The sequence below is a fragment of the Martes martes genome (assembly GCF_963455335.1).
Source record: "Martes martes genome assembly, chromosome: 9".
Taxonomy (NCBI): domain Eukaryota; kingdom Metazoa; phylum Chordata; class Mammalia; order Carnivora; family Mustelidae; genus Martes; species Martes martes.
This window is the reverse complement of record NC_137896.1, coordinates 47141176-47213264: the sequence shown is the minus strand read 5'-3', so window position 1 is coordinate 47213264 and position 72089 is coordinate 47141176. Positions and strand designations below refer to the sequence as shown.

The 72089-nt window shown below is 38.5% G+C and overlaps 1 pseudogene across 1 annotated transcript; it reads left to right on the top strand.

Moving 5' to 3' along the window:
* The first annotated feature begins 37309 nt into the window (after nt 1-37309).
* LOC308349083 (ubiquitin-ribosomal protein eL40 fusion protein-like) lies at nt 37310-37827 on the top strand (annotated as a pseudogene). The gene has a single exon. The product of its transcript is annotated as a ubiquitin-ribosomal protein eL40 fusion protein-like (transcript).
* The last annotated feature ends 34262 nt before the right edge of the window (nt 37828-72089 follow it).

The following is a 72089-nucleotide window of genomic DNA, read 5'->3' as shown; positions in this document are numbered from 1 at the left end:
TAAGCATCTGACACTTGATTTCTACTCAGGTCCTCTTCTCAGGGTTGTGGAACGGAGCCTGCAGCATCAGGCTCTTTACTCAGCAGGGAGTCTGCTTGAGATTAACTCTCCCTCACCCTCTACCCTTCCACCTGGCTTGCTCTCTCTCTCTCTCTCTCAAGTAATTAAATTAATGTTAAAAAAAGAAAAAACATTATTCTAAGAAGTATGAGGAACAAGAATAAATACAATAACAATAATAAATAGCCATAAACAGAACAAGGGATCACTTTTCCTGAGCTGAAAGTGTATGCCTCCCTTCCTTGATGGCACCAGCTAGAACTAAGTGGCATTGTCAGTGGCCCCCTCATGAGGTCTACTCTAAAGGCCTCAGTATCCCTCTGACATCTTGGGAAATATAGAAGGCAGTGTAGTTAAGCACAGACTTGTTCAGAGGATAGTTGATGTCTCATGGTGTCTTTTAGAAAGAAGGAGGAGTCCATTCAGAGAGGATCATAAAGAAGAAGGAGAGTCAAATTTGAGTGGAAATGCAGGACTGAGTACACCACAGTGATAGCATGTCATGGTCGACAGGAGCGACAATTGATGTGCTAGTGTCTAAAGGGAAAGAACATTGCTGAGTAAGAAAGGCAGGCAAGCAGGAGGTGAGGGATGAGGGACATGTAGAATGGTTGCCCTGGAAGGGAGAGTTCACGAAAACCAGAGCCAAGTTCACCAGGGATAAGTCATGGACAGGGTCTGAGGACTGGCAGGTTTTGCTGTGTCAACCCTGGAGAACTAGTTACTGGATCATAGAATGTGAAGCAAGTGTAGCCATCATCCCCAAAACCTTTGACCTGGCAGAACCTAAATCCTTTGTCACTTGGACCTGCCTCTATTCCCTTTCCCAGAAACCCCTCTATTCCCTTTCCCAGAAAGTGGCCCTCCATTTCTACTCCTGCCATTATAAGTGAGCCCCATCCTTCTGGGTGGTGTTGGGAAGGTTGACTCTGGTCTTCTTCAGTCCTTCTCCCCACTTCACCAGCAAGGTGAATCTTCTTAGATTTCTACCTCAGTGAGGTATCTTTCTTTCCCCAAATCTTCAATGGTTTCTAATGCCTTCTCAATTTGGCCCAAACCCTCATGACTATCATTTAAGGGCTGCATGACTTTGTGACAGTCAATATGCTGCCTTGTTCTCACTTCTACTCATACTCCAAAAATTCCAATCTACATGTCCTCCTCCCCATCCTTGTCACTGCAGCTTTTCCCTGCCGTCTTAGTCCTACCCATACCAAGGCCTTCCTAACTACACCAGCCAAAACAACCCCTCACTTTTTAATACCCAAAGCACTGTTTGGATCACTATCATGAGTTTTCTACCCTGTTTTTTCAGTACACAGATAGTATGTGCATACCATTTTTCCAGACTATAAACCTTGGGATAGCAAAGGCAGATGCATACAAGTCAGTCTCCCAAAGTCAAGTCAACATTTCCCCCCTAGAAAGACTTCCAGCATTCTCATATCTCTGTGCCTATTGGGGTACCATGATCTACTTATATATTTTTCTCTAGAAGTCGAGTCTTCTGTTCAGTTTGTATGACTCTTTCTTGCAATGATGCATCATAAGGCTGACCAGCAGTGTGATCTGGGTCCACAGAAAAGCAGCTGTTCCAGTAGAAGGAGGAAGTTCTGGATAGATGTGGGACATGGTTTGTTTGGTGTATCTGTTCTGGAATGGGTACAGAGGCAGTTTGCTCACGGAGTACCCCTCTTTCCCCAGGGTCACTTTGTGGGTGGGATTTCAGGATGATACAGAAGCACAAGCAAGCATGTCTGCATCAAGGGAGGTGGGCTTATTTGGGCTGATTGGGCTGAAGATATTCCCAAGTCCCTTGGAGCTTGACCAATGGCTGTATTTAATTTACTATAAAAGTTCACCTCACTCTACCAATGAAATAGTACAGGAGTTAGTAGAGCTCAGATTATAGTAACAAGAGAGTCAGTGAGGAGTGAGAGAAAGTTTGCCATTATCCCATTTGTCCTGTGCACTCAACATACACTTTTCTAATTATTCTACTCACATAGCATATGCATAAATCATACTCATCACCAGCTCTGCCTTAGGCAGCATTGTGTCCTCCAGTGGCAAATCATGCCAATGTTATAGGGTCTTGCATATAGAAAGTAGTCAGCAGGTGAGTGTTGAGTGATAATCCATCATTCACCTAAAGTATGTTCTGAATGATTAAGTAAATAGCAACTCTTTATAAACTTCGAAGGCCACAATTGACTCAGTCCCTCTCCATAATAGTTAAGCCATGTGGGGACACTTGAGAGAAGAAAGATCATTAAGTCTGAAATTGGTTTTATCTTTCTCTTGCTTACCCCTTAAAACATTAGAGTGCAAACCAAAACAAATGATGATAATCAGGGACAAATCAGCAGCTTTAGTGGACTCTGGACAGCTGTTAACACTACAGGAGTTCCCACAAAATTGTAAAACTCCCATTCATGGGCTAGGGGGTTTCACAGAAATATATGGGTGTATCCTCCTATTTCACTGTGAACCTCAACAGTGGCAGACCCCCAGACCCTGGCAAAGCTGTTGAAAATTTGCAGTGCAGCACCATGATTGTGCAATGATTTTATTCCCTGTTGACTTACTTCCAAACAAGTATGACAAAAAAAGGTAGCTCTGAAAGACACATCACAACTAATACCTCAGAATTCAAATCAGGAGGATGCCCTTTGTCAATCCAGGATCATCTCACTTGCCTATCTGTGAGAGGATAAGATGAAGGTGTTTGAATGAGAGTTCTCAGGTCTTTAGAGGAAGGAGCTCACTGGTTCCTGATGGACACCATCTGCAAGTTCCCTGCACTGAGAATTAGCGATGTCTCAGGCACCCACCATGCATGACAGTTTGTGTCTATTTACGACATTCCCCCCACTGCTATGAAACATTCACCATTACACAGAATCTGAGAAGAAATCAAAGACAAAGGATGATCAGAATTCTACTAGATTGTTATTGTTTGAAAACAAATGAGACGTTGGACAAAATGACAGAGGGGAAAAGTGTGGAAGAAATGGAATGAGCATATATCCTTCAATGATATTGCCACAGTGCATGATCCACTTCCCTTTTTTGAGACAAGAGCCCACTTTACCTGACAGTAAGGACATCTCTTTTTAGAAGAAATCTTGTCACAAAATAATAGGAAATAAAGGGCTTTGTTATTAAGTAGTAATGCTGACCTGCACTATTTGATGTGACAACCAAGAGCCACATGTGGCTATTTAAATTTAAGTCAATTAAAATTGAAACAAATTAAAAATCAGCTCCCCAGCCACACTAGCCACATTTCAAGTCCTCTGGTGTTGTTCATTGTATAAAGGTCAGCCGTGTCTACTCATCAAGAAGCAGATGTATATTCCAAGCAGGTCATGCAGCTACTGATGGAGAGTCAGAAATTAGGCTTTTGAATGTGAGTGATGCCTGCATGCTGTAAGCACCCAATAAACTGTTTTTTTTTTAAATTTCATTTAATCATGTATTCATTATTAAGTATCTATTGTGTGCAAAACAGTGTTCCAGGTGCCAGAGTATAGCAGGGAATAAAGAACAAACCCCTGCCTTCATGAAGTTCACATTCTACCAGAGAAAGGCTGCCAATAAACAGCATCAGTAAGAATATTCAGTATGTTGCTAGAAAGTGATAACTAATGTGGGGAAAGGAAAGCAGGAGGAAGGGTGGGTATCCTGGGAGTGGGGCTGCCATATAGAGTTAAGGAAGCAAAACTAGGGAACCAGCTGATACAATAAGGAAGCAAAAGATAGGAAACAAACTAGAAGGAGGTAACCAAGGGGACATTAGAGGAAGCTAAAAAAGGGACTATGTGTATGTGGGGGAATAGAATTCCTTGCAGAGGGAACAGCAAGTGCAAAGGTCCTGAGGCTACATCCTGGCCTGATTCAGGGACAGCAAGAAGGAGGTGGTATGGCTGAGGGGGAGGCGATAAGGAGGAGGTTGGAGACAAGTAAGGGAGGGAGAAGCAAAGAGGCAAATAGAAGCCCTGAAGGCTACTGTAAGAGGTTTGTTTGTTTGTTTAATGTTCAGGTTGTACAAGATGATGACTTGATATACATATAAACAGTGAGTTATTACTACAGTCAAGCTCATTATTATACCCACCAGTTTACATAGTTACCATTTGTGTGTGTGATGAGATCTACTTTCTTACTGAATTTCCATCATACAACGCAGTATTAATAACTATAGTCATTGTGTTGTACATTAGATCTATAGTACTTACATACCTTGAACTTTGTATCCTTTTACCCAAGCCCCAGTAACCACCATTCTATTCTTTGTTTCTATGAATTTTATGAATGTTTTTAGATTCCATGCATAAGTGAGATCATGCATTTTTTTAATGTTAGTCACCATACAGTACATCATTCTTATTGTATCTGGCTTATTTCACTTAACATAATGTCCTCCAGATTTATTCATGTTGTCACAAATTGCAGGGCCTCCTTTATTAAAGTTGAGTCATATTTCAGTGTGTGTGTGTCACATTTTATCTGTTTACCCCTCAGTGAACACTTAGGTTGTTTCCATATCTTGGCCAGTGTGCACAATGCTGTAGTGAACATGTAGTGGGAGAGAGGTGACTCCAAATGCCTTAGCCAGAACAACCAGAAGGACAGAGTTGTGTTTAACAGAGATGAAGAAGGCCAGAGAAAGTATAGGTTGGTGGGGGGGGGGGGGAGAAGTAGGGCTCTGTTTTGGATGTGTCACACTGGAAATATTCCACTACACACACAAATGGAAATGTTGAATAAGCAGTTTGATGTCTGCAGTTAAGGAGTTAAAACTCAAGAAATTGGAATCATCACTGCATAGATTTCTTGAAAGCATGAGACTAAGTGAGGCCACCATGAGAGTGGAAGAAGGAAAAGAGGCCCAGGCAGTGAGCCCCTGCAAGCCAAGGTCAGAAACTGAGAATCGAAAAGAAATGAGAGAAACAAACGAAGAGAGATCAAAGAGATGGAAGAAACCCCAGCAGAATGTGGTGTGTTTGGAGCCAAGTGAAAGTGGTAGTTCAATAATCAACTGGGTCTGATGCTGCTGATGAGTCAAGATGAAAACTGAGAACAGACTCTTGGGTTTAGCAGCATAAATGTCACATTGACCTTGACAATAACAGTCTCTGTGGGAAGGTGGACTGAAACCTGAATGGAAGAAATTCAAGAGAAAATGGGTGACAAGATGAACTTAAGTTGTCCTATCATTAGCTAAACCCCAGAATCAGGATGCACAGTACAATCCTGACTCTATGACTTACTAACTTGTAACTCTGGCAAAGAGCTTTTAATCTGTCTCTGAATTTATTCATCTGTGAAGTGGAGATAATAATAAAAACTAAAGTTGTGAGGATTAAATAACTTGGTAAATGCCAAGTGCTTAGAAAAATGTTTGACTCACAAGAGTTGCTCAACAATGTCATTAACAATTTGTTTTTGTGACATTATTAGTATTCATGGCACAGATCACTGCAAGTGATATGTGCTCCTGATTGTTTAATGCCTGATGAGGGCAGAAATCAGGTCCTTTTGGGACATAATTTCAATCAAATTTGTCCAAACGGGGCAGATAAATAGATTTTTTTTAAGAACCTCATCTCTATATTATTCACACTATGCAAGGTCATAAGGATATTTCTAAGTCTGGGCCTCAGATACTGTCACTGCAGGTGTGAAGCTGAATGCAGAGCCATTCTCAGCTGTCCATGTTCTCAGTATGAGCCATGGGGTGTGTCAGGACAACATGAGCCCTGTGCATGTCTGTGGAGACATTGCCTGTGCACCCACAACACTTACTCTCAGTTTAACCTTAAAAAAAAAAAAAAAAAGTTTGTCACTGTTTTTCAGGAGAAATGGAAGCTTCTCTCCAAGTGACTTCAACTTGATTCTTTTGTAGCAAATCTCCTCTGGATCATCAACAATTGGACACATAGCCTGTGCTTCATGCTTGTTTTCTCTGTTAGTCCTACAAGCCCAAGGTTGGGTGAGGCACCAAGAAATCAACATTAAGAGGGACCTATCAGAGGAAAGACCAGGGCAGGGGTCAGACACATTTTCCAGGATGGAAACGGCACCATCAGCTTTTTGCTGAACATCCTTGCCTCTCCCCACCAGAAATATGGTCCTCATGTTGTTGAGAAGCATGGGGAATGAAAAATTTATCCCCAAGGACAATGCACAGTAGACTGAATGGTGAAGCTGATAATGGCTTAACACAAATTAAATGACACCAGAGAAGGGAAAAAAAGTTACATGAGCATTTGAAATATTGCCTTAAGCTGCCAGATGGCCAAGAAATCCAGATAATAAGCACTGGAACGTTGGCTATTTAGTATCTGGGTTAAGCTAGTTCTGCCAAATCAAAGAGCCTATCCTGCTTATGGAAAAGAAGCCAGGAAAACCCAGGCTGCCTGCAAATGTGGACCCCTGGTACCTGTGTACTAGTTCCTCTCCAGAAACTAAAGCCAAATTCCTTACCAATGATCAAATTATGATACAATGCTGAGCCACATGTCAATCTATGAGCAGATGCTGGCCCTGAAACACAGGTTCAGACCATAGATGAACGAGGAAAACAGCCTCCCCCCAAACCTCCCCATCTCTTATCACAAGAAATTAAGTTACAAATGCTTCCTGATTGGGGTGAAGAGAACATGAATGCTGTAGTTTAATGTTTGACTGAAGAACCAGAAGCATGGCCACATCTCTCTTACTCTTGCCAGAAGAACCCAACCCCAAGTGCCATGTTGCTGATGCCACCCTGTGTGAGGTGTTCCAAACACAATCCTCTGGCTCCAACCAAGAACACAAGAGGATAATTCCACCACCTTGGTGATAGTTTTAAGGAAGGTTTCTGGGCACTCTTTAAGGTAAATAAACTTAAAATCTTGTTAGCCTGTTAGACTGTGTGTCCTCTGGCCTTTCTGAGCCCTGTCATCACTTCCAGAGCAGAATATTTAGAAGATTGGATTTTCTTTTTTTTTTTTTCCCTAGTGATAGTCCTTTCAATATCTCCCATTCTCCATGCTTTCCTTGTTACGCCTCATCTGGAGAGATGTATACATCACCCCATGCATGTTTCAGTATAGCTGTTGAGGATAGAGGTCTACCAAGGTGACAACTACATTGTATACTGATATCCCTGTATCAATGACCCATTGTTGCATAAAAAGAACCGCAAAACTTAGTCACTTGGAATAAGTATTTATTTAGAACACAACTCTGTAGATTTGCAACTTCAGCAAATTTAGTTGAGTGGTTCTTTAACTTATCTTGACCAGGTTCATTCATGCATCTGTGGCCAACTAGAAGATTGAGATCTAGCATGATCTCACAGTGATCTAGAATGGCATGATCATATGATTGTCAGCTGCATGACTGAGGGCTGGAGGACTGGACCATATGTCTGTTATTGTTCAAGAGGCTAGCCTGGGCTTACTCACATGTCAGTCTCATAGTTCCAGAAGCAGCAAAGGAATAAGTTCCAATGCACATGCACTTTTCAAGCTTTAGCACATATCATATTTACTAAAATCTCATTGTTCAAGGCAGGTCACAGCAAGTCCAGATTTAATGGTTAGAAAACAGACTTCATCTCTTGATAAGAGACTGTTTAAGGTCATGTTTTAATGATATAGATGCATATTCATAGTTATTTGTTCAAAGTACTATAATGACCAAATTAAGATTCTGGATTATTTCTAGTTCAGCTAAAAATATTTTTGGTGTTAAAAAAAAAAAAACTCAACACTTTTAAAGTAAGAATTTGGGGGTGGAGTTAAGTTAGAAGAGTAGCAGGGGGATCCTGAGCTTGCCTTGTTTCTCAAACACGACTAGATCAACATCCAACTATTTTGAACAACTAGGAATACTATCTGAGGATTAAGAAACAAACTGCATGGTTTGGAGCCATGAATTGGGGGAGAAGAAAGGCATAGGACAATAAAGGGGAGAGAACCATTTTCCTGGAGTAAAGTCAGGGAGAGGAAGAGAGCACAGTGGGTAGAGGTCACGATAAGCCTTGGTGAGTAGATCCCCTGGGTCCCTCTGGGGGACATCACTCCCCTTCCTGGAGTATATTTGGAAGAGCATATTTTGCTTCTCCAAAGACAAAAGGCCAGCTGGGAGCCATTGAGCAGAGCTCAGAAGCAATGTCAGAAGTAGGCACAGAGGGCAGAAAACCTAATAGCTTTTTACTTGCGAACTACAATAGACTTAAACCTCTGTGTTCACACCATGCAGCTGCTTTTCTGGGACAGAACTGAGGAGAGAGCGGAGACAAAGTCACACTACAGACAACCTGGCCATTTTTTCTCATTGTCTGCCACAATAGAGCCTCTGTACAAGTACTTTTCTGAGACAGAACAAACTAGGGGACTGAGTTGCACAGAGATGGCCAATAATCTGGTTCCAGCTTTTTGCTGAGCATTACAATAAACTCTAGACTCTGTGTGCAAACTGTGACGCTTTTTAGGGATAGGGCAGTGCTGGGAACACTGTGAATCTCACCTCCAAGGGAGTGAAGTAGGTCTGCACCTTGCCAGATCCTTTAGAACTTGGAGTTTTGAATCCCAGTCACCAGCCAGAGATAAAATTTAGGAAATCTGTGGTGCCAGGCATGCCAATAACTAGTAACAGACAGGCTAAGGGGTAGGGAACTGAGAAAGCCTGGGACATAGGGGATTGTTCACAATCCTGAGAGGACCTCCTGAACAGCAGTGGCCAAGAGTTCCACTCCCCAGGGACAAGAGGGAAGGGTAATACCATATTTTTCTCCTCCACCACTCCTCCCACCTACCCATCCGACTTCAGAGAGAAACTCAGTGCCTCCAGTAGAGGCTGGAGTCTGCTACACTAATCCCTGCCCCCTACACAAGTCAGTTTGTGAGACTGACCAGCAGGCATCTCCTTCAGAACACCAACACAACCCCCACAGAGACACTGCATGTACCAGGTCTACTAACTAAAGAATGCTCCAAAATGTCAGCTTCTGGTGGAACTAGTTCCAAGCTTTTTTTTTTTTCTTTCTTTCCTTACATTTTCAAATTTTCAAATGTTTAATTTTTCTACTTCTTATTTTTTAATCTTTTATATATTTTTCTTTTTATCTTTTTTTTGTATCAAGCTTATAATTTTTTGTTCATTTGTTTGTTTCTTGGTTTGTTTCCTTCTCTTATCTTTTAGATCAGGCTTCTTTTGTTCTACCCCCCCCCCTTTTTTTTTCCTTTCCTTATTCTTTTTTCTTTCTTTATTATCCTTTGGAATCAGGCTTATACTTTTTTGTTTGTTTGTATTTTTGTTCTTTTTCCTTTGTCTTGAATCAGGCTTTTTCCTTTTTTTCTTTTTTCTTTTCCAGGCTTATCATAACAAACAAATCAAAGCACACCTAGTTAAAAATTCAAACACTCCCTACTACAAACAAGGACAGACCAGTGGGAAAGAGCAGCCAAAATGCAACAGCAGGGTATATAGAGCAACACCAGAAACTCTTCCTGAAGTTGTTGTTGTTATTGTTTTTGTTGTTGTTTTACTTTTTCTTTCTTCCTTTCCTTTTTGAACAAAATGGTGAGATGGAGAAATTCACTCCAAAAGAAAGACCTGGTGGTAGTACTCACTGTCAGGGACTTAATCAATACAGATATAAGTAAGATGTCTAAACTTTAATTTAAAACAATGATTTGGGGGCATCTGGGTTAAGCCTCTGCCTTTGGCTCAGGTCATGATCTGAGCATCAGTCCTGGGATCAAGCCCCGTGTTGGGCTCTCTTCTCAACAGGGAGTCTGCTTCCCCCTCTCTCTCTGCCTGCCTCTCTGCCTACTTGTGATCTCTCTCTCTCTGTCAAATAAATAAATATACTTTTAAATAAAAAATAAATAAAACAATGATTTTAAAGAAACTAACTGGGCTTGAAAAAAGCATTGAAGGAACTAAAGCATACTGTTCAGATAAAAGAAAGTATGTTAAGCATACTGTACAGATAAAAGAACTAAAATCTAGTCCAGCCAAAATTAAAAATGTTATTACAGAGTTGCACTCCCAAGTTGATTCCATAAAAATGAAGATAATGAAAGCAGAAGAGTGAGTCAGAGATATAGAAGAAAAAGTGATGAGAAATAAAGAAGAGAGAAAGAAATCTATTAGATCATGAAAGTAGACTGAGGGAATTCAATGATTCCATAAAGCAAAGTATCTTTTTTTATATGAGTCCTAGAAGATGAGGAGAGGAATAAAAGGGGCAGAGGTTTTATTTGAACAAATTATAGATGAGAAATTCCCTAATTGGGAAAGAGCAGGCATTTAAGTCCAGGAGACACAGAGAACCCCCTTCAAAATCAATAAAAATAAATCAACACCTTGACATATTATAGTAAAGCTTGTAAACTACAAAGATAAAAAAATCCTGAAAGCAGCTCAGGACAAAAGGTCCTTAACCTTCACGGGTGGACAGTTATGTCTGACAGCACACCTGCCCACAGAGATCTGGAAGTCCAGGACTAGTATGACATATTCAACATACTAAATGGGAAAAATATACATCCAAGAATGATTTACCCAGCAAGACTGTTATTCAGAATAGAAGGAGAGATCAGGAGTTTCCAAGACAAACAAAAAGTTAAGGAATTCATGAACAATAAACCAGCCCTGCAAGAAATATTAAAGAGAATCATTTAAGCAGAGAGAGATCCCAAAAGTAGCAAAGACCAGAAAGGAACAGACAAAATCTATAGGAACAGAAACTTCACAGGTAATGCAATGGCACTAACTTCATATTTTCAATGATTACTCTGTAAATGGACTAAATACTCTAACCAAAAGATACAGGGTGTCAGGATAGATTAAAAAAAAAAAAGTCCCATTGATATGCTACTTACAAGAGATTTATTTCAAACCCAAAGGTAAGTGGACAATAATTTATCAGTTTAATGGACATCAAAAGAAAGCTGGAGTAGACATCCAGTTTTAGTTTAAAACTAGATTTTAAACTAAAGATTTAATAAAATATGAAGGACATTATATCATAATAAAGGGATCTATCCAACAAGAACATCTAACAATTGTAAATACTTATGCCGCTAACATGGGAGCAGCCAAATATATAACCAAATTAATAATAAAATTAAAGAAATATGTAATAATAATAATAATAAATATATAAATAATAATAATACAATAATAGTAGGGGACTTTAACACCCCACTTACATCAATGAAAAGATCATCTAAAAAGAAGATCAGCAAGGAAACAAGGGCTTTGGATGAGATGGACTTTGTAGATATATTCAGAGCATTCCATACTTAAACAACAGAATACACATTCTTTTCAAGTGCACATGGAGAATTCTCCAGAATGTATCACATACTGGGTCACAAATGAGGTCTCAACAGGTACCAAAAGACTGAGATCATACCATGAATATTTTCATACCACAATGCTATGAAAATTGAAGTCAACCACAAGGAGAAATTTGGAAGGACCACAAATACAAGGAGGTTAAAGAACATCTTACTAAAGAATGAATGGGTCATCCAGGAAGTTAAAGAATTTTTAAAAAATGGAAATAAATGAAAATGAAAATACAATAGTTCAAAATCTTTGGGATGCAGCAAAGGCAGCCTTAAGAGGGAAGCATATAGCAATATAGGCCTGCCTCAAGAAACAAGCAAAGTCTCAAATACTAATCTTACAACTAAATGACCTGGAAAAGGAAAAGCAAATAAAGCCTAAATCTAGCAGGAAAGAAAAATAATAAAGAATAGAGAGAAATCAATGATAGAGAAATTAAAAAGAAAAAAATACCAGAACAGATCAATGAAACTGAGAGCTGATTCTTTGAAAGAATTAATAAGATTGATAAACCTCTAGCCAGACTTCTCAGAAAAGAGAACCCAAATTAATAAAATCATGAATGAAAGAGGAAAAATCACAACCAACATCAAATATATATATCTCTATATATCTATATACATATAGATATATAGAGATATATATTTGTGTGTGTGTATATATATATGTATGTGTGTGTGTGTATGTGTGTGTGTATATATATATATATATATATTTGTGCATGCACACACACACACACACACACACACAGTATGAGCAATTATATGCTAACAATTTAGGCAATCTGGAAAAAAATAGATGCATTCCTGGAAATATATAAACCACCAAAACTGAAAAAGGAAGAAATATGAAACCTAAACAGACCCAAAACCAGCAAATAAATTGAAGCAGTAATCAAACATCTCCCAACAAATAAGAGTCCAGGGCCAAATTGCTTCCCAGGGGAATTCTACCAAACAGTTAAAGAAGAATTAATACCTATTCTTTTGAAACTATTACAAAAAAAAAAAAAAATGGAAGGAAAACTTTCAAAGTCCTTTTATAAGGCCAGGATAACCTGATCCCCAAAACCAGACAAAGACCTCACTAAAAGAATTACAGACCAATATCTCTGATGAATATGAATGCAAAAATTCTTACCAAGATAGTACCTAATAGGATTCAACAGTACATGAAAATAACTACTCTCTCGACTAAGTGGGATTTATTCCTTGGCTGCAAGGTGGTTCAACATCTGCAAATCAATATGATATACCTCACTAATAAAAGAGAGGACAAGAATAAATGATCCTCTCAGTAGATGCAGAAAAGGCTTTTGAAAAAATACAGCATTCTTTCTCAATAAAAACCCTCCACCATGTAGGAATAGAGGAAACATACCTCAATATCATAAAAGCCATATATGAAAGATGCACAGCAAATATCATCCTTAAGGGGGAAAAACTGAGAGTTTTTCCCCTAGGGTCAGGAACATGACAAGAAAGTCCACTCTCACCCCTATTGTTTAACATAGAGCTGGATGTCCTAGCCTCAGTAAACAGACAACAAAAAGAAATTAAAGACAACCAAACTGGCAAAGAAGAAGTCAAACTTTCATTCTTTGCAGATGATATGATACTCTATGTAGAAAACCCAAAAGACTCTAAAAAAAAAAATGCTGGAGCTAATGTAGGAATTCAGGAAATTTGCAGGATATAAAATCAATGCACAGAAGTCAGTTGCATTTCTATGTACCAACAATGAGGCAGAAGAAAAAGAAATCAAGGTATCAATTCCATTTACAATTGCACACAAGACCCTAAGACAGCTAGGAATAAACCTAACCAAAGAGATAAAGGAATTCTGAAAACTATAGTACATTTATGAAAGAAATTGAGGAAGACACAAAGAAATAGAGAAACATTCCATTCTCTTGGATTGGAAGAATGAATATTGTTAAAATGTATATGTTACCCAGAGCAATTGAATGTGTATTCAATGCAATCCCTATCAAAATACTATTGACATTTTCAGAGCTGGAACAAATAATCCTAAAATTTCTATGGAACCACCAAGACCCCAAATAGCCAAAGGAATCTTGAAAAAGAAAACCAAAGCTAGAGGCATCACAATTCCAGACTTCAAACTGTATTACAAAGCAGTATTCATACTACCAGTATGGTACTGGCACAAAAAAAAAAAAAAAACAGACACATAGATCAGTGGAACACAATAGAGAACTCAGAAGTGGACCCTTAACTCTGTGGTCCACTAATCTTAGACAAAGCACAAAAGACTATCAAATGGAAAAAAGACAGTCTCTTCAACAATTGGTGTTTGGAAAATTGGACAGCCACATGCAGAAGAATGAAACTGGAACAATTTTTTTTTTACACCATACACAAAAAATAGACTCAAAATGCATTAAAGTCCTAAGTGTAAGACAAGACTCCATCAAAATCCTAGAGGGGAACAAAGGCAGCAACCACTGTGACCTCGACCACACAGAATTCTTGCTATAGACACATCTCCAAAGGCAGGCTAAAATGAACTGTTGTGAGTTCATCAGGATATAAAGTTTTTGCACAGCAAAGAAAGCATCTGTCAACAAAAGCAAAGGCAATCCATGGAATGGGGAGGATATTTGCAAATGTATTATCAGATAAAGGGCTTGTATCCAAAATCTATAAAGCATTTCTTGAACTAACACCTACAAAACAAATAATCCAGTCAAGAAGTGGTCAGAAAGGGGCGCCTGGGTGGCTCAGTGGGTTAAAGCCTCTGCCTTCAGCTCAGGTCGTGATCTCAGGGTCCTGGGATCGAGCCCCACATCGGGCTCTCTGCTCAGCAGGGAACCTGCTTCCTCCTCTCTCTCTGCCTGCGCTCTGCCTACTTGAGATCTCTGTCTGTCAAATGAATAAATAAAATCTTAAAAAAAAAAAGAAGTGGTCAGAAAACATGAACAGACATTTCTCCAAAAAGACTAAACAAATGGCTAGCAGACACATGAAAAAGTGTTCAACATCACTCTGCATCAAGGAAATAAAAATCAAAACTGCAATGATATACCACCTCCCACCTGTCAGAATGGATGAAATGAACAACCCAGGAAACAAGAGATGTTGGCAAGGGTGCAGAAAAAAGGGAACCCTCTTATACTGTTGATGGGAGTGCAAATTGGAGCAGCCACTCTGGAAGACAGTATAGGGGTTCCTAAAAAGTTAAAAATAGAACTACCTTATGACCCAGCAATTGCACTACATAGTGATTTGAAGGGGCACATGCACCCCAATGTTTATAGCAGCAATGTTCACAATAGTCAAAATATGGAAAAAACCCAGATGTCTGTGAACAGATGAATGGATAAAGAAGATATGGAACATATATAAAATGGAATACTACTTAGCCATCAAAAAGAATGAAATCTTGCCATTTGCAATGATATGGATGGAACTAAAGGGTATTATGCTAAGAAAATAAGCCAGTAAGAGAAAGACAAATACCATATAATTTCACTCACATATGGAATTTAAGAAACAAAACAGATGAACATAGGAGAAAGGAACAAAATATAAAATAAGATTTAAACAGAGAAAGGGCAAAGCATAAGGGACTCTTAACTATAGGAAATTAACCTAGGGTTGCTGGAAGGGAGGTGGGTGGGGTAGTAGGATAATTGGGTGAAGGGCTTTAAGAAGGGCACTTGATGTAATGAGCACTGGTGTTATAGGCAACTGATGAATCATTAAATTCTGCCCCTGAAACTAATAATACACTCTATGTTAACTAAATTGAATGTAAATAAAATACTTTAAAAAAAAGAATATACCAAGATGAATGTGTATCTTCCTTTTAACACGCTGGTTAATTACATTAATAGATTTTCAATATTGACTAATAACAGTGTAAAAAATGGACTTATCAAGAAACAGTGTTGGGGGGGGTTAGGGAAGATGGCAGAGCAGTAAGGGACCCTGTTTCAACCAGTCCCCCGAATTTAGCTGGATAGCTACCAAACCATTCTAAACACCCACAAAATCAGTCTGAGATGCAAGGATATATATCTGGATATACACATGGAAAACTCTGCCAGTCATGAGGTAGGAAAGGCAGAGTCATGAATCTTCAGGCAGATATCAGAAGATAAACAGAAGGGAGAGGGAGCCCCCATAAGCTGGCACCTAGAAAGTTGTATAACACCGGAGTGCACACAGACTGATGGTGGCAGAGAAGGGCTTTAGAGCAGTGCCCAGACAGGATCCATGAGCAGCAGGTGTTCATGCAAAAACCCAGGGCAGCTCAGGGTTTTAGAAGCACAAAGGTCAGAGACTTGACTCAGCTCTGAGGTTGAACTCTGGGAGAGTTGCTGTGGGCATGCACCACCACAGGAGGCTGCAGTTTTCAGCATCAATATGTAGAAATGGAGATTGTGTGTCCTGAGGGCTAAGTGAAGAGTAGGATGCAGTTTCATTGCTCTGGGAAAGAGGTTTATGTGGGGCCATTTTTGCTCTGAATCTCAGAAGAGATGCAGAGAGCCACCAAAGAACAAAAGCTAAAAAACCATTTTCTATTGAGCACAGCCCCCCACAAGGGGCAGGGCAAGTCTGCCCCACCAGGACTGCCTGAGAAACAGCAGGCAGGTCCATCCCCCAGAAGATAGGCTGAAAGAACAAGAGGGCTACAATATTAGGGTTCCCATAAAACAGGTGCATTTTGCTTGAGTCATATTGAATACTTTGGACTTTGCATATTCCCTCAACCATCCCTCAACAGAATGACTAGGCAGAGGAACTTCCAACAAAGAAAAGACCAGACAATGGCCTCTCTCAGAGACCTAATGGATATGGATATAAACAAGATGTCAGACATAGACTACAGAGAAGCAATTATGAAGTCAATATCTAGGCTTGAGAAAAATATTAGTGACAATATATGAATATCTAAGGGCAGAAATGAGATCTAATCAGGCTGAATTTAAAAATGCTATGAATGAGATGAAGTCTAATCTGGATACCTTAACAGAAAGGGTAAATGAGGCAGAAGAATGAATTAGTGAGCTAGAAGATAAGATGATAAAAAGGAAGGAAGCTGAGTATGATTGGGAAAAACAGCTAGAAGCCCATGAGAACAGACTTGGAGAGATCAATGACACTATGAAACATTCCAATGTCAGAATTACTGGGATTCCTGAGGGGTGGAGAGAAAGAGAAGACCATAAGGTATATTTGAGCAAATCATAACTGAGAATTTCCCTAATCTGGGGAAGGAAACAAGCATTCTTATCCAAGAGGCAAAGAGGACCCCTCCCAAGATCAAACAGAACAGACCAATGGCTGGCATATAAGAGTAAAACTTGCAAATCTTATAGCCAAGGAAACTATCCTGAAAACAGATAGAGGGAATTTCTTACTTACAGGGAGGACTATCAGAATAACATGAGACCTATACACAGAGACCAGGCAAGCCAGAAAGGGCTGGCAAAACAATTCAGGGTACTAAATGAGAAGAACATGCAGCCAAGAATACTTTATCTGGCAAGGCTGTTATCCAGAATGGAGGGAGAGATAAAGAGCTTCCAGGACCAGAAGAAACTGAAAGAATATGTGACCACCAAGCCACCTCTCCAAGAAATATTAAGGGCAATTCTATAAAAGAAGAAAGTCCCCAAGAATAATATACGCCAAAAATTTACAGAGACAATCTATAGAAACAGGAACATCACAGGCAATAAGATGGCACTAAAATCATATCTGTCAATAGTCACTCTCAATGTGACACATGAAAAGATGTTCATCATCACTAACCATTAGGGAGATTCAAATCAAAACCACATTGAGATACCACCTTACACCAGTTAGAATGGCCAAAATTAGCAAGACAGGAAACAACGTGTGTTGGAGAGGATGTGGAGGAAGGGGAACACTCTTACACTGTTGGTAGGAATGCACGTTGGTGCAGCCACTTTGGAAAACAGTGTGGAGATTCCTTAAGAAATTAAAAATAGGGCTACCCTATGACCCTGCAATTGTACGACTGGGTATTTACCCCAAAGATACAGATGTAGTGAAAAGAAGGGCCATCTGTACCCCAATGTTCATAGTAGCAATGTCCACAATCATCAAACTGTGGAATGAGCCAAGATGCTCTCCAACAGAGAAACAGATAAAGAAGATATGGTCCATATATACAATGGAATATTATGCCTCCATCAGAATAGATGAATACCCAACTTTTGTATCAACATAAATGAGACTGGAGATTATGCTGAGTGTAATAAATCAAGGAGAGGAAGTCAATTATCATATGGTTTCACTTACTTGTGGAGCATAGAGAATAACACAGAGGACATTGGGGGAAGGAGAGGAGAAGTGAGTTGGGGGAAATAAGAGGAGGAGATGAACCATGAAAGTCTGGACTCTGAGAAACAAACTGAGGGTTTGAGGGGGGGTGAGATGGTGGTGGGTATTAAAGAGGGCACGTATTGCCCTCTTATGTAATTGGAACACTGAAAAAATAAAATTAAGTTTGAAAAATTATTACCAGCAACTATTTGTTAACAAATTAAGCAACCTGGAAGAAAGGGATGCCTTCCTGGAAACTTCCAGACTACCAAGACTGAAACAGAAAGAAATAGACAAACTGAATGGACCAATAACCAGTAATGAAATTGAAGCAGTAATCAAAAACCTCCTAAAACACAAGAGTTCAGGGCTGGATGGTTTCCCAAGGGGAGTTCCACCAATCATTTAAAGAAGAAATAATACCTATTCTTCTGAAGCTGTTTCAAAAAACAGAAACAGAAGGAAAACTTCCAAACCCATTCTATGATGCCAGCATTACCCTGATACCAAACCCGGCAAAGACCCCATCCAAAAGAAGAATTACAGACCAATTTCCTGGATGAACATGAATGCCAAAATACTCAACAAGATCCTAGCTAATAGGATCCAACACTACATTAAAAGGATTATCCATCACAACCAGGTAGGATTTATTCCTGGGACACAAGCGTGGTTCAACATTCACAAATCAATCAACATGATAGAGCACAATAACAAAAGAAAAGATAAGGACTGTTTGATCCTCTCAACTGATGCAGAAAAAACATTTGACAAAATACAGCATCCTTTCCTGATTAGAACTCAGAGTGTACCAATAGAGGGAACATACCTCAATATCATAAAAGCCATCTATGAAAAGCATACAGTGAATATCATTAAAAATCTGAGAGCTTTTTCCTTAAGATCAATATCACAACAAGGATGCCCATTCTTGCCACTATTGTTCAACATCGTACTAGAAGGTCTAGCATCAGCAATCAGACAACAAAAAGAAATAAAAGTATTCAAATTGGCAAAGAAGAAGTCAAACTCTTTCTCTTTGCAGATGACATGATACTTTATGTGGAAAACCCAAAGATTCCATCCCCAAATTATACTAGAACTCATACAGAAATTCAGTAATGTGGCAGGATACAAAAATCAATGCACAGAAATCAGTTGCATTTCTATACACTAACAAGGTAACTGTAGAAAGAGAAATTAGGGAATCTATTTCATTTACAATAGCACCTAAAATCATAAGATACCTTGGAATAAACCTAACCAAAGAGGTAAAGGATCTATACTCTAAAAACTATAGAATACTCAGGAAAGAAATTGAAGAAGACACAAAAAGATGGAAAAACTTTCCATACTCATGGATCAGAAGAATAAACATTGTCTAAAAAAGTTTTTTATTGAAATACAGTTTACATGTAATATTGTGCAAATTTAACATTTACAGCATGTTACCTTGATGCAGTTATATATTGCAATATGATTGCTATTGTAGTGACAATTAGCACCTATAATCAACATTACATAATGATTCTTTTTTTTAGTGGTTGGAATTATTATGTTCTAGTCTCTTATCAAGTGATGATTGCAATATTGTTGTCTACATTCATTGTTCTGTTCATTGTATATTTAAGTCTTATTTACTACTCATTGCAAATTTGTGCCCTTAAACTGAGGTGCCCTTTTCCCCCTTACCTTAGTAACCACCATTTTAGTTTCTATATATTGGCTTTTTTAGATTCCACATAAAAGTAATATCACATAGTACTTGTCTTTCACTCTCTGACTTACCTCACTCAGCAGAATAAGCTCAAAGTTTATCTGTGTTGTCACAAATGGCAAGATGCCCTTCTTTCTCATAGCTGAATAATATTTCATTGCATATATATAATGTCTTCTTTATCCAACCATTGGTAGGCATTTAGGTCATTTCCATATTTTGGCTATTGTGAATAATGTTGCAATAAATATGAAAGTGCATATATCTTTTCAATATCCTGTTTTCATTTCATTTGAGTATATACCCAAAAGTGGAATGACTACATCATATGGTAATCTATTTTAAATTATTAGAGACAACTTCATATTGTTTTCCATAGTGGTTGAACCAATTTACATCTTTCCCAACAATGTATAAGTGTTCCCTATTCTCCATATCCTTGTCAACGCTTACCTCTTGTGTTCTTAATGATAGCCATTTTAACAAGTTTGAAGTGACATCTCATTGCGGTTTTAATTTGTATTTCCCTGGTGATTAGTGATGTTGTGTATTTTTTCATGTACTTGTTAGCTATTTAAATTTTTAATTGGATTTTTTATATTGGGTTGTAAGAGTTCTTCACATATTTTGGATTTTAATCCTTTACCTTATATAGGGTTTTTTTTGTTTGTTTGTTTGTTTGTTTACATTCTGTAGGTTGCCTTTTCATCTTGTTAATTATTTTGCTGTGTGGAAGCTTTTAAGTTTGATGTAGACTTTTTTGTTGATCTTTTTTAGATTGTGTGTGTGTGTGTGTGCTTTTGGTGTTATGTCCAGAAAATCATTGTGAAGACCAATATGAGGGAGCGTCTTTCCTACATTTCCTTCTGGATGTTTTATGGTATTAGGTTTTACGTTTAAGTCTTTGATTCATTTTGGGTTATTTTTGTGAACAGTGTAAGATAGAGGTGCAATTTCATTGTTCTGCATGTGTGTATCCAGTTTTCCTACTGTCACTTGTGGAAGACACCATCCTTTCCCCACTGAGTGTTCTTGGCTCCCTTATTGAATATTAGTTGACGATTTCCTTGATATACAATTTAACTTTATGTATACTTTGTCTAACTTGGAATGCAATCAATCTATAGATACTGATTTTTAATGTAATTTGAAAATCCATGTCTTTTTTAATGGCATCCAGCCCACTTATATTTTTTGTAATCCTTGTTATGTGTGTTTTACTTCTGCTACATTGTAATGAGATATGAAGATACCTCTTTTTACTTCCCTTCATCTCCTCTAATATTTTACAATGTTTACATTTTTCTTTTATTAACATAGTTCTTTATTCAATCCAAAAGAGAAAATGGGTCTTTTCACTCTACTACTTCACATGCACTAAATGTGGACTTTAGCATCTTTTTGGTCCTTCATGTTCTACCCTACATTTTTTTAAAGACTTTATTTATTTGACAGAGAGAGACAGTGAGAGAAGGAATACAAGCAGGGGGAGTGTGAGAGGGAAAAGCAGGCTCCCCTCTGAGCAGAGAGCCTGATGCCAAACTCAATCCCAGGACCCTGGGATCATGACCTGAGCTGAAGGCAGATGCTTAACAACTGAGCCACCCAGGCGCCCCTCTACCCTACATTTTGAGTCTTTTTTTTTTCTAACACAAATTAGAGCTTCATATTCTCTATATGATTAACTTTGCTTCCTTTCTTCAGCACACATATTAGTTGTGATATATGCTTGTAAGTGTGTAATGACAATTTAGGTTAATGCAACCCTACACTAGTTTCAGTGTCCATACACTTTACTCCAAATTTCCTCATTCCCTCATTTCCAAACTCTATTTCGAGAATACCAATTTTTCAAATTTTTTATCAAAAGATAAAATTTAGATATATGTCTTGAGTGTCTGATCATGTCATCTTTGAACGTGAATAAAATCTGCATGTGATAATCTTCCCACACCTCAAAACAAAACAACAACCATTAGTTAAACCATAGTGCAGAAGTCTGAAAATGAGTTCTTCTTCAGTAACTTATTTTTCTTTCTGGATGTTGTGAAACAAATATATCGTCCTTAATTTTCCTAATGGAAAAAATTTTCTAGAACATCCAGGTGTTATTTCTTATAAATCACTGTTTACAAAAAATAAAAAATAAAAACAAAACTTTTTGATCTATATACTGATGTCCTGGACCTAGACACTTTTCTTGAATTATACTAATTAGAGAAATAACTCTTTTGATTACAGCTGAAGTTCAACCTGCCCTGCCACCTCTTCAGAGAAGCTATTTTCTTAGCTTTTATTTTATTCTCTTTATCCATCCTCTTTTTTCTTGTCGATTACACTTATTTGTCCATAAGATTAATTTCACTTTCTGCAGTTCTATGTATGTGCCTTATCAAAGGTCCTTCTTAGCCATGCTATTAAATCTTTATTTCAACTAAGTAATTTTTAATCTCATTGCAGTGCCTTTACATCTTACCCTATTGTCTTTTTCTACCACCTGCTGTCATTTCATCTCAATTTTTCTTCTCCTTGTCATTTTCTGCTCTGGGCTTATAGAGCCATATCCATTTATATGCTATTAAAGAAGTTAGTTTTCTAAACAAGGAAACAACCTTCAATGTATGCTCTTAATGTGCATATCTATGACATCTCATTTCCCTACATTTGAAATATGTTTTCTTGGGCGAAGGATGGTGTAGACAATATCATATTTTCCCTATTTACTCATCTTCTAAGGGATGTTGAGTTAACCTTGTATTTCTCCAAATGGTGGGAACTGTGTGGCTTCTTTTCAGTTCTTCCCAGCAGATCAGATGGAGAACAAGTTGATAGGCAATTCATCCACGAGCTGGAATCATTTAGGTATAAGAGCTTCATCCATGCCCACCTCATGTTTTAACACTCTCAATTCAAAGGGATGAAGGATATCCTTGACTTCTCACACACCCTACTTCATGAGCATATCCTTTTAGTTCCCTGACCTGGGGTGATTTGCTCATAAACCCAACACTTCCAACATATCATGTGCCACCACAAGGTAATAATTTGCCCATTCCGCCACATTTTGTTTCTGGGTGGCTGTAATTTCTGAGTGGACATATTGGGAGAAGCACTCACACAAGGAAGATATCTTGTGCTGCTTTTTGCTGGCTTAGCTCTGCAGCCTGAGCTCAGAGCAGGCTGTGAAACATACACAATGCAACTACATGCCTCATTCAGGGTGCCCAGGAGTATGTCCATTGAAGCAAAGCACAAACATTTAACCAAAGCTGCACTTAATTCAATTCAATCTTACTTTATATTGGTGGAAATTCCTCCCAAATTTTGGAAATGAGTTCTTCATCAACTTTTTATCTTTTTTCTGTTTTTATTGGTTTCCTATCAGGAATATGACAGAAAATGCCTTTAATTACCACATCCTAGGAAATACATAACAATGAAAACTCTTCTTACTCTGTTAGAACCTGAAGGAACTACCCAGCACTGAAGCAAAATATCATAAGAACCCTGAGTCTGTTGTTTTCCTTCCTTGTCTGCTCCATCCCAAATCATTATCCAGGAGACCAAATTTGGTGCTTCTCTCAGAAATTTACTTTTGTCTCTTGGATGCCAAATAAAGAGGTTTCTCTTTGGTTCTTGCACAGAAAATGCGTAGATATGATCAACCACTCTTATGGGATGACAGCAATATTCCTAGTCTTTCTAGACCAGGGAGGTCAGCCACTTTGCCTCTTCTTTCTCATCTCTTCAAAGGGGCTCTTTTGTCAGCTCTATCAACCACAAATGGGCTCCAGGATTCGACAGTATGAACTCAAGTCACAAAATAGAATTTTCCAACTTAGCATTCTATTATTTGTTACTGGGGAACAAAGGTGATGATCCAGATCCCTTGCTTGAAATTGCTTAATATTTAGAAAGGAGGGTTCAAATTGTTACAACCTGAATAAAACAAGATGTGTGTTATAAATTACAAGCCACATACTCCGGAATTTCCAAAGAGGTCTTCACTGAACATCTTTGCTTAATATATAACTCTGCTGTGCTACTTAATATCTTTTTGATGATTCTCACACAGCTAGTTCTGATAAATTTTTATGTATGCCCAAGTGATATCATCTTTTCATATAAAAATCCAATTTGAACTTGGGAGGAAAAAAATTGAAACACCTTAATTACAGAGATTCATTATTTTTTTAACCTGAGAAAGATTAACTTTTTCTATCATTTACAATTTAACTCCCCTAGCAACCTCATTTACAAGCCAGATCCATGTACCTTTATGAAGCCTGCTCAGTTTTATAGCGTTAAAAATCACCTGGACAGAGAGTATTAGCTTAGATAGAAATTTGTCTTCTATGCTGGAGTACAAACTAAATTCTATGATGAAACACATTACCTTTACTCTTTAATTTTTAAAAGTAGAAATGCGATGACTCTGTTGGGGAGGGGATATCATTTAATCCCAGGGTTGGCAGCAACAATAAAATTAATTCCCAACAGAATCTATTATAGATAAGCAAAGTCAATCAAGGTAAATATTTTAAAGAAAAGTGGCTGCAAAAGAGTGGCAAAAAATGAAAATACCTATAGCATAGTACTAATGCTATAATGTGGCCACTAGGGGGCAGCATTGTCCATGTGAATAATTCAGAGGGGCAATTTCAGAACAATGTAGAGTGGTTATTATTAAATTACATTAATTTTCCCTTTAATATTACAAACAGGAAATGAAGTTCGTTTTTCAGTGTTCTTGACAGCTGAAAGATCCAGTTAAAATTAAAAGGGGAAATTGATTTTTCTTTGGGTTCAATTAAATCTTTCATTTGTTTAGTCAGAGCTGAGGGAAGAAAAGTGGGCTAGCCTAGAATTTTGTTGTCTAGGGGAGTTATTGTAGTGTGCTTCTAGTTGCTCCTCGTTTCTGGGGCACCATCATGATTTGATCTCTGGCTATAGTATGATTTTTGAAATGTTTGTGATGTCAGAGTCCAGCCCCAATCTGACCCCTACTACCAGACACTCTTTCTCAAACAAAAACACAAACTAAGGCCCTTGTTATTTCATCTGGCTTGTAAAATTTTTAAAAAGGAAGGAAGGAAGGAAGGAAGGAGGGAAGGAAGGAAACCTTGGAAAAAAGAATTACTAAAATACCTCAAAAGATAAATGTGCCAAATATTCAAAAATGAGATGAAATGTGTACCAGGTTCATGGTCTATGAGGATCACACTTGTCACAATGCAGGAGAAATCATCTGTGCCCCCTGTCCCTCCATAACTCCAGTAGTGGCCCCTCTACCTTTTGCTTTAAACCACCCCTCACATCATTGCCAGAGCAGTTCATATTTGAAAACATGAATCTGATCCCATTCCTGCCTCCTTAAAATCATTCACATGTCTCAATTGCCTTTAAGACAGTTAAGAATCTTGACACACAGAAAGCCTCATCTCTTCACTCTCAGTGACTCCTGCCATGTGGAACACAGTGTTCTGCACACACTGCACATTGCACAGAGCTCACACCCATTCTACCCTTTCTTCGCCTGACTAACCACTCATCCATCACTCCAGATCAGGGTTTTCCACCTCAGAGCTATGGACATGTTGGACCAGATAATTTTTTGTCATAGAGCTGCCATGTGCATTGTAGGATATGGCCTCAACCTACTAGCTGCCAGTTGCACCACTTTAGTCACAATAAAATGTCTCCAAATATTTCCAAATGTCCCCTAGGAAGCAAATCACCTGTAGTTAGAACTGAGCTAGGCTTAAGCGATACTTCCCTTGAAAAGCTTTCTCTTATCCCTCTACCTGTGTGTCTTCTATATTACATTTCTATATTATAATTGTGTCTCTACTCACCTACCTCCCCATAGGAGTACCACCAAGCCCCAAGCAGAGCTCATTACACTCAACAGATGCACAGATAATGGTGATGGATGGATGAATGGATGGGTGGATGGATGGAAAAATGGATGGCTAAAGGGATACATGAAATGTCAGAATTTTGAAATTAAAGGACTTCCCATTTATGTGTGAAAGTCGCAGGCTTCTGCTGCAAGAAGTTTCTCCTCAGACACAAAGTAGAAGTTATTGGTAACTCAGAAAGAGAGCATGAAATGGGAATGGAAACAAATCCAGACAATAGTCTCCCTGAAGTATAGAGTCTAGACAATTTTATCTTTTAAGTCAGGGAGTCATAGGACTCAGGACTGTGATCTTCCTTGAACTGGGGGAAAAAACAAAGAACTGCTGCAATGGCTACTGTAGTTGAGAGAATTCATGCTTTAAAATAGAATCAGTAATTTAAGTTATATTCTACTTTAGCTAAAATACTATTTGTACTTGAAATATCCTTTGGTTGCCCCAGTATAGAAAATAATTTTACATAATATGGAAGAAAGTTTGAATTCTTCACATAATGTGCAGTATTCAATTCTGACCCAGCGAACAGATCAACCCTACTTATGTTTGTTAGGGTCCGTGATCAAAGGAACTAGACTGATACAAAGCGAAGGTCAAGCAAAGCTTTATTTCGTGCCAGCATCAGAAACCAACCCAACTGGTAAGGGCTATCTCTTACTAAGAGATGATGATGATGACCCCGACAGGGCCGCTCCCCAGAAGGACATTCCGGATGAGGCCGCTCTCCGGACAGGTCACTCTCCGACGAAGCCGCTCTGCATGAGGCCACTCTGGACGAGACTGCTCCAGACTAGGCTGCTGCCGAAGAGGCTGCTTCCCAGAAGGACACTCCCCGGAGGGAGGCTACTCTGGCAAGCACTCCCGTCAACTCTGACAGCTCTTACCGACAGCCCTTACTGCTCTCCACGACTCCTACAGCCGTCCGCTCTTGCTGACAGCTCTTACAGCTCCTACAGCTGACAGCTCTTGCTGACAGCTCTTGATGGCTCCTACAGCTGACAGCTCCCGCTGACAGCTCTCGATGGCTCCTATAGCTGACAGCTCTCGATGGCTCCTACAGCTGACAGCTCCCGCTGACAGCTCTCCACGGCTCCTACAGCTGACAGCGCCCACTGACAGCTCTCGACGGCTCCTACAGCTGACAGCTCTCGACGGCTCCTACAGCTGACAGCTCCCGCTGACAGCTCTCGACAGCTCCTACAGCAGACAGCTCCTGCTGACAGCTCTCGACGGCTCCTACAGCTGACAGCTCTCGACAGCTCCTACAGGGGACAGCTCTTACTCCCCGGAGGGAGGCTGCACTGGCAAGGCCACTCCCCGGAGGGAGGCTGCACTGGCAAGGCCACTCCCTGGAGGGAGGCTGCACTGGCAAGCCCCCCCCTCCCGACAGCTCTTACAGTTCTTACTGCTCCTGCGAGACTTCGAGAGACTCCCTCTACTAGCCTCACAAGCCAACTTTTATAGAGGCACTTTTAGCCGGGCTATAAACAGATAGCCAATGAGATTGCAATACACAGGTGGCCAATTGAATTTCAATTTACACTAGTAGATATATGTGTGCCTCTCTGATTGGATATTTTCACCTGGCCTGACCTGCCCCTCCATCTAGGCTTTGCAAGGAAGTTCCTCTAGGAGGGGCAGGGTCAATCTAAGTTCACTGTAACAATATGGCTCCCCCTGCTTAAGTAGAGGGGCAGGGTCAATCTAAGTTCACTGCAACAATATGGCTCCCCCTGCTTAAGTAAGCCCTTACAATGTTGTCCTTCTCCACACCTGCAGCAAAAATCATCACCAGCAGTGAATCCAGATGTTGACTAGCACGTGGATCCCCAGAGCCATTGTGAGAGAACCTGAACTGGGAGGGCAGCATCTCCTGGCAACCATGGACAATGACCTCAGAATGGAAGCTTTGTAGAACTTTCAAGCTTCTGGACATTAAAGGAACACTATTTACTCATCCCAGTCAGAAGAGTACTTCTAGGATTACTTGCCCTGGATCATTGCATTGCCCAGTACTTTTTACGTTCCTAGAAGCCTAGGCTTTAAGGTTAACTTCCACTCCCTTTTAATTCACTTTCATCCTCACAACTGACAATTCCCCTTCACAATCTATAATTTAGCTTAGACATCTACAATTTTAAGATTCCAGGGGATCAGCTTTTGGTCTTGTCTTCTACCTCCACTCATTGATCATGGGGAAATGTTCCAGACTCTTGGTTTTCAGTACCTTTTACTCGCTGATGACTTTGAACTTGTAACTTTCCTCCTCACCTCAGCCTTAAATTCCAGGTTCATAATTCCCAAGTACATACTCATTGTTTCCACATTGATATCTAACAGACATTTCAAATTTAACAAATCTAAAACCAGTCTCCTGGATGTCCCCCAGAAATATGCTTCATCCACAGTCTTCCCCACCTCAGCAAATGGCACTTTGTTTAAAATCCTGCTGTTCACACACAGATAAAGAGACCTTGCATTCAAAAAGAAGAAGAGAATTGGCATCAACTGTAACTGAATTATCCCAAGGGCTCACAATTTCCACTTAGATAAGTAATAAAAACATAAATAAATAAAAACTCCCCCCTTGCTGTAAAGAATGTCTACAGTTTAAGTCCAGCCATAGCCAATGAGAGAATCTGAATTCTTAGAAAAACAGTGAACTCTTCAGAGCACTCCTTGTGTTCCAGGCCTTGTTCTAAATACTTTACATGCATTAAATCATTTAACCCACACAGACACATGTATTATTATTACGCCCCTTTACAGAAGAAGAAACTGAGGCACAGAGAATGTATATAACTTTCCCATTAGCAGTACATGGCAGAAGAGCCATCTGGCTTCAGAGTCCATACCCTTGTTCACTCTCCTTTGCCCTCTGAATGTCAGTGCATCTTTGCAGACATGCCAACCCTTGTATGTAGTTGGAAAGACTTCTGAGGAGGAGTTTGATCCAGACTGCACACAGCCTTCACCAGAGTTCAGGGCAATTGGCAGCCCCCTAGGGCCATAGCTTTCTGATAGCCACTAACAGATATAGAGTATTGTCCAAGTAAGTTTAGAAGACACAGTGTTAAACAAAGGGAGCCAGGGTTCTTGATGCAAAATTTTCAGGGCCTTGAAAATGCTAACATGCACACTGTGGGCATAGGAAGGGGATAGAGTTGGTAAGTCCTCCATGAATAAACTACGAAAAACCTTTCATGAAAAAGACCTGCCCTCTGGCCCAAGCTAATCTCTTAAGAGACAGAGGGCTGTGCCTTTTCATTCTTCTTCATCCCAGGACACCAAAAATTCAAAACATGTTTCTGAGGCAAAGCCAAGCCTGGGACTTTCAGACCCATTAGTTCAAATCATTTTAATGTTCCTCTTTCTCCTTCCCTGAAATTAAAGTGTTTTCTCACCTTGTCAGGGGTCATCTTCACCCAACCTTGAGTATAGTCTCCAGAATAGACCAGAAAGATTATCACCACTTCAGTCAAGGATTGTAGGAGGTGGGTGATCTTTGTGATGGTAGCAACAGTTGTGCGTGCGTGTGTGTGTGTGTGTGTGTGTGTTTAATTTTTTTAAATTATGTTAGTCACCATACAGTACATGGATTATTTTCACGTTCCATTTTTCCTGAATTATTTTAACTTGAGTCATTCATTTCATGCATATTTTTAATCATCGAGAAATGGAGCATATGTAATCACCTACAAATAAGAGAATATAAGCACCATTTATGAAGACCTTAAAACAAATCTTTTCATCCATCTCTGATGTACTAAACAGCAAATTCAAGGTGAGATGGCTTCTATTCCATTTTCTTATTCTACTTCGCAAGTAAATTCAATCTCAGAGACAATTTTACACATATTCTATAGGATTATTCCATGGTTGTTGGGAATCAACATATGACCCTCTTTTTCCTGGAGAAAAGAAGATCTTCCTTTATCAACCACAATTGTTTGAAATTTCTGTAACAAAAAATTTTATATCATAATTATCCATAAATTTAAAATTCATGTCCTTCCAACCAAGCCTTTACCACCTAAAAGGACCTTTGATCACTGTAACCTCATATCCACAAAAGAGAGAAACAGATGTTGGGCCAGAAAGTCCCATGGCACTCCCTTTGTACCAGGTGGGATGAGATGTCGTGAGGTTAATTTTATGTGTCAATTTGACTGGGACATAGGATACCCAGACATTTGGTCAAATATTATTCTGAGTATGTTCTGTGAGGGCATTTCTGAATGAAATTAATATTTGAATTGTTAGACTGAGCAACAGTTTTTGGTTCTCCCCAGTGTGAGTAGGCCTCACCCAACTAGTTGAAGGCCTGACTAAAATAAAAAGGCTGACCCTCTCATGAATAAGGATAAATGCTTTCTCCTCTTTCCTGACTTACTTACAGCTAGCGTATAGGTCTTTTCCTGTTTTCAGACTCAAACTTCAGTATCAGTTCTTCTTGGGTTTTGAGTCTATCAGCTTTCAGACTATAACTTACACCATCAGCTCTCCTGGATTCTAGTTTGCCATCTATAGATCTAGACATTTGTTAGTCTCCATAACCATGTGAGCCAATTCCATGAGAGAGGCAGGCAGAGGGAAAGGAAGAGAGAGGGGCAGTTTAGATAAGGTATACATAAGTTAATGTATCTATATCTAGATCCTTTTTGTTCCATTTTTCTAGAAAACCTTGGCTAATATAGAACCTTTTTTTAATTTAATTTTTTCAGTGTTCCAAGATTCATTGTTTATGCACCACACCCAGTGCTCCAAGCAATACATGCCCTCCTTAATACCCACAACCAGGCTCACCCAAACCCCCACCCTCCTCCCCTCCAAAACCCTCAGCTTGTTTCTCAGAGTCCACAGTCTCTCATGGTTCCCTTTTTGTTAAGGTACTGTCATAACTCACCAGACATCAGAAAACCATGACTCACAGGAAAAATCTGAAGGGCAGTTAAGGAAAGCCTTTGGGGTTTTAAAGGGGAAAGCTCATTCAACTATTTATAGACAACTGGAAACAACATAAATGTGTTTATGATTCAAACAATGTCTCTCTGATGCTATCTTTTAACAAGATGATCATTTGAGGTAAAGATTTTCATACCTCAAAGCTATTTCTTACAAAGGCAGAGAATTCTTAGGGCAGGGAATTTATGTCTTATTGTTTTAACTATATCAAGAATCCAAGCACCTGAGGATATAATTCAAGATGTCTATACAGGTCATTGTAGACTACCAATTCCATAGGAGTCAGGTGAGAAATTATTGTTTTTCTCCCAAGCAGAAATGAGTTGGAACCAGAAAATCTGGTGCCATAAAATAATTAAGTTCTCAAAAAATCATGAGGGCAAAGGATACAGGAGGCAGGGTGAAGAGGTTCCCAGTGAGCAAATCTGGGACAATTTGAACACGAAAATGAATTATTATAGTCAGAAATTATAACACATTGAATAAAATAACCATCAATAGATTTGTGTCATTAAAATAGATAAACAGGGTGCCTGGGTGGCTCAGTGGGTTAAGCCTCTGCCTTCAGCCCAGGTCATGATCCCAGGGTCCTGGATTTGAGCCCCGCATTGGGCTCTCTGCTCAGCGGGGAGCCTGCTTCCCCCTCTCTCCCTATCTGCCTTTCTGCCTACTTGTGATCTCTCTGTCAAACAAATAAGCAAAATCTTAAAAAAAAATAAAAAATAAAATAGATAAACAAATGAAAGAAAGACTGTTGTCTAATAAGAATATGAACAAAAACAGGTTAAATAGGTAAAGATGTGGTCCAGATTTATAATGGCATTATACTCAGCCATCAAAAAGGATGATTACCTAGCTTTTGCATCAACATAGATGGGACTGGAGGAGATTATGCTGAGTGAAATAAGTCAAGCAGAGAAAGTCAATTATCATATTATTTCACTGACTTGTGGAACATAAGGAATAGCATGGAGGACATTAGAAGAAAGAAGGGAAAAATGAAGGGGAGTAATTAGAGAGGGAGAGGAACCATGAGAGACTATGGACTCCAAGAAACAAACTGAGGGTTTTAGAGGGGAGAGGATGGGGGGATGGGTTAGCCTGGTGATGGGTATTAAAGAGGGCACATACTGCATGGAGCACTGGCTGTTATATGCAAACAATGAATCTTGGAACACTACATCAAAAATTAATGACATAAACCAAAAGACAACTGACAGAATGGGAGAAGATATTTGCAAATGACCTATCAGATAGAGGGCTAGTATCCAAAATCTATAAAGAACTTATCAAACTCAACACCCAAAGAACAAATAATCCAATCAAGAAGTGGGTAGAAGACATGAACAGACATTTCTGAAAAGAAGACATCCAAATGGCCAACAGAGACGTGAAAAACTGCTCAACATCACTCAGCACCAGGGAAATACAAATCAAAACCACAGTGAAATACCAACTCACACCAGTCAGAATGGCTAAAATTAACCAGTCAGAAAATGACAGGTGTTGGTGAGGATGCAGAGAAAGGAGAACCCTCCCACTCTGTTGGTGAGAATGCAAGCTGGTGCAGCCACTCTTGAAAACAGTATGGAGGTTCCTCAAAAAGTTGCAAATAGAGCTACCCTATGACCTTGCAATTGCATGACTGGGTATTTACCCTAAAGATACAAATGTAGTGATCCAAAGGGGTATGTGCACCCAAATGTTTATAGCAGCAAGGTCTACAATAGCCAAACTATGGAAAGAGTCTAGATGCCCATCAACAGATGAATGGATAAAGAATATGTGGTTCGTATATACAGTGGAATATTATTCAGCCATCAAAAATGAAATCTTGCCATTTGCAGTGATATGGATGGAACTATAGGGTATTATGCTAAGCAAAAGAAGTTAATCAGAGAAAGACAATTATCTTATGATCTCACTGATATGTAGAATCTGGGAAACAAGACAGAGGAGCATAGGGGAAGGGAGGGAAAAATGAAACAAGATGAAACCAGAGAGAGAGACAAACCACAAGAGACTCTTAATCTCAGGAAACAAACTGAGGGTTGCTGGGGAAGTGGGGGGTGGGAGGGATGGGGTAACTGGATGGACACTGGAGGGGGTGTGTGCTGTGGTGAGTGTTGGAATTGTGTAAGATTGATGATTCACAGACTGTACCCCTGAAACAAATAATATATTATATGTTAATATAAAGCCCGGCAGGGATCAAAAAATATAAAAATAAAAATTAAAATTAAAATTAAAAATAAATAAATAATGGCGTACTATATGATGACTAACATAACATAATTAAAAAATTTAGAAATTTAAAAAGCAGGAAAAATATGAGAAAAATAAATGTAGAAATAATAAAGTTACATCATCAAAGGCCACTAAAATTTTCTGGGTTAAAACTTGGTAATGGGCTATTTACATAGTCTAAAGTTATCTCCCTGCTGTTCATTTACTAATTACAAAGATGACAGTGGCAATGTTTCATTGGAGAAATATGGCAATCGCCATCATAACCCAGTAATAGGTTAACATCGCCAAGGTGGAAACAGACCATCATCCCACATCTGATGGATTACAATGACTGTACATCACTTCTGGCATGTTTGCTAAAAAATGCATAATTTGATTCTAATTGTGAGACAAACAAAAAACATGTTGAGGACATTCTACAAAACAACCATCTTTATTTTAGCAAATATTGAGGCAAGAAGTCTAAAGAAAGGCTGTGAACCTATTGACATTGAGAGGGAATAACAAGATACATCAATTAAATGGGATGTGTAGCAAAAAAGAATAGTTACACAGGAAATTTGGGGAACAACTGATAAAATTTGAATATGAATTGTGAATTAGATAATGGTATTATATCAATATTAAATAATATGCTTTTATAATTGTGCTATGGTTATGTAATAGATTATTTCTCTTCTTTAATAATGACAAAGGGACACAATGTCTCAAATTTCCTCTCAAATAGATAGATAGATTACAAAAGCAACAAATTGAAATATTAGGTGAATCTAAATAAAAATATAATGGAGATCCTTGTATTACTCTTAGGGCAAAACCCCTATTAGTTTAAATTTATAACCAAACAAACAAACAAACTACTAAAAATGTAAGTTAAGATACGTGCCTACATCCCAGAGATAACAGGAGTAAATTCTATAAGAGGACAAATCTGAAGACTATCTATTTACTTGCTAGCCATTAAGAATATGGTGGTAACTCACTAAAATTCCTGCCTCGTGGAGAACAGAAACGTAGCCCAGCAGACACACACTCTCCAAGCTCCAAGGCCACTCTTGTCATCAGGTGCTACCAGGGCATCTCCTTCTACACAGGTACTCTCAGCAGGTGCAACATCCATCAGCTTGGCTCAGTACTGGGGTCTCAATCTTTATTCTCCGGAAAGGGTTCTCTAGTGGTCATTCCCTGGTGGTAGTATAGATACAGTGATCACAGTGTGGACTCCTACTTTTATAGGTAGTGTTGAGGGAATCACTACCTTCTCAGGAGGTGCTCAGCCTTTTCCACAGACTTCCTCAGCACCATAGAATGTAGATCAAGGCCCTTACTACAACTTCTAGAGTCAGTCTTATGGCTACACAAGGTGACCCTGTGCATTAGTTATGCACTAGTGGGTAACAAATTATCCTAAAACATGGAGACTTAAACATTCCTGATTTCTAAGAGCTATGGGGCAGGAATCCAAGGGTACCTTAGCTGGTGGATTTTAGCTTAGGATCTCTCACAAGTCTGTAATCACATGTCACTCAGGGCTGCAGTCCTCTAAGGCTGGACTGGGCCAAGAGGATCTTCTTCTAAGTGCTTTTAGGTGATATGGGCAGAAGGCCTCCATCCCTCACCATGTGGTCTCTCCATGGCACAGCTCCCAGTTGAACAGTTAGCTTTCCCAAGAGAGAGTGGTCTGGAAGAGAGAGAGCTATCAATATCATGGGAGCCTCAGTGTCTCTCACCACCAAATATCGGAAGTATATGCCATCACTTCTGCCCTCTCAGCTCTAGGACAATGTGGGAGGAAACTGTTCAGGGATATAAATATTAAGAAGCAAACACCACTGGGGAAAATGGTCTATACAACAGCATCACCCCTGGGATGTCTCAGTATTTCACATAGCTCAGGCATGCAAAGTAACGCAACCCCTTCCCAGACCCCCATAAGAACGACCCCATCCAAACCACCATTTTATTCTTTAAACTGTGCCAAGTTGGAGACAGCCCATATGTTTGTGCTCAGGTGCTGATGAGACTCATCCAGTGTAGCTTCTCTCAACCTGTGAACTGAAGAGGTGAGTTATCTGCCCACACACACCTATAACATACCATGGACAAGCACAGGGTAGTCACCATCAGCACTTCTATTCAGAAGGAAGGAAGAAAGGAAGGAAGGGAAAGAGGAAGGAAAGGAAGGAAGGAAGGAAAAAAGGAAGGAAGGGGAGAGGAGGAAGGTAGGAAGGAAAAAAGGAGGGAAATGGGAGGAACAGATGAACCATTGGGCATAGGAGTTCTGACTTCCTGCTGGGATAATACTGGAAGTTCATTGCTTCGTGCTCATTCTTACTCTTTCCAGGTGTTACTGTCCATGTCTATAGGCTCTGCATTGTAGGTCCTGGGTCCAAACTCTAAGACCTTCTTCTTTTTCCATGAAAATTAACATGCATTTGAAACTGAGTGGTTTTCTCTGCTGACTTTCTGCTGGTAGAATTTGTGGGGAGAAACAGACTACTGTTTGGTACCATCTCCATCCCCTTCAGTCCATGCAAACAGTTGTTTCACTAATAGAGTTCTTTTAAATTTTATGAATCTTGTTTGCATCCATCTTGTTAGACAAAAGTCACACCTAAAATCTATTTGAAATAAACCTTTCTCTACCTTGGGCTTCTGCTGAGAGATAATATTTTATATTTCTTAGAAATGCTCTTGGTTGATTAAGAGGGACTGTAAGAGATGCACACCACTAAATACCAATAGGACCAGAATGAGTAGCACCCTGAGGAACCAATTTTAGTCTTCCTAAAATTTTATTTTTAAAAATTTATTTATTTATTTGACAGGGAGAAAGAGAGAGAGCGCACACAAGCTGTGGGGGGTAGAGGGCAAAGAGAGAAGCAGACTCTTGACTGAGCACAGATCCTGAGGCAGGGCTCCTTCCTAGGACACTGAACTGAAGGTATATGCTTAACTGACTAAACCACCCAGGCACCCTTTCCTGATGTTTTAATAAGAAATTTTTTGGTTACCTCCTTGGCCTCATCTTACATCATGCTTTTCTGATACTGTCCTGAATTTAACCTTTGCTTGGAAGACAGGTCTTCATTTTAACATCATTTTCCATTTGATAGGCTGCAAATCTTCACAACCAGTGATGCCATGACTTTTTTGTTCCTTCCCATAGTTTATGTCTTTCCTCTTGTGTATTATTATAAGCAGAAAGAAAACAGATTTCACTTTCAACATTCTGGCTGGAAATCTCTTCAGCAAAATCATCACTTCACTAGAAATATCTTCAACATCCATATCAATGCAGGTTTCAGTGTTTCTCAACTTTCTGCCCTTGCAGGACAAGGGTTTCCCTCCCTCTAGTTTCCAATAAGGTTTTCCTCTTTTTGTTTTTTGTTCTCACTGGCAGTTGCTTCAAAATCTAAAACCCTAGTGCCAGTAAATATCATCCTTCCACTGATGATCTCTGCAAATTCTGAAAGTGTTCACTTATTTCACAGTTCCAGAACCAAACCCACATTTTAGCTTGTCTTTTATGGTGAGTTCCCATTACCAATTAGCATTGGTAATTGCTAATTAACATAAATAACATAAATCTGTGTTAGTTATGTATTGCTGTATAAAAAATTAGCCCAATACGTATTACCTTAAGACAATAAATTGTTCTAGAGTGTCAGGAATACAGAAATGGCTTAGGTGGGTGATCCTAACAAAGGCTTTCTCATGAGGCTTCAATCAAGGATCCAAGGGTATTTTAGTAGCATAGAAATGACATTTCACAATTGCATATGGTTTAGTCAGCATTACATAACACAGATTTGGAATATCCTCATGTTTTCAATTTAAAGAGTCTACTGAATAAATCAAGGCAGAAATACTTTTGTATATTTAAATTAAAGGTGTTTTTGGAGTGAGAAGCAAGGGATGCTTCTCTGAACAGACTGGATAAATGCCTCCTTTCTTCCAAATGGAAAACAGCTTAAGCTGCATAAGGAAAAATGTAACAATAAATTAAGTAAAAATATTTTTTTTTGGTCAAGCACATGTTGAATAACTGACTTCAAGTTTCCTTAATAAAATTTCTGGGCATTTGAAAATAGAATAGTGTCTTCTTACTAAGGATTAATATTTCCATTCACTTCATCAATTTCATTAATGATTCCACTTGTTCGTTAACACCCCACTGTGAACTGGAGTCTATGTGATGAGGTGACATATGAAGTAAAGTAATTTCTGTAAACAAGATGAACATTGAAGGAAAATACGCATCAGAAAAAGGAAATTTAAACTTGATTGTCAAAAATGTCACCATTATGGTCTCCTACAAACTGGATTTTGCAGACAGTGATGGAACGAAGCTCTCACTAGCTTAGAGAATTTATCTTGAGCTTTAATAGAGCTGGCAAGATCTTATCCACCTTTTAGGATGTGACTAAGAATTTTCAACACAGTTTTTTTTCTGACTCAGTCTTGCCTCTTAATGATACTTACGTCTGCTTTCATTGTTAGTCACTGATCTAAAACTGTGACTTTCTACACCCTAAGAGCACAGGAAAGGTGAAAGAAAAGAAATGGGGCTCAGCCCTGTGATGAGAAACACCACCATATCTCTGCAGGCAAGGCACACAGGATAGCACAGTAAGTGGAGAATTATGGCCACGTTATTCCACATATCAGTAAGGATACTTATCATGGCTCTTTCTCTTCAAGGAGGTGGCTGAGCAGTTTGGTGGTGGTGGCCTTGCGGATTCACGCCAGACGCAGAGATGCAGATCTTCGTGAAGACCCTGATGGGCAAGACCATCACCCTCGAGTTTGACCCCAGTGACACCATTGAGAATGTCAAAGCCAAAATCCAAGACAAGGAGGGGATCCCCCTGACCAGCAGCATCTGATTTTTGCGGGCAAACAGCTGGAAGATGGCCACACTCTGTCAGATTACAATATCCAGAGAGAGTCCATCCTGCACTTGGTGCTTTGCCTCTGGGGTGGCATCATCGAGCCCTCCCTCCGCCAGCTGGCCCAGAAATACAACTACGACAAGATGATCTGTGGCAAGCGTTATGCTTGCCTGCACCCCCGCGCCATCATCTGCCGCAAGAAGAAGTGTGGCCACACCAACAACCTGTGCCCCAAAAAGATCAGCTCTTCCTTTGTCCGCAGGGTGGCCTCCTGCCCGAACCCCAAGGGCCTTAGTAAAGTTTCCCTTTCACCGCGGGAGGGAAGGGTAATCAGCATGATATAATGCAAGCATTGAGGAGCAGCATGACTATGATTCCCATTTGTTAGATGAATAAACTAAGGTTGAACAAGATAAACAATTCGGCTGATACCATTGGCTATTCTCCCTGTCAGAGTCCCACTCTTTCTGCCATGTCATGGAGCCTAACTAGGAAAGAAAATAGATGGTGCCATCTAAACACAAAAAGTATGGATCTAAGGATCTCAATGGAAGAACTGGTAGAATATGTGAAGCAGAAGATTTCACACTTGTCTTGAAGGACATGACTAGAGCATTCCTCAGAGCAGTGTGGCTATCGTGGTGAGGAACTGACCATTCTGGCATCACCATAAACATCCTCGGCTGCCTTGAGATTTAGCTCTGCCTACCAAACGTGATGTTCCGAGTAGCAGGCTGATACCCACAGCCCCACCCTCAGCAAGCTCTTGCATCCCTGGTCTGAGCTACAAACAAGATATAAATGTTTTAATATCTCATCTCTACTTGTTCCATTTTCCTGTTACATTTTCAGCTTCTAGATGGCAGTATCATGTCTGTTATAGCTAGTAGCTTCTGAATGAATGTACCTAAAACAAGTCTTAGCACATAGCAGGCACTTACTTGATAAAGACCTCACTGTCATTGGGTGACTGAATGTGCCATGGACCCAACACTGCTCCCAAAGTGAAATTTCCAGGACATGTCAGGACATCTATGGACATCAGGACATCTATCGACAGAGCACCTTGGACTTCAGATTTGATACCTTGCTTTGAGAATTTGTCCTGAACATCACTGGTTGGGCAAGGACATGACCATGGCCCAGCTTCAGGTTTAACACATTATTTAATGAGCTGTTTTCTGAAGAACACAAAGGACTGCTGTCTGGGAATCTGCTTTTATAAGTGAGCCAGTTAATGAGGGTTGAGACTTCAATAGGACCTCTGTCATAGTCTCCTAGGAGACATCTTCTGAAGCCATGGGACCTTGTGTAAAAATACACCAGCTCTTTTGAAAGCTCTTCAAGTGCAGCCTCAAGCTTAAAGTATTAACCTCTAGAAGGAGCAATATGCTTTCTGATTAACACAGGAGTTTTCCAATAAATTTTACCCAAAAGGAAGTGAAGGACAATGTTACATAGTTAACTTTTAACTACTTCTTATGAGCAACATCATGCAATGGACAGAATGTTAAAGTGTATTGAAACACAAGTAGGAGACACCAATAACATTTTAGGGCCTAGGATCTTCCTCTTTCTTTTTTTTTTTTTCATGATCTTGATCAAAATAGACATGGAATGTGTACATACAGACATAACACTGACTATTTCCTAACAAGTAAATCTGGGCCCAAAGCTGTTTTAGTCTACCCCTTGTTCTCTGACTATTTACTTCTGAGAGCATAAACAATCTAAATAACATATACATATCTAAATTTTCTTCACTGTAAAATGAATAGTTAATCAAGATCATCTTTTACATTCAATATATGTATTAATCTATTTAATAAACAGCAGGTTCCTCTTCAGTACAAGCCTTCCTCTAGGTACAAAGAGTAAAACAATAAATAAAATAGACATAATTTTATGGAAATCTAGTGATTTAAATATCAAAATATAATCAATCCAAAACCAGTAGGACACAATAATCCTAAATATAGATACACCAAAAACAGAGCCTCAAAATACATTAAATAAAACAAAATCTGGTAGAGCTGTAAAGAGGAAAACACAAACCTAGAATTATATATATCTTAACTACTGATAGAGGTACTAAACAGAAAATCAGCAAAGATTCAGAAGATATAAACAAGACAGACAACCAGCAGAATGTAAAAGACATATATACAACACTGTGTGCAACAGCTCTAGAATCTACAGCTTTTCAAGCACCTGTGGAACAATCATCAGAATAGGGCATTTACTGAGCCCAAAACCAACCTCAACAAATTGGGGATAATCTCATATATTTTCAGGTCATAATAAAAATGAAACCAGAAATTAATAACAGAAAGAAAATAAAAAAATTTCCAAATACTTGAACATTAAATGGCACACTGCAAAAGTCAAAAAAAGCCAAAGAAGCAATGTTAAAGAAAATTTTAAAATATGTAAAACTGAATAAAATAGAAATACAATGTGTCAAAATATATAAGTCTAAGAAAAAGTGCTGAGAAGAAATTTTTATTAAATTACAAAAGAATAAAATTTTATATCAATAAGTTCTTACTTAATAAACTAGAAAAATTAGGGGACCCTGGCTGACTCAATTGGTAGAGCATGTGACTCTTGATCTCAGGGTCATGAATTCAAGCCCCATGTTGGGCATGGAGCCTTCTTAATAAATAAATAAAATTATTTAAAACAAACAAACAAACAAACAAACACTGAGAGCTACCAGGCTGGTTTAAGGCTAAAAGTCCAATCTTTGGGTGCCTGGGTGGCTCAGTGGGTTAAGCCTCTGCCTTCAGCTCAGGTCATGATCTCAGGGTCTTGGGATCAAGCCCCGCATCCAGCTCTCTGCTCAGTGGGGAGCCTGCTTCCCCCACCCCCTCTGCCTGCCTCTCTCACTACTTGTGATCTCTATCTCTGTCAAATAAATACATAAAATCTTTTAAAAAATAAAAAATAAATAAACTAGAGAAATAAGAGCAAAATGAACCCAAAGAAAGGAAGTACTAAAGACAAAAATTGAAATTACTGGAATTGAAAATAAGAAAAGAATAGAGAAAAGCAATGAAAAATCAATAATATTGGTAAATCTCTAACAAAACAAAGAGAAAAAAAAAAACACACAGAAGAGACACAAATCACCAATACCAGGAATCAAGTAGTAGATATCCCTACAGACCTAATCCATTAAAAGAATTCTAACAGGGACTCCTGGGTAGCTCAGTTGATTAAAACAGGTGTCTTTGGCTTAGGTCATGATCTCAGGGTCCTGAACTTGAGTTCCATATCTGGCTTCCTGCCCAGCAGGGAATCTGCTTCCTTCTTTCTTTCCTTTTTTTTTTTTTTTAAGAGATTGTATATATTTTTTTCATGTCTGTTACCATTTCCATGTCTTCTTTGGAGAACTGTCTGTTCATGTCTTCTGTCCATTTTTTGACTTGATTATCTGTTTTTGGGGTGTTGAGTTTGGGAAGTTCTTTATAGATCTTGGATACCAGCCCTTTATCTGTAATGTCATTTACAAATATCTTCTCTCCCATTCCGTGGGTTGCCTCTTCATTTTGTTGACTGTTTCTTTTGCTGTGCAGAAACTTTTTAACTTGATGAAGTACCAAAAGTTCATTTTCACTTGTTTCCCTTGCATTTGGAGACCTGTCTTGAAAGAAGTTGCTGTGGCCAATTTCAAAGAGGTTACTGCCTATGTTCTCCTCTAGGATTTTGGTGGATTCTTGTCTCACATTGAGGTCTTTCATTCATTTTGAGTTTATCTTTGTATATAGTGTAAGTGAATGGTCTAGTCTCATTCTTTTGTATATAGTTCTCCAATTTTCCCAGCACCATTTATTGAAGAGACTATTTTTTCCCCACTGGATATTTTTTCCTGCTTTGTCAAAGATTACTTGACCATAAAGTCAAGGGTCTATATCTGAGATCTCTATTCTGTTGCATTGGTCTATGTGTCTGTTTTGTGCCAGTACCATGCTGTCTTTTTGATCCAATCTTTGTAATATAGCTGAATTCAGGCAACATGATGTTCATCTTATTAGCCATCAGGAAAATTCAAATCAAAACCACATTGAGATACCACCTTACTCAAGTTAGAATGGCAAAAATTAACAAGGCAAGAAACAACATATGTTGGAGAGGATGTGGATAAAGGGGAACACTCTTACACTGTTGGTGGGAATGCAAACTGGTATAGCCACTTTGGAAAACAGTGTGAAGGTTCCTCAAAAATTAAAAACAGAACTACAGTATGAGCCAGGAATTGCATTACTGGGCATTTACCCCAAAGATACAGACATAGTGAAAATAAGGGCCATATACATCCCAATGTTCATAGCAACAACGTCCACATTAGCCAAACTGTGGAAAGAGCCGAGATGCCCTTCAACAGATGAACAGATAAAGAAGATGTGGTCCATATATACAACAGAATATTGCTCAGCCATCAGAAAGGATAAATACCCAGCCTTTGCATTGACATTGATGGGACTGGAGATTATGTTGAGTGAAATAAATCAAGCAGAGAGAGTCAATTATCATATGGATTCACTTATTTGTGGAACATAAGGAATAACATGGAGGATATTAGGAGAAGGAAAGGAAAAATGAATTGGGGGAAGTTGAGGGGAAGACAAGCTATGAGAGACTATGGATTCTGAGAAACAAACTGAGGGTTTTAGAGGGAAGGTGGGTCATGGGATGGGTTGGCCCAGTGATGTGTATTAAGGAGGGCATGTATTACATGGAGCACTGGGTGTTACACACAAACAATAATCTTGGAACACTACATCAAAAACTAATAATGTACTGTATGGTGACTAACAGAATAATATATATATATATATATATATATATGGGATTGTAACAGAATTTTATGAATGAATGTATGCTCATAAATTTCACAATTTAGAAGAAATGGACCAATTCTACCAAGAGCACTAACTACCAAAACTAGCAAAACTCAACCAACAGAAAACAGAAAACAATTAAAGAGATTAAAATTATAATATAAACCCCCCTTTAGGAGATCTGCAGATTAAGACTGATTTACTGGACTATCATAACAGACACCTGAAGAAAAATGAATAGTAATTTTACACAAATACAAGGAAAGTACAAAGTAAGAAACCACAGACCAATAACTTTCACTACCTTAGATACAAGTCTTCTATAGAGTACAGACATACTGCTTCTTATTGTGCTTTGCTTTATTCCTCTTTACAAAATTTTGTGGTCTATATGTGGGTTTTTTGGTTTCTTACAAATTGAAGGTTTGTAGCAACCATGTGTGTAGCAAGTTTATCAGAACCATTTTCCAAAAGCACATGATCACTTTGTGTCTCTATCACATGTTTAACAATCTCACACCATTTCAAACATTTCATTAGTATTATATCGGCTCTAGTGATCTGTATTCAGTGATCTTGATACTACTATCATAACTGTTTTGTGGCACCATGAACTGTGTCTGTTCTAGAATGGCAAACTTCATCAGTAAATGTTTTGTGTGTTCTGACTGCTCTACCATCAAGCCGTTCCCATCTCCATCCCTCTCCTCAGGCTTCCCTATTACCTGAGACAGAATAATACTGAAATTATGTCTGTTGATAACCTTACAATGGCTTCCAGTATTCAACTGAAAGGGAAAATCCCATGCTTCTTGCTTTAAATCAAAAGATATAAATAATTAATCTCAGTGAAAATGGCATGAGAAAACCTGAAATAGACTGAAAACTAGGCCTCTTATGTGAAAAGTCAAGTTGCCAATGCAAAAAAAAAAAAAAAGTTCTTGAAGGAATTCAAAAGTGCTACTCCACTAAACATACAAATGATAAGAAAGCAAAACAGCTTTTTGCTGATGTGGATAAAGTTTTAGCAGTCTGGATAGAATATCAAACCAGCCACAACATTCACTTAAAGCAAAAAGTCTAATCCAGAGCAAGCTCATAACTCTTCAATTCTCGGAAGGCTGAGAGAGGTGAGGAAGCTTCAAGAGAAAAGTTTGAAGCTGCAGAGGTTGGTCCAAGAGGTTTAAGGAAAGAAACCAACCTCATAACACAAAAGTAAAAGGTGAAACAGCAAGTGGTGATGTAAAAGGTACAGCACTTTTCCAGAAGATTGAATTAAGATAATTAATGGAGGTGGCTACACTCAACAACAGATTTTGAATCTAAATAAAAGAACCCTACATTGGAAGGAGATGCCAAAAAGGACTTTCATAACCACAAAGGAGAAGTTAGTGTTCAGCTTCAAAGTTTCAAAACAAGTGGACACTTTTGTGGTGGCTAATGCAGCTGGTGACCTTAAAATAAAGTCAATGTGGGGAACCTGGGTGTCTCAGTTAGTTAAGTATCTGCCTTTGGCTCAGGTCATGATCCTGGAGTCTGGGATCAGCCCCTCTGGGCTCATTGCACAGTGAGGAGTATGCTTCTCTCTGCTCCTTTCCCCCCTCCCCACTCATGTGCGTGCTCTCTCTCTCTCTCTCTCTCTCTCTCTCTTAAATAAATAAATAAAACCTTTTAAAGAATAAAGTCAATGTTTATTTACCATTCTGAAAATCCTGGGACTTTCAGAATTATGCTAAAACTATTCAGTCTGTGTTCTCCATGTGGAATAACAAAGCATGATTGACTGCATGTCTATTAATATCTTGGTTTACTGGTTATTTTAAGTTCACTGTAGATACCAACTGCCAGAAGAAAAAAAGATTCTTCTCAAAATATGACTGATCACTGAAAATTAACCAGACTATCCAGGAGCCCTGATAGAGATGTACAATGAGATTAATGTTGTTTTCATGCCTGCTAATGCAACATCTACTCTGCAGCCCATTCATCAAGGGATAATTTCAACTTTTTTATTTTACTATTTGATGAATATTTCATTTTATTATACTACCATAGATAGTAATTTCTCTGATGGGTCTAGGCAAAGTAAATTGAAAAGCTCCTAGACAGATTTACTGCTTTAGATGTCATTAAGAAAATTCACGATTCATGGGAAGAGGTTAAAATATCAACATGAAAAGGAGTTTAGAAGAAGTTGATTCCAACCCTTCTGGATGACTTTGAGGGGTTCAAGACTTCAGTGGGTGAAGTAATTTCACATGTGGGTGAAATAATAGGAGAATTAGAACATTAAAAGTGGAGCCTAAATATTGAATGAATTATGCAATTTCATGATAAAATTTGGATGGATGTGAAGTTGCTTTTTAATGGATAAGCAGAGAAAATGGTTTCTTGAGATGGAATCCTACTGGTGAAGATGCTGTGAAGATTGTTGGAATGACAACAAAGGGTTTAGAATATTGCATAAACTTAGTTGATAAGAAAATGGCAGAGTTAGAGAGTATTGTTTCCAATTTTGAAAGATTTTTCTACTGTGGGTTATATGTTATCAAACAACACCACACATTATAGAGAAACTTTATTTTAAAAAGAATCAAATGAATTGACAAATTATTATTATTTTATTTTTAATAAATGCCACAGCCCCCTAGCCTTCAGAAACCACCACCCTGATCAGTCAGCAACTATCAACATCAAGGCAAAACTCTTCATCATCAAAAAGATTATGACTTAAAACTCATTTGATAGTTAACAATTTTTAGTAGCAAAATATTTTTTATTAAGGCGTGTATATTTTCTTCTTAGACATAATGCCATTGCACATTTATAAATGCCAGTGTGGTGTAAATATAATTTTATAAGCACTGGGAAACAAACAAAAAAAAATTACTTGACTCACCTTGTCGCATTACTTACTTTATTGTAACGGTCTAGAACTGAATCCACATATGCCCATATTAGCATATTTTTTTATTTATTTGACAGAAAGAGATCACAAGTAGGCAGAGCAGCAGGCAGAGACAGAGGAGAAGCAGGCTCCCTGCTGAGCAGAAAGCCCGATGTGGGGCTCGATCCCAGGACCCCGAGATCATGACCTGAGCCAAAGGCAGAGGCTTTAACCCACTGAGCCACCCAGGTGTCCCTCATATTAGCATATTTTATTCAACAATGTGGAAAAAAATATTCACCTTGAACAAATGGGACTAATCCCTGAGATGCAAAGTGATTGAACATTTGAAAATTAATCAGCATAATCCATTGTATCAACAGGTTAACAAACAAAAATTATGTGATCATATCAACTGATAACAAAAAAAAATTGACAAAATATAACAGTGTTTCATAAGAAATTCTCTCAGCAAACTAAAAATAGAGAGAAACTTCTTTAACTGGATAAAAAGCGTTATTAAAAATTTACAGCTAGCATCATGCTGAGAAGTGAGAGACTGAATTGCTTCCTCTGTATTGGGACAGAACAAAAGTATCTGCTCTAACAATACTTATCCATCACAGAAATGGAAATTGTAGCTACTGCAGTAAGTCAGGAAAAGAAGTAAAATGCACACAAATTAGAAAGAGAAAAAACTATCCTTATTTGCAGATAATGTAAATGTCTATTTAAAAAATCTCAAGGAATCGAGAAACAAATATATCTATCTATCTATCTACATAATCTATATATCTATATATAATCTATATACCTATATATAGATATATAATCTATATATATATCTATATATACATGTTTATATATATATATTTATATATATAAAAACAAACTAAAGATAACAAGGTAGTACAGCAAGTTTGCAAAATTCAAGATCAACACGCAAAAATTAATTAAATGCTAACAAGAAGTATATGCAAACCAAAATGACAAACAACGCCATTAACAATCACTTTCAAAGAATAGAAAGTGTAGATATAGGGCACCTGGGTGGCTCAGTGGGTTAAGCCTCTGCCTTTGGCTCAGGTCATGATCTCAGGGTCCTGGGATGGAGCGCCACATCAGGCTCTCTGCTAAGCAGAGAGCCTGCTTCCTCCTCTCTCTCTACCTGCTTCTCTGCCTACCTGTGATCTCTCTGTCAAATAAATAAATAAAATCTTTAAAAAAAAAGAAAAAGAAAAAGAAAATGTAGATATAAATGTGACTAAACACATTCAGGTCGTGTCATCTGAAAACCATAAAATTGTTATGATAGAAATTAATAAAAATAAGACTTAAACAAATGAAGATATATGCCACATGCCTGACTTGACACAGTAAAGATGTCAGTTTTCACCAAATCAACCTATACTTTTAATGTAATTCCTATCAAAATCCCAGCACATTTTTAAGTAGACTTATTGATATGTAATTCAATTACTACATGTATAGTTCAATCATTTCTGGTACAGAATTTTACCATTAACACAACAGCCTAATTTTAAGACATACTTGATCACCTGAAAAGAAACCTAGAACCCATTACTTTCCGTTCCCCTTCTCCACTCCCAAGCCCTAATCTGTTTTCTATCACTCTGAACTTGACAATTTTGAACTTTTCAAATGTATGAAATCATACAAAATCTGGTCTTTAGTGAATGGTCTTTATTAGCCTACCACAAGGTTTTCATGGTTTATCCAAGCTCTATCTTGTATCAGAACTTCATTTCTTTTTTTTAGCTGAAAAATATCTCATTGCATGAAAACAGTGCATTTTTTTCTGGGTCATATAATAACCATGTGTTGAAATTTTTGAGAACCTGCCCAACCCATTTCCAATGCAATTACACATTTTTAAATTCCCATCAGTAATATACACCAGGATTCTAATTCTTCCACACCTTGCCAACACTTATAGTTTATGTATTTTTTGTAATAACTGACATAATTAGTGTAAGTAGTGGTACACAATCATATTTTATGTGATTTTCATTTTTATTTTATTTTTTATTACATTCACTTAGCCAACATACAGTACATTATTAGTTTTTTAAATTATTTTATTATGTTCAGTTAGCCATTGCATAGTACATAATTAGTTTCTGATGTAGTGTTCAATGATTCATTACTTAAGTGTAACACCCCATGCTCACAACATGTTCCCTCCTTAATACCCATCACACTGTTACCCCATTCCTCCATCCTCCTCCCTTCTGTAACCCTCAATTTTTTTCTCAGAGTCCAGACTCTCTCATGGTTTGTCTCCTTCTCTAATTTCTTCCCATTCAGTTTTTCCTCCCTTCCCCTGTGATCTCCTGAACTATTCCTTCTGTTCCACATATGAGTGAAACCATACGACATTTGTCGCTCTCTGCTTGACTCATTTCACTGAGCATAATCCCCCCTAGTTCCATCTATGTAGATGCAAATAGTAGGTATTCATCCTTTCTGATGGCTGAGTATATTCCATTGTATATCTGAACCACATCTTCTTTATCTATTCATTTGTTGAAAGGAAGCCAGCTCCTTCCACAGTTTGGCGACCGTGGCCATTGCTGATATGAACATTGGGTTGCATGTGGCCCTTCTTTTCACTACATCTGTATCTTTGGGGTAAATGCCTAACAATGCAATTTCTGGGTCATAGGGTAGCTCTATTTATAATTTTTTGAGGAACATCCATACTGTTTTCCAGAGTGTCTGTACCAGTTTGCATTCCCACCAACGGTGTGAGAGGGTTCCCCTTTCTCCATATCCTCACCAACATTTGTCGTTCCCTGTCTTGTTAATTTTTTTGCCATTCTAATTGGTGTAAGGTGGTATCAAATTGTGGTTTTGATTTGTATTTCCATAATGGTTAATGATATAGAACATTTTCTCATGTCTCTGTTATCCATTTGTATGTCTTCTTTGAAGAAGTGTCTGCTCATGTTTTCTGCCTATTTATTGACTGGATTATTTGGGTTTTGGGGGGGTTGAGTTTGATAAGCTCATTATAGATCTTGGATACCAGCCTTTTACCTATAATGTCATTTGCAAATATCTTTTCCCATTCTATGGGTTGCCTTTTAGTTTTGTTGACTGCTTTCTTTGCTGTGCAGAAGCTTTTTAACTTGATGAAGTACCAAAAGTTCATTTTTGCTCCCTCCTCCCTTTTCTTTGGAGACCTGTCTTGAAAGAAGTTGCTGTGGCCAATTTCAAAGAGGTTACTGCTTATGTTCTCCTCTAGGATTTGATAGATTCTTGTCTCACGTTGAGGTCTTTCACCCATTTTGAGTTTATTTTGGTGTATAGTGTAAGAGAATGGTCTAGTTTCATTCTTTTGCATGTAGCTGTCCAGTTTTCCCAACACCATTTATGTAAGAAAGTGCCTTTTTTCCATTGTATATTCTTTCTTGATTTGTCAAAGATTAGTTAGTTGACCATAGAGTTGAGGTCCATATCTGAGCTCTATTCAGTTCCATTAATCTATGTGTCTGTTTTTGTGCTAATACCATGCTGTCTTGATGATCACAGCTTTGAAGTCAGGCATTGTGATGCCCCCAGCTTTGGTTTCCTTTCTCAACAATTCCCTAACAATTCAGGATCTTATCTAGTTCCATACAAATTTTAGGATTGTTTGTTCCAGCTCTGAGAAAAATGTAAGTGTATTTTGATAGGGATTGTATCAAAAGTGTAGATACTCTGGGCAGCATAGACATTTTCGCAATGTCTATTCTTTCAATACTTTAGCATGGAATGTTACAGTTACTAGAGTATAGATCCTTTACATCTTTGGTTAGGTTTATACCTATGTATCTTATGGTTATTGGGGCTATTGGGAATGGAATAAATTCCTTAATTTCTCTTTTTTCAATCACATTGTTAGTGTGTAGAAATGCAACTGATTTCTGGGCATTGATTTTGTATCCTGCCATGTTGCTGAATTGTTTCATGAGTTCTAGTAACTTGGGGGTGGAGTCTTTTGGATTTCCCACATAAAGTATCAAGTTATAACTGAAGAGAGAGTTTGACTTCTTTGTGAATTTTAATGCATTTTATTTCTTTTTGTTGTCTGATTGCTGAAGCTAGGACTTCTAGTACTATGGTGAACAAAATTGGTGAAAAGTGGACATTCCTGTCATGTTATGGACCTTAAAAGAAAAGTTCTCATTTTTTCCCCATTGAGAATGATATTCACTGTATGCTCTTCATAGATGGCTTTTCTGGTATTGAGGTATGTTCCCTCTATTGGTACATTCTGAAGAGTTTTAATCAGGAAAGGATGCTGTATTTTGCCAAATGCTTTTTCTGCATCATTTGAGAGGATCATATAGTTCTTGTCTTTACTTTTATTAACGTGCTCTATCATGTTGATTGATTTGCGAATGTTGAACCACCGTGAATCCCAAGAATAAATCCTACCTGGTAGTGATGGATAATCCTTTTAATGTATTGTTGGATCCCTGTGGCAAGGAACTTGTTGAGTATTTTGGCATCCATGTTCATCAGGGATATTATATTGGTCTTTAATTCTCCTTTTGGATGGAGTCTTTGCCTAGTTTTGGATCAGGGTAATGTTGGCCTCATAGAATGAGTTTGGAAGTTTTCTTTCTATTTCTATATTTTGAAACAGCTTCAGAAAAATAGGTATTATTTCTTCTTTAAATGTTTGGTAGGACTCCCCTGAGAAGCTATCTGGCCCTGGGCTCTTGTATTTTGGGAGGTTTTTAATTACTGCTTCAATTTCGTTACTGGCTATTGGTCTGTTCAGATTGTCTATTTCTATCTGTTTCAGTCTAGGTAGTCTATAAGCTTTCTGGAAGACATCCATTTCTTCCAGTCTGCTTAATTTGTTGGTACATAGTTGCTGGTAATAATTTCTAATAATTGTTTCAATTTCCTTGGTGTTGGTCATGATCTATTCCCTTTCATTAATGATTTTATTGATTTGGGTTCTTTCTCTTTTCTTTTGGATAAGTCTTGCCAGAGTCTTATTATCAATCTAATTAATTCCTTTTTTTTTAATTTTTCAGTGCTCCATGTTTCATTGTTTATACACCACACCCAATGTTCCATGCAATACGTGCCCTTCTTAATACCAACCACCAGGCTCGCCCATCACCCCAACCCCCCTCCTTTCCAAAACCCTCAGTTTGTTTCTCAGAGCCCACAGTCTTTCATGGTTCCTCTCCCCCTCCAATTTCCCCCAACTCAATATTCCTTTCCTTCTCCTAATGTCCTCCATGTTGTTCCTCATGTTCCACAAGTGAAACCATATAATAATTTACTTTCTCTGCTTGACTTATTTCACTCAGCATAATCTCCCCCAGTCCTGTCCATGTGACACCTGATTGTGAGACTGATGAATTATAACTTTAGATAAGAGCTTTTGAAAGCAGCTAGGGGCAAGAGATTCCCAACGTACAGAGGAAGGTCCATCAGAATAATATCAGACCTGGGCACCTGGGTGGCTCGGTTGGTTGGGCTACTGCCTTCAGCTCAGGTCATGATCCCAGAGTCCTGTAATTGAGTCCTGCATCAGGCTTCCAGCTCTATGGGGAGTCTGTTTCTCCCTCTGACCTTCTCACCTCTCATGCTCTCTCTCACTTTCTCTCTCTGAAATAAATAAATAAAATAAAATAAAAAAAAGAATAACATCAGACCTGTCCACAGAAACCTGGCAAACCAGAAAGGGCTGGCAAGACATATCCAGGGCAATAAATGAGAAGAACATGCAGCCAAGAATACTTTATCCAGCAAGGCTGACATTCAAAATGGATGGAGAGATAAAGAATTTCCAAGACCAGCATGGTTTAAAAGCATATGTGACCACCAAGATGGCACTACAAGAAATATTAAGGGGGGAGAGGGAGTTCTATAAAAGAAGAAAGAACCCAATAGTGACATAGAACAGACATTTTGCAGAGATAATCTATATAAACAAGGGCTTCACAAACAACATGATGTCAATAAAAACTTATCTTTCAATAATCACTCTCCACACGAATGGCCTAAATGCTCCCATAAAACAGCACAGAGTTGCAGACTGGATAAAACAACAGGACCTGTCCATGTGCTGCCTATGAACTTATTAATTCTTTCAAAGAACCAGCTTCTAGTTTGTTGATCTGCCATTGATCTCTGCTCAAGTATTTATTATTTATCTTCTCCTGCTTGGTTTGGGCCTTATTTGCTGTTCTTTCTCCAGGTTCTTTAGGTATAAGTTTAGCTTATGCATTTGGGATTTTTCTAATTTTTTGAGAGAGTCTTAGATGGCTATATTTTCCCCCCTTAGGACCGCTTTGCAGTATCCCATCGATTTTGGATTGATTTAGTATTTTCATTTAGTTTCCATGATTTGGTTAAGTTCTTTAATTTTAATTTTCTTTAATTTTCATTAGTTTCCATGGTTTCATTGGTTAAGTTCTCCTTTAATTACTTGGTTGACCCAAACATTCTTGAGCAGGATAGTCTTTAGCTTCCAAGTGTTTGAATTCCTTATAAATTTCTTATTGTGACTGAGTTCCAGTTTCAAAGCACTATGGTATTAAAATATGCAGGGAATAATCTCAATCTTCTGTTACCATTTGAGAACTGACTTGTGACCCAGTATGTGATCTATTCTGGAGAATGTTCCCTAAGAACTAAAGAAAAATGAGTATTCTGTTGTTTTAGAGTGCAATGTTCTCTCTATATTTACTAAGTCCATCTGGTCCAACGTGTCCTTCAAAGTTCTTGCTTCTTTTTTGATCTTCTGCTTTGATGATCTGTCTGTTGCTGAGAGTGGAATGTTGAGGTCTCCTACTATTAATGCATTATTATCAATATGATTCTTTATTTTGGTTAGCAGTTGGCTTATGTAGTTGGCTGCTCCTATGTTGGAGGCATAGATATTTACAATTGTTAGATCTTCTTGCTAGATAGACCTTTTAAGTATGATGTATTATCCCTCCACATCTCTTACTATAGTCTTTGGTTTAAAATCTAATTTGTCTGATATGAGAATTGCTACCCAGCTTTCTTTTGAGGTCCACTGACATGATAAATTATTCTCCATCCCCTCACTTTCCATCTGGAGGTGTCTATGTTCAAAATATGTCTCTTGTAGATAGCATATGGGTGGGTCATGTCTTTTTATCCAATCCTGTGCCATTTCATGGGAGCATTTAGGGCATTCACATTGAGCATAACTATTGAAAGATATGAATTTAGTGCCATCATATTGCTTGTAAAGTCCCTGTTTTTATAGTTTGACTCTGTAGATTTCTAGTATATATTATGCTTGAGGTCTTTCTTCTTTTACAGAATCAACCTTAATATTTCTTGCATGGCTGGCTTGGCGGTCACATATTCATTCAGTTTCTGCTGATCCTGGAAGCTCTTCATCTCTCCATACATTCTGAATGACAGCCTTGCCAGATAAAGTATTCTTGGCTGCATGTTATTCTCATTCAGCACCCTGAATATGTCTTGCCATCCTTTTCTGGCTTGCCTGGTCTTTGTGTATAGGTCTGATGTTATTCTGATGTTCTTCCCTATATGTAATAAATCACTTCCCCCTAGCTGCTCTCAGGATAGCTTCCTTGGCTATAAGATTTGCAAGCTTCACTATTATATGCCATGATGTTGGTCTATTTTTATTGAATCGTGGGAGGGGTCCTCTCCACCTCTTGGACAAGAATGCTTGTTTCCTTCCCCAGATTAGGCCAGTTCTCAGCTATGATTTGCTCAAATATACTTTCTAGTCCTCTCTCTCTCTCTCTCTCCCCTTTGGGCATCCCAATAATTCTGACACTGGAACATTTCATGGAGTCACTCATGTCTCTAAATCTGTTTTCATGGGCTTCTAGCTGCTTATCCCTACACTCCTTGACTTCCTTCTTTTCTATCATCTTATCTTCTAACTCACTAATTTATTCCTCTGCCTCATTTACCCTGGACATTAGGGTATCCAGTTGAGAATGTATCTCATTCATAGCATTTTTAAATTTAGCTTGATTAGCTCTCATTTCTGTCCTTAGAGATTCTGTGTTGTTGGTAATGCTTTTCTCAAGCCTAGATATCGACTTCATAATTGTTACCTTGAAGTCTATCTCTGACATCTTGCTTATATCCATGTTCATTAGATCTGTGGCAGAGGCCATGATCTCTGGTTCTTTTCTTTGTTGGGAATTCCTCCTCCTAGTCATTCTGTTGAGGTATGGTTGAGGGAATATACAGAGTCCAAAACATCAACTATGACTGGAGCATAATGCACCTTAAAAAAAATTCCAAAATGGTCAAAAAGTACCACAGATACACTATCAAAGCCAATATGCTCCAATAATAATAATAATAATAGTAATAATAATAACAATAATAAAAGAAAGAGAAAAGAGAAAAAAAGGGGGGAGGGCAGAGATGGGGAAAGAGATTATAATCTTTCAGGGTGGACATACAAGGCGATATTCCTTGATTGCTTGATTTTTGGTCTGTGTGTTAGAAGACACTATATCCCAAAATGGCAAAGAAATCAGAACTTACATATATATCAAGATAAAATTGAATAGAGTGAAAATCGTGCAGTATGTGGTATAATTCTATAAGACATGCATGTGTAAAAGAAAAGTTACAAAGTGACTTAAATACATAGTTTGGGAAATACAAATCTATTTGAAAGAGAAGCAGCATTTTAAAAAAAAGAATAAGAAAATCAACTAATAAAGAAATATAAAATCTTAGTCTGAATTATATCAGTCATGAGGAAACACCTGGAGCTCCCTATATTATTTTCCCCTGGTGTTATAGTTTTAAAGTCCTGTTGGAAATAAGCTTAAGCTTATTCACCTGTTCTTCCAGTCTGTCTTCTGGGGGAAGGGCCTGCTGCTGGGCTTCTCAGGTGTCTTTGCCTGGGTGGAGTTGTCCCACTCTTTGTCGGGGAACGAGCTTAATATGAGCTGATTGGCTGTGGGGATTTTGTTCCCTGGAGTCATTTTCTTCTTTTTAGAGGGTCAGAGCAAACATGGGCATGTGGGAATCTCCAGCCCAGAGCTGCAATGTCACAGCCCATCCTCCTCAACAGATCAATGAGGTCATTCAGTCTCCTCCTCTGCTTGTACCAAAGTCTACAGACTTGCACATCTTCTTGGGGAGGGGCCTATTGCATTGATTCTCAAATGTCTTTGCCCTTGGCAGAATTGTTCCATCCTTGCCTGGGGCTAGGCTAAGTAACCTGCTCCATTATGCTCTTTGTGGGTTTTGTTCCCTGAAGTCTTTCTGCACAGCTTTCCATGATTAGAATGAAAATGGTGGCCTCCCAGTCTCCGGCCCAAACCCAAGAGTTTGGGGTCCCACTCCTCTGTGAGCCTTCAGAGAAAAGCATTCAATAACTTCTGTCTCCTGCTGTCTAGCCACATTCAGTGCATGCTTCCATGTCACTCCTCTGGGGGAAGGAAGGGGACTCTCCCTGATTCTACCACTTGTTGAGCCCCTGGTCTTCAAGCAGGGGCCCACCTGTGCCATGGATCATGGTTTATGGCAACCCCCGGCTGAGAACCCACTCCTGTGCTCACTTTTTGTGACCAGCTTCCCTTCTCTGATACCTGGGAGCTCTGCCACACTCCGGCACCCCGAGTTTTCCTATGACCTCCCAGGATCCTGAGACCACACTGTCCCAGCGAGGGTTCCACCTCTTGCTTTGATGCCTGAGTGACATCCCTCAGCAGAGCAGACTTCTAAGTTACAATTTTGTATTCCCCTGCTCTATCAATTGCTGGTAGCCAGCTGACAGACTCTCCCTCCCCCTACATTCTGCCTTCTTATATATCTCCTTGGATTCACTTATGCACCTCTTACCTTGCAGAAAATGGTCACTTTTCTGTTCATAGAATTGAAGCCATTCTTTTCTAAACTCCAGTTGAGTTCACAGATGTTAAGAATGATTTGATAGCTAGCTAGCTGAATTCCTGGAACCAGATGAAATTAAGGTCTTCCACTCCTCTGCCATTATGGACTCCTCCTCTTACTAATACTTCTTAAAGATTTATTTGAGATAGAAAGAGCACCTGGGTGGAGAGGGGAGGGGGAAAGGGAGTGAGAGAAAATCTCAAGAAGACACCCTATTGAGCACAGACCCTGCATGATGTTTGATCTCACAACCCCGCGATCATGACCTGAGCAGAAATCAAGAGTCTGATACTTAACAGACTGAGCCACCCAGGTGCCACTGGTTGGCTAATATTTTATTGACAATTTTTGCATCAATGTTCATCAGGGATATTGGTTTGAGGTTCTCTTGTTTAGTGGAGTCTTTATCTGGTTTTGGTATCAGGGTAATGCTGACCTCATAAAATGAATTTGGAAGCTATCCTTCCTTTTCCAGTTTTTGGAATAGTTTGAGAAGTACAGATATTAATTCTTCTGTAAATGTTTGGTAGATTTCTCCTGTAAATCCACCTGGCCCTGAACTCTTGTTTCTTCAAAATTTTTGTTTTAATTATTGATTCCATTTCTTTGCTGCTTATTGGTCTCTTCACATTTTCTATTTTTTCCTGTTTCAGTTTTAGTACTTTATATGTTTCTAGGAATTTATCCATTTCCTCCAAGTTGTCCAGTTTGTTGGAATATAGTTTTCCCTAATATTCTCTCCTAATTGCTTTTATTTCTGTGGTGCTGGTTGTTATGTCTCCTCTCTCATTTATGATTTGTTTTTTTTGGAGTCCTTTATCTTTTCTTTTTTGATAATTCTGGCTTCAGGTTTATCAGTTTTATTAATTTAAAAAAATAGCTCCTGGTTCCATTGATATGTTCTATTGGTTTTGTTTCTTTAGTTTCTATATCACTTGTTTCTGCTCTAATCATTATTATTCCCTTCCTTCTGCTAGTTTTAGGCTTCATTTGTTGTTCTTTTCTTAGCTCCTTTAGGTTTTTTAATTTGAGATTTTTCTTTGTTTTTAAAATAGGCTTGTGTGGCTATATACTTCCCTTTTAGGATCACTTTTGCTGCCTCTCAAAGGTTTTCGACCATTGTGCTTTCATTTTCATTTGTTTTATTGGGGGGGTTATTATTATGTTCAGTCCGTGTACTTTTTAATTTCTTCTTTGATTTTCTGGTTGAACATTCATTGTTTACCACCATATTGTCCATGCATTTGTGGTCTTTCCAAATTTTTTTGTGTGATTGACTTCAAGTTTCATAGAGTTGTGGTCAGAAAAAAGGCATAGTATGATCCCATTCTTTTTGTATTTGTTGAGGCCTGATTTGTGCCCTATTATGTAATCTATTCTGGAGGAAGTCCTACGTGCACTATAAAAGAATATGTATTCTGCTGTTTTAGGATGGAGTGTTCTGAATATATCTGTTAAGTCTATCTGATCCACTGTGTCATTCAAAGACGTTGTTTCCTTGTTGATTTTCTGTTTAGATGATCTGTCCATAGATGTAAGTGGGGTGTCAAAGTCCCCTAGTATCATTGTACTATTATCAAATATTTCTTTCATGTTTGTTATTAATTGTTTTATATATCTGGATACTCCCATGTTGGGTGCATAAATATTACAATTGTTAAATCTTGCTGGATTGTCCCTTTATGATGATATAGCACCCTTCCTCATATCTTGTTACAGTCTTTGTTTTACAGTCTAATTTGCCCAACATAAGTATTACTCCTCTGGTTTTCTTCTGATGTCGATTTATATGACAAATTACTTTACATCTCCTAACTATCAAACTGCAGGTGCCTTTAGGTCTAAAATGAGTCTCTTGGAGACAGCATATAGATGGGTTCTGTTTTGTTTTTGTTTTTTTATTTTTTATTTATTTTCAGCGTAACAGTATTCATTGTTTTTTCACCACACCCAGTGCTCCATGCAATCTGTGCCCTCCCTAATACCCACCACCTGGATCTATAAAGAACTCCTCAAACTCAACACACACAAAACAGATAATCATATTAAAAAATGGGCAGAAGATATGAACAGACACTTCTCCAATGAAGACATACAAATGGCTATCAGACACATGAAAAAATGTTCATCATCACTAGCCATCAAGGAGATTCAAATCAAAACCACATTGAGATACCACCTTACACCAGTTAGAATGGCCAAAATTAGCAAGACAGGAAACAACGTGTGTTGGAGAGGATGTGGAGAAAGGGGAACCCTCTTCCACTGTTGGTGGGAATGCAAACTGGTGCAGCCACTTTGGAGAACAGTGTGGAGATTCCTCAAGAAGTTAAAAATAGAGCTTCCCTATGACCCTACAATTGCACTACTGGGTATTTACCCCAAAGATACAGATGTAGTGAAAAGAAGGGCCATCTGTACCCCAATGTTTATAGCAGCAATGGCCATGGTCGCCAAACTGTGGAAAGAACCAAGATGCCCTTCAACGGATGAATGGATAAGGAAGATGTGGTCCATATACACTATGGAGTATTATGCCTCCATCAGAAAGGACAAATACCCAACTTTTGTAGCAACATGGACAGGACTGGAAGAGATTATGCTGAGTGAAATAAGTCAAGCAGAGAGAGTCAAGTATCATATGGCTTCACTTATTTGTGGAGCATAACAAATAATATAGAGGACAAGGGTAGATGGAGAGGAGAAGGGAGTTGAGGGAAATTGGAAGGGGAGGTGAACCATGAGAGACTATGGTGGGTCCTGTTTTTTAACCCATTCTGACACCCAATGTCCTTTGATTGGAGCATTTAGTTAATTTACACTCAGAGTAGTTATTGATAGATATGTATTCAGGGTCATTTTATGACTTATTTTGTCAGTGTTTCTGGAGATTCTCTCTGTTCCTTTCTTGTCTTTGTCACACATTTATTTTTTTCTTTCCACTCAAACAGTCTTCTTTAATATTTCTTACAGGGCTGGTTTAGTGGTCAGAAACTCCTTTAGTTTTTATTTGTCTGGGAAACATTTCATTTCTCGTACTATAGCTTGCTGGATAGAGTATTCTTGGCTCCAGGTTTCTTCCACTCAGCACTTTGAATTTAGCATGCCACACTCTTCTGACTTGCCAAGTTTCTGTGTCAAAATATGCAGTTAGCCTTATGGATCTTCCCTTTTAAGTTAAGGACTTCTTTTATCTTGCTACATTTAAGATTTTTTCTTTATCACTACATTTTGCAAATTTAATTACAATATGGTAATTATTGACCTTGGTGTTGCCCCGCTTTTGTTGATTTTGATGGGAGTTCTCTGTGCCTCCCAGATCTGGATGTTTTTTTCCCTTCCCCAGATTAGTGAATTTTTCATCTATTATTTCCTCAAATAAATTTTCTGCATGGTTTTTCCTCTCTTCTCCTTCTGGGACCCCTCTGCTGTGAATGTTATCATATTTGATGGATTCACTGAATTCCCTAAGTCTATTCTTGTGTTGCAAAATTATTTCTTTTGTTCAGCTTTATTATTTCCCATTGTTTTGTCTTCTGTATCACTTATTTGTTCCTTGGCTTCTTTCAGCCTGCTGTTCATTGCATCAAACCTGTTTCCAATCTGTTATTGCATTCTTCATTTCTGTCTGATTCTTTTTTAACTCTTTTATCTCTGTGGTAAGGGCCTCCTTATAGTCTTCCATTCTTTTCTCAAGCCCAGGGAGTATCCATATGATTAATTTCTCCATCAGGCATGTTACTTATATTGTTTTGCTTAGACCTCTGGCTGTGGCCTGATCTTGTTCTTTCATTTGGGAGGAAATCCACCATCTTGGCATTTTGTCTAAGTCTCTGCCTTCTTTGTGTGTTAAGAAAGCCAGTTATGTTTCCTGCTCCTAAGAATAATGGTTTTATGAAGAAGAGGTTATGTACTATCCAGGGCCTGATATACTCTGCTGCTGTGTTTTGACTGCTCTGTCCTTCAGGCCAGTCATCTTCAGAACCTCTCCTTGCCTATAATGGCCAGCGGTTGGTCCTTGGCCAGAACATGGCAAGTTTTAACTAGATGTACTCTGGCCTGCTTGTGAAATGAGATCTGATACTACTTTCACTCAAGCTGAAGCCACGCAGAGCTCACTTGTCAAGAGACATGCTGTGAGCAGGGTTTTCTGCTGTTCTTCTGGGGGAAGTGTCAACAGAACTGGGGCTAAAGCAAGCTTGACTGAGAAGGACAGTCTTGCCAGAGCACAAGGGAGCAGGACTTGGTGCAAGTAAGTAAGGCAGCTTGTATCAACATTGTGCTGTTTCCTACAGTGGTTCTGTCTTTATGTGGAGGGGCAGGGAAACAAATGGTGCCATGCAGCTCCATTGTCCCCAGAGAGGCATCTTCATGAATACTCTCTCAGGGACATGCTCCAAGAAGAGTTAATAATCTCCTCACTTTGTGGCCCAGACAGTCTTCCGATCACTGTTTCCATGCTATCTTCCTCCAGGTTGTTTGCCCACCTTCTCTCCAAGAGCAGTACAGTGCACTCCAGGTTCTATCCCAGCCAAGCTTGCTGACATTTAAAATTCCAGGCTTTAAGCCCCACTGGTTGCAATAACTCATGAAATTCAGCCCCTCTTGATTTCCCAGACAATGGCTTTGTGAAAGGTTCTCCTTGTGCATTCCCTTGTATGTTTCACATCCTCCTGCTTTTTTTGTCATGACCATGGCTCCCTCCCCTCCACAGCACCTGTAATCCATTTCTCCCCCAAACCATGTCTCTACACTCCCTACTTTCTTTGATGTAGCCTCCTCTCTCCCTTTAGTTCTGGAGTTTGTTCTGTCAGTCTTGAAGTTGATTTCTGGGGTATTTAGGATGATTTGGTAGTTATCTAGTTGTGTTCATGGGATGAGACATGCCTAAGGTCCTCCTACTCCACTGCCATCTTTTCGTGACCCCCTTGACAAACAGTATCTTAATCTTGGTTTTCATTTTCTTAATGGTTAATGATGTTGAGTACCTTTTTATGTGCTTACTGGCAATTTACATATATCTTTGGAAAAAATGTCTATTCAAATATCATGCTTATTTTTTTTTATTTTTTTAAGTTTTGTTTCAATTCCAGTCAGTTAACATACAGTTTCAGATGTGCAATGTAGTGATTCAACACTTCCATACATTTAATTGGATTATTTATATTTTTATTATTGCATAATACAAGTTATTTATATATTCTGCATTCACTCTCTTTAATTCTGTGGGTTGTCTTTTCACTTTCTTGTTGGTTTTGTTTGCAGAAAAAACAATGTTTAATTTAATGAAGGCCAGTTTATATATTTTAACTTTTGTTGTGTGTGCTTTTGATGTCATATTTTTAAAAATATCTTTACTCAAGTCACAAAAATTTGCTGGTATGTTTGTTTTCTTCTAAGAATTTCATAGATTTTGCTCTTACGATTAAGTTTATGATTTATTTTGTGTCAATTTTTGTATATAATATAAGGAAGAAGCCAACATCTTTCTTTTCCATGATTATTCAGTCTTTCTGGCAGTAATTATTGAAAACATTGTTCTTTCACCCCTGGATTATCTTGGCACCCTAGTCAAAAACCAAATGACCAGAAAGTAAGAGAATGTATTATTTCTAGATTTAATTATATTCCTTTGACCTGTATGTATACCTTTCTACCACTACCATGCTGACTTAATGTAATGCTGTAGTTTTGTAGTAACTTTCAAAACTGGGAACTACAATTTTGCTCTTCTTTTTCAAGGATTGTTTTGGTTAATCTAGCTTCAGTAAGGTTGTTTGCAAACACAGAGAACCTTATTAAAAATTTGTATGGAATAACAAAGGCTCTAGAATAACTAAGAAAATCTTGACAAGTAATATTTTTTAAAGATTTTATTTATCTATTGGTCAGAGAGAGAGAGAGAGAGAGTGAGCACAGGCAGACAGAGTGGCAGGCAGAGGCAGAGGGAGAAGCAGGCTCCCTGCTGAGCAGAGAGCCCGATGTGGGACTTGATCCCAGGATGCTGGGATCATGACTTGAGCTGAAGGCAGCTGCTTAACCAACTGAGCTACCCAGGAGCCCCTTGACAAGTAATATTAAAGTGGAAAGGAGACTCGACACAATATTAAGTCCTAATTTATATGTATGGTATGCAAGATAGGTTTGGCTGAGGGACAGATTTATGGATCAATAGAACATTATAGAGAAGCCAGAAAAAGATCCATCAAATATACCCAACTGACTTATGGCTAAGGTGCTAAAGCTACCCCACAGAAGAAATACAGCCTTTTCAATAAGTAGTGTTGGAATTGATATCCAAAAGCCAAAAGAGAAAAGAGAAAAACCTTTAATCTAAACCTCATATCTTATACAAAAATCAACTCCAAATGAATCACATACTTAAATATAAACATACAACTCTAAAGCTTATTAAAAAAAAGACATAGGAGTATATCTTTGGGAAGTAGAGCTAGTCGAAGACTTCTTAGACTTGCCAAAAAATGTATGATTATGACAAGGGAAAAATATGAACTATATGGAAAATAAAAGCATTTGTGCTGTGGATGACTCTGTTAAGAGGATGACAAGGTGAATAAGCCATATTTCCCTTCAAAGGACTAGTATCTACAATATAGAGAGACCTTTCAAAACTCAATAAAAAACTAAAACATCCATTGAGAGTTTGGGCAAAATATACAAATACATTTCACAAAAGATGATGTATAGAAACCAAACTACACATGAAAAGATGCTCAGCATTTTTAACCATAAGAAAATGCCCATTAAAAATGCAATGAGATATTACTACACACTGATCACAACTAAAATAAAAATTAGTGTCACTATTAAATGCTGACCAAGATGCATAAGAACTGGATCACTCATGAATTGCTGGTAGAAATGGAAAAATTTCTAGCCACTCTAGAAAACAATTGGGAAGTTTATTATCAAACCAAACATACAACTTACATATGATCCAACAGTTTCACCCTTGGGCACTTATACCAGAAAGATGAAAGTTTATGTTCACAGAAAAATCTGTACATGAATGTTTACAGCAACCTACCTTACTCACAATACACTCAAACTGAAATAATTAAACATCTGTCCTTTAATAGGTGAATGTTTAAACACATGCTGAATTCATACTCAAAAATGAAAAGGAACAATTATTGACATATGAAACAATGCCAATGAATTCCCAAGGAAATTATGCTGCATGGAAAAAAGCCAATCCCCAAAGACGGCGTATTACATGTAATACAGCTATTCTCTTGATATAACATTCTTGAAGTGATAGAATTATAGAAACAGAGAATGGAATAAAAGTTGCAAGTGTTAACAAGGAGATGGAGGACTGAGGGAAGTCAGTGTTTCTATGAGAAAACTGCAAGAGCGATCCTTGGGATGATGGAAATGTTCTGTACCTTGACCGTATTGTTATTAGTATCTTAGTTGTAATATTGTTCTATAAGCACAACAGGTCAAGGGGACATGGTTCTCTTATTATTTCCTATAGCAGCATGTTAATTTATAATTATCTCAATATAAAAAGTGTAATTAAAATATATAACTGATCAAAACATTTGACTACTGACATTTTTGAAATGACAGTCCATATTCATGGCCTCCATATATGTTTTTCATTATGTTGTTAGTGTTTCTTCTTAATTGACTCTTATGATCTCTTCAGATGTAGAAACAGTCACGTATAGAAACTGTCATGTTTTGCAAATATTTTCAAAAACACTTTCATAAGTTAATGCCACTGACCATCATCTGCAATTTTCTTTATTGTTTTTATGCTAAGAAAGACTCTGAAAGAAACAATAAAATATGAAATGTAAGCTGGGAGAAAAAGTTGTTTCCGACTCAGAAGTACACTTTACCTACAGCAAATGGTGCTGGGATAATTGGATAGCCACATGCAGAAGAATGAAACTGGATCATTCTCTTATACCACACACAAAGAAAAACTCAAAATGGATGAAAGACCTCAATGTGAGATAGGAATCCATCAAAATCCTAGAGGAGAACATAGATAGTAACCTCTTTGAAATTGGCCATGGCAACTTCTTTCAAGACAGGTCTCCAAAGAGAAGGGAAACAAAAGCAAAAATGAACTTCTGAGACTTCATCAAGATAAAAAGATAAAAAGCTTCCACACAGCAAAGGAAACAGGCTACAAAACTAAGAGGCAACCAATAGAATGGGAGAAGATATTTGCAAATGACATTGCAGGTAAAGGACTGGTATCCAAGATCTCATTATGAGCTTATCAAACTCAATACCCCCAAAAAACAAATAATCCAGTCAATAAATGAGCAGAAGACATGAGCAGACACTTCTTCAAAGAAGACATAAAAAGGGTAATGGACACACGAAAAAAGGTTCTAGGGGAGCCTGGGTGGCTCAGCGGGCTAAGCCTCTGCCTTCGGCTCAGGTCATGGTCTCAGGGTCCTGGGATCAAGCCCCACATCGGGCTCTCTGCTCAGCAGGGAGCCTGTTTCCTCCTCTTTCTCTGCCTGCCTCTCTGCCTACTTGTGATCTCTCTCTGTGTGTCAAATAAATGAATAAAATCTTAAAAAAAAAAAGAAAAGAAAAAAGTTTCCATATCACTAACCACTAGGAAAATACAAATCAAAACCACAATTTGATACCACCTTACACCAATTAGAATGGCAAAAAAATTAACAAGACAGGGAACAACAAATGTTATTGAGAATGTGGAGAAAAGGGAACCCTCCTATACTGTTGGTGGGAATGCAAACTGGTACAGCCACTCTGGAAAACAGTATGGATGTTCCTCAAAAAGTTAAAAATAGAGCTATGACCCAGCAATTGCACTGCTAGGCATTTACCCCAAAGATACAGATGTAGTGAAAAGAAAGACCACATGCACCCCAGTGTTCAAAGCAGCAATGTCCACAACAGCCAAACTGCAGAAGGAGCTGAGATCCCTTGAACAGATGAATGGATAAGAAAGAAAAACATGTGGTACAAATATACAATGGAATTTTACTCAGCCATCAGAAGGGATGAATACCCACTATGTGCATTGACATGGATGCCTACTATTCTAGTTTTAATGACCATATACAGTGATGGAACCACCACAATGAAGAACAGCTCCTCCACCTCCAAAAACTCCCTCAGGGGTTTCTCAGTCATCCTGACCTCCTCACACCAGTTCCTGAAACCACTGATCTGTTTTTCTTCCATGCAGTTTTAGCTTTTCCAGAATGGCATGTAAATGGAGCTACACAGTATGGAGCCTGGAGTCTGGCTTCTTTCACTAGACATCATACATTTGAGATTTATCCACATAGTGAATTATTAGTCTGTACCTTGAAAAAAATAATGAATAAATATTATTGCATAATTATATACAATTCCATAAGAACAAATTAGGGGTTATGAAGACAGGTGGAATTAGGATCTCAGCAATGGGCAGGAGTCATTCTGACAAAACTTTGGGGTGGAGTGAACAGGGTAGGGCCCTACAGGACAGAGCACATTAAGGAATAGAGGGGTATGGCCAGGGAGTCATAAAAAAGTCAAGTCTTAAAAGCACAGTAATTGAAATACTCAATTGAGATATTCAACACTCAATACTCAGTACTCAATACTCAATAATGTTTTATAACATAACCTCTAAAGTCAGGTGGCTGGGGTTCAGACCCAGCCTCCATGAGAGAGCCTCATTTAATTGTTCTGTGTGTTGGGGGAAGGGAGGGGAAGTCGATTAATAATAGAACTTATTTATGGTTGTTTTGATGACTAAATATGATGAAACATGTAATTTATGATTTTGCCTCCTTGAGAAAGATTCTCTGGAACGACTGATGGCAAGAATTTGCCTCCTTCCTTTCTTAAATTTTACAAATTAGATGTTGATATTGAAGTCATGGTACTGCTGGACTGCAGCTGAATGAAAATAAGATACTATATTGTTCAACCTTGATACTTGTGACAGCACCAGTTTTTAATCAGATCTTCCTGGGCTGGAAATTGAAAACTCAAATATCTGAACACGACACTTTGTTGGTAAGGATGATGGCATTGCAGGCTGTGCCTCCTCCAGGATCATCCAGCTAAGAACCACCATCATGCTGAAATCAAAACCTTATCACAATTAAGCCCTTGACATCTTCATCCTTGTCCATGTATGTTGCTTCCCTGTCCTGGTGACATTCTCAATTAATTAATGATTATTTAATATCAGTTAATAACTCCACCATGGCTTCGGATTTCAACAACAGTTTCTGAATTCCTTGCATGGATGTAGAAGAAGGCACTAGATGGAAGTCAGTGACATAGATATCACCTGATTCAGCATGATACTGAGAAAATCCAATTCCATGATTGTACAGGTTTACCTGAATTTAAAAGTCACTTCCAAGTCTTGATATTCTATAATCCTTATGAACCCCAAAGATGTGTGAGATAATGTGTTTGGCTTCTGCAAGCAGAAACAGAGTAGGAAAAACAATACCAGCCCTTGAGCAGGTTCAGCTAATGGGCCCAATGGGATGCTCAGTGCTCTGCATCCAACACCTCATCTACTCCTTTTGGTGAGGTGGATGACATCACTGTTCCTGTTCATGGACACAGAAGACAAGTCTTAGAATTATCCAGCTATCTGAGGTCACATGAGTTCAGCATCAACCTTCAGAGTCCAAGGCTTCACCTATACCCACCCCACCTTATACAGAATCTGATCCACAAGGAGTGAGGGGAAGTTATAATGATGACAATATTATTATTTTATTATTTACAATAATATTACCACCAGAGGAACAGAGTGAATCCCAATTTAATAATATGGATTTAAAAAAAGATGATAAAGCAAAGTTCAATTTTTCACAAATTACATAAGGACTGTTGCTGTTTCTCTTTTTACTGAGTCTGACTCCCCAATATCTAATTGGCTCCTTCATACTTTCAACTAATAATGATCTTAATAAATTTGATGCTAAAATAGTACCTTTTAGGACTAGGACTAAGTATTCCAGGCTGTGAAAGAAGAGAAATGTAAGCAACTATCCCAATTTGGTGTAGGTTTGGAATGCTGTTTGACAAAAACAGGTCATGTGCTAGCGTTTCTTAGACCTCCCAAGGTCACGCAGAGGCCATCTTATCCGGATAGCAAAATCAATCCAAACAAATGAGACAGCAGAGGCAGAGGCCTCTAATGGCAGGTTTGGGAGGTTGCCTGCAATGCCCCATGGCTGAGACCCAGGGCTGTGATCTAGGAGGGGAGTAGGAGGGAGGGGATGCCAAAGGGTAAGCAGCTTTCATCAGGCCTATCAGGTTACACATGCTTAGCTGCCTTCTGGAATCATCAAGTCTTTTGAGTAATGTAAGGGAGAATCCATCTGGTCAACATTTTGGAAATATCATGCGTCTTCTTAGAATTCCTTGAGCAAAAATAATGTCATAAGTCAATTGTAAAAATTTGAAACTCAAGAGGTTAAAATGCGTTCAATTCACACAAGTACCTGGCAAAGGTGGCATGAGGTCCCTGCAGGATGGGAGCACAAGCAGGTGTGATCCTTCCTTGGATGGGTGGACATGGGTGTGATGGCCAGAGGCAGGACAGGTGTTGTGGGACCTGAAGCTTGAACAAGTCAGTCTTTATTTTAAAAAAAGAGAAAGAAAGAAAGAAAGAAAAAGAAAAGAAAAGAAAAGCAAAAGCAAAAGCAAAAGCAAAAGCCACAATATTACCAATACAAAATAAGGACAGAAGTTATATAAATTTAGAAGAGAAGATAAATCATGGTATATTACAAATTCTAAAATGCTCATAAATACCACAAACCTCACCACATCCAAAAAAGTAACATATGTTGTAACACAGTCAGCTCCCCATCCAGCCTAGAGTCAACAAAGTTACAATTATTAAGGCGTCACAATAATGGAATGAAGTCATACCAGAGCAACTTGGAGCACCTCACCAAGCACAGAAGAGAGTTATTACAGGTTTTGGGGAAGGGACTTGAAGCAACATTTTGAAAGACACATAACAAGGCACAGCTGTGTGTAAAAGGTGTCAATGTTAGGTCTGCAGTGCAAAATGCACCCAGCTTCTACCTTCTAAGAAACCATAAAGTGCAGCCAGATGGGGGGCATTTTGTCCAGAACTATTCTCTGATATTCTGTGCATCTGTGTGTGCAGGCTACTTTTTCGGGTGGAATTGACTAGGTCCTCCTAGGACCTGTCATCTTACTGATGACAGACATTTCTAAAAGTCCCTGAGTCTAGAGCACAAGGTCTTTCATTGAGTAAGACATTGTTTTGATATTTTAAAACTGCAGATGGGAGAATTACTACTTCCTGTTATTGTTGCAAATGACTTTTCCTTTTACTCATTCACCCATGCTGTAGATGAAAGGGTAGATTTTGCTTTCCTTGAACCATGCTGTTTTTACCTTCTCACAAAATATTTTATTAAGTAACTTCTTGACACAACTCTTTAAAAATTTCCCTTGACATTTCCACCCTCAGTTAATTAATAACTATTGGATTGCCTCATCATATGACCTTGATTTTGTAACATTGTTTACTATAACTATAATGGAAAGCTAAACCAGTGTTTCCACAACATGGTTGATCAGTTTTTAAAAATCGATGGTATACAATGTTTTCTTTCTTCTTCAAAATTCATAATGGGTAATATCACGTATGACTGGGGGGCAAGCTTCTGGCAGTTTTCTTAGATATGTGAGCTCTAAGATTTTAGAACTTCCTAAGGTTTTTTTTTTTTTTTTACTTCAAACTGGTAAATCTGTTTTTTTTTTTTCAAAATGGTAAATCTTAAAGACACTTTATATTGACAAAGCTCACTAAACATGGCATTTTTAAATTGTCACATTGTCTTGAGCATCAGAATTACGTAGTTACAAAATCTGACACTGCACTAATTAGTTTAGTGGATCTGCAAGAGGATTTTGTACAAGCATCTCTTCAGGACATCTGACTGTGAAGGTCATGACTTTACACCTGCTCTGTCTGGAATTGCCAGAATTCCCCAGGAGAAGGGAATGTGAGAAGACAAACCCCATATATTGGATCTATGCCACTTCACACACACATATCCTCGCTGTGGATGGTTACACTCTACAGATCTGCGCCCTACAGTGAGGAAGTCTGAGAAATTCTACTTCATCTAATTACCATGAAAAAATTTAAAAAGCAAGATACATTAATGATTGTATATGCCATAACTAGTGAATATATTTACATAGGAGAAAATACATTTTTGGCCAAGCATCAGAAAGGACCAAATCTTCCACTCATAATTTTACATGTTTTGGGATGGGAAGAACTTTCCACATACCAGCTTCTTATTTCATGCATTTCAAACTTTGTTCTCTCCACTAATCACATACAGGTATTCCTTCCACTTTGAAAGTTCAAGTTATACCATTTCACCTTTTATTTTTCAGTGTTCTAAGATTCATTGCTTATGCACCACACCCAGGGCTCCATGCAATACATACCATTTCACGTCTACAAAAGACCTACATTCGAGCCTGTTTTCACTAACTAATAGAAATCCTAAGTGGATTTTGTTTTTATGAAAATGGCAGAAAGAAAAAATCATGTTTGGCTTTTGTTCTGCTATGATCCATTACAGAGGCAATGCACATTCAGTGTGGTCCTGCCAAGCTCCCACCTTCTGAACCACAATCAGCATCTCAGCATTGAGCTGCCATAGCTTTAAACTTTGCCTGTGAGCATCAGTGCTTTGTCTTGATTTATCTTGTGATCTTTTAGCAAGATGTGTCCTGAGGTATCAGAAAAGCCTAAGAGAGGTTCTTTGTTGACTCTGGGAATGCTTAAATCTTTTCCCATATAAATTAATGTCAATTGCTTCTTTATTTATACCTTTTCAGTGTACAAAAGTTTCTGTAGCAATCCTCTGCTTTCCCATAGCAGGGAAGCCCCTACACTTCCTAATCATGATCCATCTTCTGACCTTGTGCCTTTGGGTCAAAACCCAAGTAGAGGGCAGTGTTGTATCTGGAGGACATTCTACACTGTGACAGCCAAAGTTAAATAGCTATATACAAGAGTGATTGATAAACACAGAAACATATTCTACTAACCCTTAGTTAAATGTATCCCCAACTCAACTTGGAACGAGATACCAACAAAGCCTGTGACCACCCCACAAGAGAAGAATGTGATGGGGGAAGTCAGAATGGGAATACAGTATGTTCTTAACTGACTACGGTGGCAATATCTCACCTTTTTTCATTGTAACAAACAAACAAACACATGCTGAAGGAAACCTGCTGCTCAGGCCCCTCTCAGCCGCACTGAGGTTTGTGAGGAACCCTGCCTTTAAACACCATGAACTTCATGGACCATCCTCTTGGGACAATACCAGGGACAGACTCCATTATGTTGCAAGACTAGGGTGGGCAGTGGTGATACAAGTGAGGATGCATATTCACCAGCCACAAAAGTGGGAAGAGGCCTGAGGAAGAAGTAAGGATAGGAGAAAACCTTGCAGGAGAGAAGTTCGCGGGGAACAGACAAGGCGAGAGCCGTCCGGGGTGCTTGTAAAAGAAACCTTATGTGCTTCCTGAACCAGAGTGGGTCACATGTCCACCCCCTAAACTAACCACTGTTAGGAATAACATCATAGATATGATCACCAACACTCAGTAACATGAGTAGATCAAGACTGCAGTATTATCATAAACTGATGTTATCACTGGGGCCAGGTTAAAGAAATGAAAGTTCACACATATGATAGAACAGTACACAGCCAGAGAAAGAAGTAGATAAGCCGTATATATGTTAAACTGGAAGAACTTTTAAATGATTTATTGAAAGCAAGGCATATAGAATGTGTTAATATAATGTAACCAAGCAAATGGGCTGGGGAAGGGGTGGCAAACTAGCATTTCTCATTTCCTAGAAGAAAGCAAATGGAATTATCAAAGGCACATACATTTGAAAACAGGTAGAGTGATAGAAGAATGGGTAGTAAGATTTTTTTTTAATTACGTTATGTTAGTCACCATACAGTACGTCACTAGTTTTTGATGTAGTGTTCCATGATTCATTGTTTGCATATAACACCCAGTGCTCCATGCAATCCGTGCCCTCCTTAATACCCATTGCTGGGCTCACCCATCCGCCCAACCCCTCCCTTCTGAAACCCTCAGTTTGTTTCCTGGAGTCCATAGTCTCTCCTGGTTCACCTCCCCCTCTGACCCCCCCCTTCAATTTCCCCTTCCTTCTCCTAATGTCCTTCTTGCTATTCCTTATGTTCTACATATAGTAAAACCATATGATAATTGACTTTCTCTGCTTGATTTATTTCACTCGGCATAATCTCCTCCAGTCCCATCCATGTAGATGAAAATGGTGGGTATTCATCTTTCCTGATGGTGGAGTAATATTCCATTGTATATATGGACCATGTCTCCTTTATCCATTCATCTCTTGAAAGGATCTCGGCTCCTTACACAGTTTGGCGACTGTGGCCATTGCTGCTATGAACACTGGGATGCATGTGGCCCTTCTTTTCACTACATCTGTATCTTTGGGGTAAATACCCAGTAGTGCAATTGCAGGGTCATAGAGAAGCTCTATTTTTAATTTTTTGAGGAACCTCCACACTGTTTTCCAAAGTGGTTGTACCAATTTGCTTTCCCACCAACAGTATAAGAGGATTCCCCTTTCTCCACATCCTCACCAACATTTGCTGTTTTTTACCTTGTCAATTTTTGCCATTCTAACTGGTGTAAAGTGATATCTCAATGTGGTTTTGATTTGACGTTCCTTGATGGCTAATGATGATGAACATTTTTTCCATTTGTCTGTTAGCCATCTGTTTGTCTTCTTTTTAAAAATTTTTCACCTTTTGGTCTTATTTGAAATTTATAGCAATGCATAAGTGTTTTCAATTCAGCCACGGTGTTTGGGTGATGACATTATAGGTTATTGTTCATCTTCTTCTCTGTGTATCTGTATGTTTTTTTAAAAAAGATTATTTATTTATTTATTTATTTATTTGAACGACAGAGATTACAAGTAGGCAGAGAGGCTGGCAAGGGGGGTGGGGAGCAGGCTCCCTGCTGAGCAGAGAGCCTGATGCGGGGCTCGATCCCAGGACCCTGAGATCATTACCTGAGCCAAAGGCAGAGGTTTTAACCCACTGAGCCACCCAGGCACCCCTTTGTATATACGTATCTTACAAACAAAAAAAAAAGTTATACCTGAATGTTTTGTGGTTTATATGCTTTATATGTTTAATGGTGTCTTAAATTAAGTAGAAATTAACCTGTGAGATGGTTTTTAACATAAAGTACCTACATATGCTCCTTGAATTATGGCATTCACTTAGTGTTCAATATGTCTCCCCTAGTTTTTAGTGGCACTGAATGTTTTAAGGTATGTCCTTTCCAGGTGATATAGTGTGCCCCTGGGGGAAAGGGAACCTGTTCATAGTCCCCACATTGCCCATCTCAGCAAGAGTACATCACCACTGATGGCTAAATGGCTGGGATTAGCAGGTGGCCTCTTGTGTGCCTCCACAGTGTTCAATTTCATCTTCTTTTTATTCCTGATGAATGTTAAAAAGGAAATCACCTGCTGCCCAGTGCATTTGAAATAAAGGATATATGTCTCCAGATAACGGTCTGCATTTAATTTCAGGGCAATCTCAAGGTGCTGCATTTACATTTCAGTACTACTACTAAAAATTGGTGATGGTTTGCTATCACTGATTCTATCAGGAAATCCAATTAAAGCTGTGGGACATCATCTCTGGAAATATGTGTGTGTGTGCATATATGTATGTATGCGTGTGGGTGTGTGTGCATGTGTGTACTGTGTGTATATACAAACACACATTCAAAATTCTCAGAGCTCACTGGTATTTCTAAATGCCCTCTATGGACTGTAATACTAAGAAACTCTGGTATGCAAACCAAGCCAAAAATTCCCAATTTCCTTCTCCATGCC